Source organism: Myxocyprinus asiaticus, chromosome 35, assembly GCF_019703515.2.
Source record: "Myxocyprinus asiaticus isolate MX2 ecotype Aquarium Trade chromosome 35, UBuf_Myxa_2, whole genome shotgun sequence".
NCBI classification, from domain to species: Eukaryota; Metazoa; Chordata; class Actinopteri; order Cypriniformes; family Catostomidae; genus Myxocyprinus; species Myxocyprinus asiaticus.
The window spans coordinates 35,963,074-36,035,162 of NC_059378.1; the positions used below are offsets into that span (position 1 = coordinate 35,963,074).

The window sequence follows — 72,089 nt, forward strand, 5'->3', positions numbered from 1 at the left end:
GTTGTCACTGTACAATATGGTTCTATTCATTAACATTAGTAAATGCATTTCTCATCATCATGATGGTGCCGCGGATGGCTGCCTCGGTGTGGAGCTCCTCAGTTCTTTTGTTGTTTTTGTTTGTTTGTCCTGTGGTTAGTAATCTTTTTCCAGTCAGTTTTAACAGAGACGAACTGCTGAACATTCGACAGCACGTACCAGAAAATCTTTTCCCGGTTTTTGAATATTAAAACGTTTTGCTAGACACTTTAGTTGGAGGTGCAGCTCTGCTGTTCAAGAGACGCAGGCGAGGGAGACGAGCCGGTGCGCTGGTCAAACTCCGTCGGCACGGATTTCGAACAGCGCTGCTGAGTATTCACTTAGCGACTCTCCCCTCTCTTCCTAACAAAACAGACAAACTACATCTCCTCACACACACAAACAAGGACTTTTCAACCTCTGCTGCCTTGTGCTTCACAGAAACCTGGCTGAGTAAAGCCATTCCGGACAGCGCGTTACATCTCCCAGGCTTCCAGCTGTTCAGAGCGGATCGCATCACGGAGTTAACGGGGAAAACGACAGGCGGTGGAACATACTTTTATATCAATGAAAGTTGGTGTACAGATATAACAACGTTAAAGAGGATGTGCTGTCCTAATTTGGAAGCGCTCTTTATTAACTGTAAGCCTTTCTACTCGCCGCAGGAGTTTTCCTAGTTTATTCTGGTGAGTGTGTATATCGCACCAAACGCGTGTTTGAACACAGCGCTGCAACAGCTGGCTGATGAAATCACAGACATGGAACAACAATACCCGGACTCAGTTATTATTATTCTTGGGGATTTTAACAAAGCAAATCAGCAAAGCAAATACAAACAGCATATCACATGCCCCACCAGAGACAGGAACATACTGGATCATTGTTACACAACAATAAAGGATGCATATCGCTCTGTCCCTTGTGCAGCTTAGGGACTCTCTGATCACTGTCTGGTTCATCTTCTTCCAACCTACAGGCAGAAATTAAAATCAACCAAGCCAGTAGTAAGGACTGTAAAGAGATGGATCAATGAAGCAGAGCGGGAACTACAAGCCTGCTTCGATTGCACGGACTGGAGTGTTTTTGAGGCTGCAGCAACAGACCTGGACGAGCTCACAGATACTGTTACATCATATATCAGTTTCTGTGAGGATATGTGCATTCCTACTAGGACTTATTTAAAGTTCAACAATGACAAACCGTGGTTTACAGCAGAGCTGAGGCAGCTTCGTCAGGCCAAAGAGGATGCTTACAGGGGTGGGGATAAAGTCTTGTACAATCAGGCCAGAAACACACTGAACAGGGAAATCAGAGTGGCTAAAAGAAGATACTCAGAGAAGCTGAAAAACACGTTTATAGCTAACGACCCTGCATCAGTGTGGAGTGGCATGAAACAACTCACAAATTACAGGACTCCTACCCCCAACCCTGTAGGGAACCAACAACTGGCTGACGGCCTGAATGTGTTCTACTGCAGATTTGAAAGGCCCAATCTCACACCCCACACCCACTCTGACCTTCACTTCACACAAACACCAACACCTCCTGCAACCCCCCTCCTCCCCCCTCCTGCTACTCAACCTGCACTTAAGATCTGTGAAGATGATGTGAGCCGCGTCTTTCGGAAACAAAAGACGAGGAATGCTTCAGGACCAGATGGCGTCTCATCAGCGTGTCTTTGATCCTGTGCTAACCAGCTGGCCCCCATCTTCACACAGATCTTCAATAGATCAATGGAGCAGTGTGAAGTCCCATGCTGCTTCAAACACTCAATCATTATTCCTGTCCCAAAGAAACCAAAAAAAAAATCACAGGATTTAATGACTACAGACCTGTCGCCCCGACGTCTGTGGTCATGAAATCATTTGAGAGACTGGTGTTGGTCCACCTGAAGAACATCACTGGACCCTTTCTAGATCCCCTTCAATTTGCTTTTCGAGCAAACAGGTCTGTGGATGATGCAGTCAACATAGGATTGCATCATATCCTGCAACATCTGGACAGACCAGGGACATATGCAAGGATCCTTTTTGTGGACTTCAGTTCAGCTTTCAACACCATCATCCCAGCTATACTCCAGAATAAACTACACCAACTCTCTGTTCCCATGTCTATCTGTCAGTGGATTACCAGCTTTCTGACGGACAAGCAGCAGCTTGTGAGACAGGGGAAACTCACTTCTAGCACCTGTACAATCAGCACTGGTGCCCCCCAGGGATGTGTGCTCTCCCCACTACTCTTCTCCCTCTACGCCAATGACTGCATCGCCAAGGACCCCTCTGTCAAGCTCCTGAAGTTTGCAGATGACACCACTGTCATCTGCCTCATCCAAGATGATGATAAGTCTGCATACAGAAGGGACGTTGAACAGCTGGCTGTCTGGTGCAGTCAAAACAAACTTGAGCCAAACATGCTCAAAATGGTGGAGATCATTGTGGACTTTAGGAGAAACACCCCAACACTGACCCCCCCTCACCATTCTAAACAGCACTGTGGCAGCAGTGGAGTCATTCAGGTTCCTGGGCACTACCATCTCACAGGACCTGAAGTGGGAGACCCACATTGACTCCATTGTGAAATAGGGCCAGCAGAGGAAATTCAACCTGCCACAGGCGCTGCTGATAGAGTTTTACTCAGCAGTCATTGAGTCTGTCCTCTGCACTTCAATAACTGTCTGGTTTGGTTCAGCTACGAAATCAGACATCAGAAGATTACAAAGGACAGTTCGGACTGCTGAGAGGATTATTGGTTGCCCCCTGCCCCCCCTTCAAGAACTATACACATCCAGAATGAGGAAAAAGGCTGGAAAAATCACTCTGGACCCCACTCATCCAGCCCACTACCTTTTTGAACTGTTGCCTTCTGGCTGACGCTTCAGAGCTCTGAGCACCATAACCTTCAGGCACAGGAACAGTTTTTTCCCTCAGGCTATCCATCTCATGAACAGTTAAATTGCCCCATTGAGCAATAACTATGTGCAATACACAGTTTAGTCTTTCTTATATTTATCCAACACACCCAACCTCTTCTGCCCTTTCATTCCTCTGAAAAAACAAAAAAACAAAAAAAAAAACATTTGCACTGTACATAATGGATTTGTATTTGCACTGTACATAACAGATTGTATTAGATTTGCACTACACATATGTGTGTCTGTACGTATGTGTATAATTAGTTTTATTTTTTATTATTATCAATGTCTTGCTGCTGTTTTTGTATTGTTTTTGTATTGTTGTACACTGGAAGCTCCTGTCACCAGGACAAATTCCTTGTATGTGTAAGCATACTTGCCAATAAAACTGATTCTGATTACTATATTTACTATGCATCGTCACATTGTGAATCAATGGGTTCATCCAAAAGCTTTTTATGGAGATAGGATGAAAATAGGGTGCATTTCGTTCTGTTCTGAGACCAGTGCAGACAGACAGCACACAGGAGGTCAAGTCATTCACTAAATAGGGAGCATCCTATAGCTCTCTATGAAGCTCATTCTCTCCTAAAATATGACCAAAAGTTCAGTTTCAGGCTGCGGAAGACATGGTACAATGGTAATCAGTACATAGATTCAGAATTTATAATGCATAATTTTATTTTAACATGATTGGCAGTGATTGGATGATGCTGGCTATTACTTTGAATCCAAATTAATTATGCTAATTTCTGATGTAATGTCTGTAACATCTCAAAAACAATTTGTTTAAAAAAATCTGGATATCTATAGTTTGGTATTATTTAATTATTCACAACTTAGTCCTGCTGTCCACATATGTGGACATACATTTTTAGGAAAACTATTTGCTAAAAAAACATTTTGAATCTTGTTTATTAGGTGCTACTAGTTACAAATCGTAAAAGGGAAATGGAAAATGCACACGGCAGTCATGCTCGGGTCTAAGGAGGTTATAATGCCGCTTTTGGAGGAAGCTCACTAGGTTTTGGAACAGACCCATTTTTCCAAGAAAAGTTTGCATGATAGGACCTTAAAACTAAACAACCCATTGAACATTGTCAAATGCATAGCAAATATGACGTCTATCGTGACAATTTTCTCATTCACAGATCAAATTTAAATCCCAGACAGCATTTGTTCACAAATACTTTAACTATCAGATCAGACTGTTTTGCCTCTCACTTCCAGGAAAACAGGCCAATAGACCACAGCACCATAATACAACAGCACTAGCCTAAGTTTGCAGATAAACTATGTCGAAACACTGCAGTACTTTTAAACTGCATCTCTGTGGTGCGAGCGTGGCCGACAGGACCGTTAGTCACATTTCACCTCTGCAGAGGTGAGAGAAATCAATAGAGACAAATAAACCTCAGGCCAGGAGTCCACTCGGTTAGAACCTGTCCTCATTCGGTGTCAAGTGCTATCCCTGCAAGACTGGAGTAAGTGAGTCTACTATTTGACATTATTAAATAAAACCTTTTTATTTCAGGTCTACTCTCTTGATAAGAGTGACATGGTGCATTTAACACAAGGAAACAAAAAGATTAATGCAGGACAATTTGAGACAAATTTAATTTAATGGCAAAATGGAAAATCTTTTAATACAGTGCTTAATTTTATTGCTATGTGCTTCCCAAGACACATTACATCCTAGTGAATGAGCAATGAGAGCTTATGGCCAATAGAAACAAGTGAAACATTATTTAAATAGTCATAAAACTAACAAACAGTATTTAAACATAGAGTGTCAAAAAAGGAATTAGGACACTTAAACATATACAGTATATATTTCATTGCTTCAATCTTTCGTTAAAATAAACACCACATGGATTGATATTTTGTTATCTAATGAAGTGATACTCATACATTTTTAAATAAGGCGTAAGGGTCCAAATACTTTTTGGCGCCATATAATAATTAATGTTGGCCATTGCTATAGTAACTTCTCAAAAGTCTGTTTCAATTGTGACACTCAGTGCCTAAAAATACTGCATCTCGGAACCCTGACACAATCATAGCAGTCTAGCATTTAAGACAAAATACATAACACTCTTTATGTGCTACCATATATTGCAGAAGACCCTGTAAACATTTAGAAAAAGATTGCATGTGTGCTACAGCAGTGCCAAGTTATATATATGTATATATATATTCACCAAACAAAACAGACACTTAATGACCGAACTCTGTTCATGTATCACTCCTCCTTCATACAATAAACACAGATAGGGCTTCAATAACATCATGTGTGCACAAGGAATATTTTAAAGTTGTCACAGACTGATATATATATATATATATATATATATATATATATATATATCAGCCATGCTTATTAATTGGTCAATTTTTTCTGTGCCATTTGTTCTATACGCACCTGCTTATAACCATTCAGGAGTGCAAAAGATCTTTATCTGAGTAAACATTGTCTACAGTAAGTGTATATAAGTGTTAATTTAATTTCAGCAATCTTGTGTACTTCTCACTGGCTATGATTAGATTGTATTATATCTGCCATCAGTGACGATGCCCTCTGTTAATGGAAAACCCATACCGACCACTATTTCTAAGCTAAACTTCACTTTATTAGTAAGACTTCTGCTGTATTACTAAACAATAACACTAAAATTGCTGTAGATTCATAAGCATCCTTGTAAATACCCTAAACATATCTCAAGACACTGCTATAGAGAGATGACTGAATCTGTTTCTCTTTAAACAAAAATGTAATCTCATTTTGAAGTGTGTGTAGTTGTGTGTGTGCATTTGTTATTGGCTTAGATTGTTCAGTGGGTGTTTGCGTGTTTTCGGCTTAGGAGGCAGATTGTCTTAGGCTGTGCATCCTGTAAAAAATGGCATTAACAGCAAGCTTTGTGGAACAATACATCTGTGTTGTTCCCTACTGTGTGCTTTATTATCACTAGGATATAGTGTATTTTATTCATTTGAACAGTAAAGCATAAGAGAACCTTGATGCACAGAAAGTATGCTTGGAATATGCTCTACGCAAGTACGTTAACGCAAGTACGTAACTCGTTGTTGCGTTATGAAATGTGTGAGAACGGAATTAGTTTGTGTGCGTTGCATTCTCAGCATTACTGCATGGGGGCGCTATAGCATGCATTAGCATAAACTGCTATGGTCAATTTTCTCATTGAGATCAACTACTAAGGTGTCAAGCACACTTTCAAAGACTATCTTGATAAGCAAATTAGTTTAACTGTCAAAATTTGTATCGCTATCTACCTTAAAAAAAAATCCAGAGTTCTGCAAACTAGCCACAAATTTGCCACTCATTATTTTCACGTGCAAATGAGCCACAAATATTTGCCAGAAGTTTGCAGCTCTTCACCGGTAGTGGTGAACCTGCAGCAAACCTTAGGCAACAATGGACAATTTGCTGCAAGTTTGTGGCAAATTAAGGCAGCGTACACGGTGTGATTTACGGCTGTCGTGCGATCTCTCAACCGATTTCTTCCAGTTGGGAGAGATCGCGTGGAAATCGTTGGTGCTCGTGTGGTCACGACTCGCATCATGTGAGAGGAACTATGAGTGGAGCCGAGTGGCTTAAGAGCAGCTCACGACCTCTTGATAAGTTTTAAAACTGTCTAAAAAATGTGCCCACTGTCGCCTTGAATTCGTGAGGTGTCTGCGGTTGAACAAGCAGATTTGGCGATCTACCTGAAGTTGACCAATCAGTGGAAGGTGTTACAACTAACACAATCAATGAAAACTGAGTGTTCATGAAGCTTTTACACATTTGGAGAAAATGGTTGTGTTAAAACTGTGTTTTCCCATATTATTCATGACCACATCACTGAAGGATTCTACAGAAATGCTATGTTGTTTTCTGCTCTTCAAACAAATAATTTGAAATTCGGGTTGCTTTATCACTCTGATGGAAAAAGTTTTCTTCATACTTGCATTTGTTTCAGTTCTAGGGCGACATTTAGGGAGGTTTAGCATCTGTTATACACAATAGTGGATATGTGAAAGATATTTTTCAATCCCCTAAGTGCAAGTCTGGTGAAACCAAGGATGAAAGTTCTACCTGTCAATCAACCGCTGCGCTAAAACAAGATTTTTAAACTTTGCTACGTGTTTACATGGATGAGACTTCTTCAGCATGACAGTATGACACAGATGAGAAGGACGTAGCCTACATCTAAAGCTGAATAATACAGATAGCCTACTTCACTAAAATAACTCAGAATTCTGCACTAAACATCATGTTTGCGCTTAGATTATATCCAAGTATAACTGTGAGAAACGGTGCGTGAATTTTGCGCACTTTCTTTTTAATCTTGTTCATTTTGTGCACTTTATTATCATGCAGTACTGGCAGCAACGCACTGTTATTATGATTGATGTATGCAGTCATGAAATCACACAGCCTCCCTTCGAAATCTGAATTTGTCAAATGTTGGACAGCATTTGAATTAATTATCCATATATATAAACATAAATCAGCAGTTGAGTTTTCAGCTAATGCAGCCCCTGGCCATGCCAGTCTTCTTCATTTCTAAATCGCAAGCTACAAGGAATGAAAGCAATGTCCACCTCTGGCTTTATGTCTTATAATAATAAATAGTGCAGAAATTAATGCGATTGCTTCAGAATTCACCAGGTCATTAAGTCGTGTCGAATACCACTGCATCTGTACGATTATCAGATAAACTGACTCACAACGTGTGCTGGGGCTCACAACCTCTCGAGTGTCAGAACTCACACCGTGTACGCCCGAGCTTTAGCCACGAACTCTAGATTTTGTTTTCCTCCCATTTTTCCCCAATTTGGAATTCCCAATGCGCTCTAAGTCCTCATGGTGGCGTAGTGACTCGCCTCAATCCGGGTGGCGGAGGATGAATCTCAGTTGCCTCCGCGTCTGAGACCGTCAATCCGTGCATCTTATCACGTGGCTTGTTGAGCGTGTTACCGCGGAGACCTAGCGCGTGTGGAGGCTTCACGTTATTCTCCGCGGCATCCACGCACAACTCACCATGCGCCCCACATTATAGCGTGAACCACATTATAGAAACCACAAGGAGGTTAACCCAAACGTGACTCTACCCACCCTAGCAACCAGGCCAATTGGTTGCTTAGGAAGCCTGACTGGAACGAACTCTAGATTTTTGTAAGGGAGGGCTAGGGCTGAACGATTAATCGAAAAATGTTTTTATCGAAATCACGATATGACGTAGTGTGATTGATTATCTAACCACAAAGGCTACAACTTAATTAAATAAAAAAATAGTCTGCACGTGCTGCGCTTTCTGTATGTGCACAGCTCTGTTCTCTGTAGTGTTACACATACTAAAAGCACATGTGAGGCTAATGAGCTGAGTGATATTTACAGTGCTCTAGATTCACTAATTGCATATTTGTGTAATTCCAAATATGCTTAGCCACTATCCAATCTTAGTTACTATCCAAATCTAAAGTAACCTCATAATACCAGGTTTTTGTGGACAGAGTAGTGGATGAGAGCATTTCTCTGCATCAAAAGGCCATTGTCATCTCTACTACTTCCTCCAGTGTACCACCAAAATAAAGGCCAGCACAGCTATGCTGCATGCATGTTAAGAAAATATTACATAAATATGGTACTGTTTTATAATAATAACAGCTGTTATTGCTAATATTACACAAAAATATATTTCCATAGTAATAACTTAATAATAACTTATTATTGGGTTCCACAAAATAATGATGAAAAGTGTTTTTTTCTCTCTCTATGTTTCACTGTATTTTGTATTTATTTAGTCTGGTTCTTTCTAAGAGAACTCAAGTTTAAACACCCTTTCTTGAACAGTATTTCTATAGGCAGTAGAGCATATTTGGCCATGACTTAATTTTGGTCAAAAGGAAACACTTACAATTTTTTTTTTATGTTAATAATCATATCGCAGTTTAAATTGCAATCACAATATTTTTCAAATCAATCGCAATTAAACTGATGTCAATCAATTAAAGTTTTTTATATCAAATTAATGATATAACATGCCTATTAATTAATCAAATTAATCACAGTTAATCACATATATCAATATTTTCTGAGAAAGGCCCCCAAATAAAGATAATTTAACATAAATAATACATAATAATTCAAGTAATTATAAAATTAATTAGTATGTAATAAATATAATAATTCAGATATGCAGATTGAAATATATTGCATAATTTCGGCAGATGAGTAAAGCATTGATTAGTCAATACAAAAAGTGGCTTTAAACATCAATATATGGTTTGTTTTATTCCCTTACCATTAAACATAAGTCTACAGTCGACAGCAATCCTTTTTGCAATTAAGTTCGTCAAACTTTCGTGTTCTCACAGATGCATTCTTGCATTCAGTGTACGGTATTTTTAAAAATCGGTTTATGTACATATGCGTCAGATGGACGCTTTTGGTAGGCCAGTTCTATTTCAGAAATTTGGGATTCCATTTAGATTCCTGGGTTCGGAATAAATGGAATAGATTTCAAGAGTCGATTCCAGACATATTTTCTCAATTATTTTTTCATTCCGAAAAAACTGGAGGCAAAGTTAAATCTCATTTAGTGCAATATAAATCTTCCGTTACACCATCTATAATGGCATGAATGACAAGTTCTTGACATATACTATTAATAGGTCTGTTCTAAAGAAAGAAATATGGGTATACGCACATCCCAACATGCGACGCTTCAATACCATAGGATACATTTTAGGGAAGGTTATCTGAGCAGATGCGCCTGTATTCCAAAGAACTAACAAAAATAATGTTGAAAGCACCATTTTGCCTAAAGTTAAATTGCCTATTACCACTCATCAGCTGTTCTTGTTTGGAAAGGTTGTATATGGTGTCTACTACCTGTACACTGAATAAAAGGTTGAAACAATACATTTTAGTTTGATGATTTTAGATTTTAAAATGCAGGTTCTTGTAAAACTCTCGTTTATTTAATACAATTTAAAAATAAACATTATTCGTAACATGTATTTAAATGTAATTTTATTTAGTAGAATGATTTTTTATGTAAACTTTGTGTAAAATGTAATGTAAAAGTACTGTAAAAATGTAGAATGCTAGACTGAGTAGACTCTCCCTTTATGAGTGCAGTCCATTTATCAATTAAGCTTTTAAAGGAATACTCCGGATTCAGTACAAGTTAAGCTGAATCTACAGTATTTGTGGCATAATGTTGATTTCCACAAAATAATTTCGATTCGTCCCTCTCTTTCTTTAAAAAAAAGCAAAAATCAAGGTTACAGTGAGGCACTTACAATCGAAATGAATGGGGTATAAAGGCAGAAATCTGAAGCTTATAATATTATAAAATCAATTCTTCTGTTAAAACTTGTGTATGATTTGAACTGTAAAATTGTTTAAATCCGCAATTTTGGGGGGATTACAGGGTTTGTGGCTTTACATGGTAACTGTACTAAGAAAGGTTAGTATGCGATTTATCACACTAAAAGCATGTTAACTGTAACACATATTGTTTACGTCTTATGTCTATTCTTTTAAAACAGTGAATATTTTAACATTTACAAATGGCCCCATTCACTTCCATTTTAAGTGCCTCACTGTAACCCAGATAAGTCTAAATTAATTTTAGTGGTAGTTAACATTATGCCACAATTGTCAGTTGAGCTTAACTTGTATGGAACTGGAAATATACATTTAACCTATTAATAGATGGGTAAACTGGGTAGCTAACTCATTGATACTTGATACTCCTCTGTCATCTCTTGGTTGTGTCTTGTGAAGTGTTTTAACATATGGAAAGTTGTTATTATATGCCAATTTTCTGTCACAAATATTGCATTTTTCTTGATTACTCCTTTAATTCCAAAGTAAAAGACCAGCAGACTACAGAAAGCATCTGTCTGATGTGCTGAAGGGCTCGTGCGATTAATTCATAGATTAACTGATGAACAAACGGAGCGAGTTACTGATGGCTGTCGGAACATCTATGGTCCGAACATGTCACGGCCCTGAGCAGAGTCTATTCCCCAGGGCGGAGTCGACTCCAAGCTTTGGAGTCTCCTCGGAATTGAAGAATTGATTCTTTTTGGAATCAATTCCCAGCCATTGATCTTGGAGCATCTCACTTGTTTTCAGTGTCATAAATGCCACATTTTTAGGACGCTGTGTCAAGTTAAAAGTAGTGAAACTATGAAAATTATGTCTCAAGATCCCTGGATTCTGTTGTGCTTCTTCCAGCTGTCAAGAACTCGTCCTGTTTGACCGTCTCTCACTCTGTGGGTGTGCTGCTTGTGAAGTGTGTTGAAGCGCGCAGACTGACCCCTGCTGATGGGGCTTGTAAAACACAACATTACATGTACTTCAAGTCTGAATTGCTCAGATGGTAGGAAAATACGTACGTTTACTACAGAATTTATGTATGGGTCAATTGTGAACACACAGTTGTGTTCATTTTTTGACGCAGTGTTTTTTATTTATTTAATCACATTAAATAGACAGCACTAATAATAACGCATCTGCTTTACTGGCACAGATGTTTGAAGGTAAGTGTATTGCCCCCTTGAGTACTGAGATTTGTTACCGTATATGTTTTACACAAAGTTGTAGAGTCGATGATAGATCGAGTGCATGCTGTCATTTTAAGCAAAAAGGAGATATACAAAGTATATACTTTATCAAGTATATTGTTCTTACACTATTGTGTAATTTTCTTTTTCAATTCAGCTTTACACTTATATTGTTATGGTGATGATATAATTTGTAATGGAAAATTTTTGTATTAAATTTTAAAGTAGTGGTCTCAGACGTTTGGATCCCACAATACAATACGTACAACAGGACTGTGTACATGCAATACTTGCGTAGAGTATGTTTCTGGCCTTAGTGTAATAATTAGTGTTCTACTGATCATTGAAGGCAACTTTTTTCAACGTTTTTGTAAATCTTAACATTGGCAGTTAAAGAATCTCCTCCTCTTTTACATACAGAATCTCATGGGCGGAGCTTGGGACTTGATTGACACCTCCCACTACCAGTAGGCGGTCACGAATTACAATGCTGGAGGTGGAGCAACGGGGCGTGGCCATGGGTGACAGCCTCTCCCATTTCCTTTTTTCAGGGTGAAACGCTTCAACAGTGTCTAACACTGATGGTTGATGGCCTGTAAGGAGGGACCAGATGTTTGGTTGACTCCAACTGTGACAGCAACAGTATAGTTGATAAATATATGGTGATATATTGTTCATACCCAAACCCCCCGCCACGATCATCCTCCCTCGTACTAAGGCTGCGGCAAAGTCTGCTCGCTTAGTCTTCAAAGGTACCGTGTCCTCTGATTTCAACCATAATCCTATGGAATAAAACACACACAAACAAAGAACAAAAAAGAAACGCTAAATGTTAAAGCTGAAGTGTGTGATTTCTGTGCCATTGAATGGAATTGCAAAAATAAACATTGCTGATCAAACAAACAGTCCCACCCTCAACTCACGCCATTGGTTTAATCAATGTTGTTGTGTCGGGCTGGACGGGTCCCTCAAAACAAACAGAGGAATTTTAGAGCACCACAGAGACACAGTATTTAGAGTTTTTCAAGAAAAATAACCCACAAATGGCTTACTTATAGCTGTTTCTGCATATCATAAATTAGTGTTTTAACACTGAAAAAGTTACATACTTCAGCTTTAAAGGTGAAGTGTGTAATTTCTGTGGCACCAAACAGATTTGCCAGTATAACAATTTTCCGAAGAGTTTTCCCAAACACTATTATTACCCTGCTCCATATTCTTGTTAATTGGTTGAGCGAGAAATTGACATGTCGGATCCCTCAACCAAATAGGGCAATGTTTTGAAAGCGCCACATAGTGAAAGTGTTTACAGTTTTCAAAAAGTCAACATACTTATAGATGTCTCTGCATATTAAACGGGAATTGGAGAAAGTATTTTAACATCGAAAAATACTTCACCCGTAGCACTCTGTAATTGGACATATGACGCAATAAATCAGATTTATACAATGTGAGGGGAAATTAACAAGCTATTTACAATTTGAAACTCTTTGACAGCTTTTCTTAAGACGTGTTGAAAAAGATACAAATGGAGAACTTTCCTGCAGATAAAAGCCTGCGTACTTGTCGATTAAAGCTGACAGACTGTTTTCCATTTTCAGGATCTAATTTCTGTATAATAACTAAGCCAATAGCTTTCCGTAATAAATGTAAGGACCAATTATTCAAAAAATTACTGAGCTAGAACACTTTAATTGCTTTGAAAAAAGGCAGTAGGAGCTTCTCTGCTTTCTGTGTTTCACAGATGTAGAACATTAATTTGGCATATTATTTACACTTCTCAGTCAACCTAATCTGCCAAAAAGCACAATCACAGTCAAAGACGCACAAACAGCTGTAAAATAATGACAGTTGTTTGAGAAACGCTAACGCCTCAGCCATGCACATTCTAAGCGTACTGTTTAAAAACACTACATGTAATGAGTTTTTGACTGCTAAGACACATACACAGATGGTCAATGCGAAACCTTTTTCTAATGGAGAAGCAACACTGCCCAGCCATGCTATACTCCATCTAAAACAATTTTGGACAGCATTTTGTTAATTTTGTTGATGAAGTTTTATCACCTCATTAAACGAGAGACTACATTGAACAGTCATATTTAAAAAAAAAAATATTTATCACATCAGCATGATCACATGATTATTTAACATGTTGCTTCAGAAAGATCATGTACCCTGAAATTAATCCCATTCAGCTGAATTACGGATAGGCGCCATCCCCCATCAGACATTTCTGAATCAATTGAAATGTGTGTACATTTTCCTGTGGCACTACTGATAGCGAACTGTGCGAGCAACCTCTGACACACAGGTTCTGGTCCTGTGTGAACCAGGAAGAGATGACGTTCACGTATACGATGGTGAGTGTCATGGTGAGGTTGCATTTTGCTTTAAAATTCCTTTTTTACTCCAATGACGGTTAGGTTTAGGGTTAGGGTTTGGGCTAGGGGGTAGAGTGTATAAAATATGCATCCATGTCGACTGTATTATATCATTTATAGCTAAAAATACTACTTGCTTTTGGCACCACTCTGTGGACTCTGTAGTAACTGGAGCTCAGACGTGCCCTTATGTTCAGCAACACTTTCAGCTTCGGCCACTGGGGGCAGTGATTTAAACATTTCAGTTAGCACAGACCACTTTCAGCATCAAAACTTTCGACCAAGTCTGGTCACATGTAAAGGCAAAAAGGTGATTAAAAGAGGTAATAAAATGGTGATCAGTCACACCTAAACTACACACATCCCCTTCCCCTACATTCATTTAAATTTAAGGTAAAATCTTGTTGGAAAAAAATGTATGGACATATTTCATTTCAGATACCCCTAACTAAAAGTGTACTATTTTACCAATATTTGTGTGTGCTGTGTATTTTTATGCTGAACAGACTGGAATAGAATAGGGCACTTCACGTGAGAGTTTTTGCCTATGCGGAGCGTTTCAAATCAGTTACATATGAGGTTCCGTTTCGGTAAGGATGACTTGAATGAGCAATGAAGGGTCTTTCAACTTTGGACAGGATATTGATTTCAGCCCTTGGCGTACAATACTTGCTCTGTTGTTGGCCAAAAATCCAACCCTTTGTTTGACTCACTTTTGAAACAAAATGAATGCCATTTGTGATTAATTCAATTACAAACTAATAATCTCTTAAAACAGGTGGTGAGGGGCTTTACCAGTGGCATAGCATTAGAAAAACACACTGTTTGGGTCTAACATTGCTTTAGGGAGTAGTTCACCCAAAAATAAAAAAGTCTATCATTTACTAACCCTCATGTCATTCTGCCAAGCTCCAAGATGAACACAATAAAAGTAGTCCATACAACTTGTGCACTATATTCCAGGTCTTTTGAAATCATGTGATAGCTCTATGTGGCAAATTTCTACAATAAATCATTTCCATTGAACATTTATTGGATAATATATATATATTCACAGTATATATATATATATATATATATATATATATATTCACACATCAATCAGCCATAACATTAAAACCACCTGCCTAATATTGTGTAGGTCCCCCTCGTGCCGCAACCCACATCTCAGAATAGCATTCTGAGATTCTATTCTTCTCACCACAATTATACAGAGCAGTTATCTGAGTTACCGTAGACTTTGTCAGTTCAAACCAGTCTGGCCATTCTCTGTTGACCTCTCTCATCAACAAGACATTTCCGTCCAAAGAACTGCCATTCACTGGATGTTTTTTGTTTTTGGCACCATTCTGATTAAATTCTAGAGACTGTTGTGCGTGAAAACCCCAGGAGATCAGCAGTTACAGAAATCACTGAGATCACATTTTTCCCCCATTCTGATGGTTGATAACTGAAGCTCCTGACCTGTATCTGTGTGATTTTATGCACTGCTGCCACACGATTGGCTGATTAGATAATCGCATGGATGATTGTTGGTGCCAGACGGGCTGGTTTGAGTGTTTCTGTAACTGCTGATCTCCTGGGATTTTCACACACAACAGTCTCTAGAATTTACTCCGAATGGTGCCAAAAACAAAAAACATACAGTGAGCGGCAGTTCAGTGGAATAGCATCTCAGAATGTTATTTTGAATTCAGAATGTTAATGCTGTTTTGGCAGCACGAGGGGGACCTACACAATATTAAGCAGGTGGTATTAATGTTGTGGCTGATTGGTGTGTGTATATATATATATATATATATATATATATATATATATATATATATATATATATATATATATATATATATATATATATATACACACACTGAAAGAAAAAATAAATAAATATCATAGCATGATGATTGATGTGAAAAAAGGTTATTTTGTACTTCTAAAAAATGTTTGCACTTCTGTTTTTACCATTCAAAACAACAGAACTCACATTTTACATGTTTGTGCTGTATGCAATAGAACATCACAAATTTATATTATTCATATGTTGGGCAATTCCACAGAAATGTCAACCACGTCAAGGAAAAATAAAAAGTTTTAACCAAAGGAACAAAACGCCCTTTTAGTTCTATCCATCCAGACCGCTAGAAGGCACAGCTTGCTTACACAATGCTGACTGAAGTGCTGACTGAAGCGCTGATTGCAGTCTATTTTTAAATGCAGCCTTTCAAGATTTAGTAATCGCACAAGGCCATATTGCGATTTCAATCTTAATTCAATTAATCGTGCAACCTTAATGGACACCATACCAATGTCTCAGAAGTCAAAGTTTGCTGGTTTCAAAATGTTTTGGATGATTTTACCTCATCGTCTATAGGTAAGTGCCACTTTCACAACCATCACGTCTGTAACGATGGTTTATCCACATTATTGTGAGAACGAGAGTGATTTAAAAATTAAATATTACTTGTTCTTAGAAGTGCCAACCCTTCTACATTTTGTGGCTATCATTATTTCTGGATTGTGCATTTCAATTCAAAGAGTTTTTATAAAGGGTATTGATAATTAATTATAAATGAACCATTGTTTTTTCTTATCGGCATTTTCATGCCTAAAACTGGTTTTCCAACTGGTGCATCCCTAGCAAGAACCCATAATGTTTGATGTCACGGATGTCAAACCGATGTGACGTATCTAAAGGCACCATATTTCATAATCATATCATTATCGACTTAAATTTCAGTCTGTTCTTCACACAAAGCCATTGTATGTCTTCAGAAGATTTGGAATAAAGCCGACAAGTCATATGGACTACTTTTATGCTGCTTTTTCAATGTTTGTTTGTCTTTTTTGGAGCTTTACAGACATGGTCAATATGAACTGTTGTATGGAAAAGAGCAGTGCAAAGACTTGTCAAAAATTCTTCATTTGTGTTCCATGAAAAAAATAACAGCACACAGGTTTGGAACATCAGGAGGATGAGTAAATAATGACAGAAGTTTAATTTTTGGGTAAGGTTTTCAAAGTGAGTCCATAAGTAAAGAATACATCCATCTTGTGCTCAGACGGGGATTTTCCCGAGATCAAACCCTCTCTGTTGCAGTCTGCGTAAAGACCAAGAACAGATGGGCAAAGCTCTCTACCAGAATGAGCTTTGGATAAGATATGACAATATGTTCCTGAATAGCATCATTTAACGCCCCCCGAGATCTTATTGCCTAGTTATATTAGATTGGGAGACTTGTATGAGAAGGCTTTTATTGCCAGTGGCGCATTCGGGCAGAAGGAAATTAGATAGCCCGGTTTAATTCCCTGTGCCGCTCTCCTTATGCCAGCACATGCACCTGTTGGCTGACACATGCACTAGTAATAGAATAATTAAAAAAAAGAAATGATTCATACGGTACTGTGCAAAGTTCAGTCTTTTCAAGATGACCTCCTCTCTGCCCACTGACTATAGTAACTTTTTTATTGCCCTTGGGGCAAAAAAAAAAGTCTGTGCAATTTTCCCATCTGCTGAATTCGATTAGAAATGATCAAATTTGAGTGGAAATGATGGCGAGGAAGAGAAAGCGCGAGAACCGGGAGAGAAATCAATAACTCATTTCAGCGAGTCCTACATTTTGTCACACCTTGTATCTTTTCACACCTTTTTTTGAGTTAATCCAAAAAAAATAAAAAATAAAAATCAAATAAAAAGGGAAGAGTTACCTGTGATTACTCACATATTTGGGCATTGAAACATACTTTTTTGCAAAATATTGATTTATTAGCACAAACTATTTTTCTTGCCAATTTTACAGATAAAGGTAAAGATAAAGATTTAATAACTAAAGGGAGTTAGTCAGATCAGTGGCGCCCTGGCTTGAATCGGGCGGGAGAGGAGTGTGACGAAGAGGAAGATGTGGCCGGGCCATGATGGAGCACGGTCGGCGCTGAATCAGCTGATCAGCGGGACAGCAAGATAAGGGGCAGCCGGAGATGCCGGTTCGAGAGAGAGAGAGAGAGACGCACGCAGCCACGTTGCATTTGTGTCTGTGTTTATGTTTGTTTGTTAAGTTCATTTATATCATTAAAGTTTATGTTGACTGTTCAGCCGGTTACCGCATCCTCCTTGCCCATCCTTTATCTGTTACACCATTCCTTTAAAACTAAACCAGAAAATGTAAATTTAAAACGTCTAGCTAATCGTACCTTGGTTGGTGTCAAAGATGTTTACGTTCTTGGTAAACTTGGAACTTCGGTGTATTCCTCCTTGTCTGAGGCCTCCTAACCAACAGAGACGTCCTGCTCTGTCCCATAAGACCCCAGAATATGATCTCTTGCAAGGCAGACTGGGTAGAGACAACCAGGTGCGGCTTTCCATGTCAAAGACTTCAAAGGCCTTCACCAAACGCTTACACTGACGTCCACCTGTAATGAGAGATATTGAGTGAAATGTTCTGACAAGGACAAAGAGAGATCAACACAAACACACACACATGTTGGTGCAGCTATCCTTATGAGGGCTCTCCATAGACATAATGATTTTTATACTGTACGAACTATAGATTCTACCCCCTAACCCTACCCCTAAACTTAACCCTCACAAAAAACTTTCTGCATTTTTACATTTTCAAAAAATAACATCGTTTAGTATGTTTTTTAAAGTGATTTGAATTATGGGGACATCTCAATCATGTGCATATCAATCAGTGGGCAGGGCTTTACGTGAGACTGAGGGGATTGAATATACATTGACAGGGTTGTTCCGTCATTGAAAATTTCGGCAAATTCAATTAAGTTCATCTTGCGTTCGACACTTCAGAAGCACTAAATAAGCTTCTCATCTTCTAACGTGCATCTGTGTTTCATGTGATTGTGGCACATGCTATCTCTGGAGCATGCAACTGCATGCAAGTCCAGCAGATTTCTCAATATTTGTGCTCAAGAAACAGGAGAATGCAGAGATCACTCACACTACTTAATCCGGCTTCTCTCGATATTTTCATTGAAAATTATTTTACTAATGTATTATTCTCTTTGTTGCATTTCTCTAAGAAGATGAGTTTCTTGAGGAAAGTTCATAATAATAATATTAGTCAACAACATATCAGACTAAAATGTGGCATAATGTAAAATTCAGCATTTTGGTAAGGTTGATTTAATACCAAGTTGAGTTCTTGTTTGTTTGTTTTATAAGAGGATGTAGTTTTTAAAATAGGCATTTCAATATGGTTATTTAAAGGCTCTTTTTTATTTTATTATCTTCCCTGAGGTCCACTGATAATGTTAGTAACGTTTTTTGCACCAAAACATATTAAAACAAATATATTAGTAATATATGATAATTTTCCACCCTGTCTCTGGCCCTCTGTCTGAAATGCTCAGTTTTGGCCTAAGCGTCTTCTTTAACGTAAACGGCCATTGTTATGACTGGCTAGCATCGTGCAGCCCCTCAAATACAGCCATATTTTAAACTCAATCGGAAGAGAAAGAGCAAGCTCCACAACATTATAAAACTAAATTTCAGGGTTTACACATAACGCACATCCAACACATTGCATCCAAATATTTTAAACTGTTCACTTACTGTAAGCACAGCTTCGCCATTAGGTATCACAGTCATAACATATGAAATATTCATGAATTAAACTGTTTACTTAGTTTTGGGATCGGGTCCAATAGTGTTTTTAACTGCCCCATCCTTCAATATCAGTTCCTTTGCAAAGCTTGGCTCGTATTAAGACTGGTTCACAAGTAATTCACGCTGATATGAGCTGAAAACACGCATACATAGCCCAAAGCAGGAGAGCGCACACACATACTGTACAGTATCATCGTGCACTGAGGTGTACATCGCAGGAAACGCATCAGAACTCTCAAAGATGTCTGTCTAGTGCATGTTTACATATATCAACAATTAAAAATAGTGCAGATGGGCACAAGAACGTGTCCAGGATGCAGCAGCAGAATGAAACAAGGTCTCCTTTTCAGAGTTGTAACTTGACACCGCGTCTTTTAAAAGCAGCACGAGATACATGACAACAGTCAAAGACGTCTGTCTAGTGCATGTTTATATACAAAAGTAATTCAAAACAGTCCAGATGGGTCCCCTTGGACCACACCAGGCCTGGTACATATTTACATGCTCAGATGACTGTATATTGCTCCAAGTAATAACTTATCAAAACTTCTACCAACCCACACTTTTTACCCATCACTTCTGGATTTATTTCTCTGTTTCCTGGTTTTAAATGTTTAGACTATTTAGACTGTTAGCATTACTGTGCTAACTGTATAAGGGTGACTTTTGACCTGATTGCTGCATTAATGACTACAGTCCCTACTCATCGCGGCCGTCTCTCTGTTTCCGAACTCAGTCCCAGTGGGCGGGGCCAAGTGTGCGATGACGTTTCAGAAACTGTCAGTTTATATGATGTAGGCCTACATCATATGTTTAGTTAATTTCAACATTTAAATAAAGTTATCACATTTGAATATCTAACTCATTTGAAATTTTAAGTCACTTTAAGGCCCCCTTGGATTTTTTCTGAGGCCCCCTACTGGGCCCCAACCCTTTGGTTGAGAACTACTGTCTTACAGTAGAAGACAGCAAGACGATGCTGCCTAGCTTTTGGAACTTTTGATCTTTGTGTCAGGATTTTGCCTATGATGGCTTAAAATGTTGCCTATGTAAGCAGCTCACTAGGTTTGTGAACAGAATAACATGTTTATCTAGCTGTCCAAATGGGAACTTTCCATTTAAATCAATCAATCAATCAATCAATAAAACACCAATGGTTTACCACTGTGCTGTACAACCACTATGAAAGGACATCACAAAATACATCACAGATGTTTTAAAAACTATGCTGTACAATCGGAATGCAAGAAAAGAGGACATCACAAGCACATGCTTAAGCTTACACCACCCATGACAGACTCTAAGATTGATTATAAGCCTGATCGAAAAGGTAGGTTTTTAGCTTAGATTTAAATATCGCTTCTATCGAAACTGTTCTGAGGGACAGAGGTAAAATGTTCCACAGTTTTGGGCCTGCTATAGCAAAAGCACGTTTGCCCCTCGACTTCAGTCTAGACCTAGGAACCATCAATAGTCTCTGATCAAATGACCTTAGACATCTAACAGGTGTATTTATACACAGAAGGTCAGAAAGATAAGGAGGTGCTGGTCCATTTAAAGCCTTAAAAATAAAAATAAAAATTTTCAAATTAATTCTATAACAGGCTGGCAACCAATGCAAAGAGTGTAAGACAGGGGTAATGTGTTCATATTTACGAGTCTAGCAGCTGCATTTTGGACTCTTTGTAAACTATTAATGCAAGATTGGCTTATTCCTATATAAAGTGAATTGTAGTAGTCAAGTCAAGATGAAACAAAACCATGTATAACTCCCTCTAACTCTATAAATGATAGAAAAATGTTAACCTTAGCTAGAAGTCTTAATTGAAAAAAGCTGGATTTGACTACTGCATTTATCTGTTTATCAAATTTCAGTGCAGATCAAATCCGACACCTAGACTTTTCACAGAGGGTTTAACATAAGATGCCAAATCACAAAATTCAAGATTAATGCTGCCTGAGATGCCTGAAGGCCCAAATACAATAACCTCAGTTTTACTCTCATTTAGATTTAAAAAGTTTAAGGACATCCATGATTTAATATCCGACAGGCAAGCGGCTAAGGACTTTAAGCCATTATTGTCATTGTGCTTCAAGGGCAAATAAATTTGAGTGTCATCTGCATAACAATGAAACGACACTCCATGTTTGTTAAGGACTGATCCCAAAGGAAACATATATAATGAAAACAAAATTGGGGCAAGAATGGAGCCTTGAGGGACTCCACAGTTCAAAGTAGATTTAGACGATAAGAAACCATCAATATAAACTGAAAAAGTTCTATCATCCAAATTGGCCAATTGAGAACATGACCTTTGATACCCGCACATTGTTCAAGGCGAGAAATAAGGATACTGTGGTCTACAGTATCAAACGGAGCGCTTAGATCTAAAAGCAGAAGTATCACAGAATCCCCAGAATCAACAGATAACAGGATATCATATAAAACTTTTAATAGAGCAGACTTAATACTATGATGTTTCCTTAACCCAGACTGGAAAGTTTCAAAAGTACTTTGCAATTAAAAAATAACAACTTTCTCTAAAACTTCAGAAATAATTGGTAAATTGGAAATTGGTCTAAAATTAGATAAGACTGTTGAGTCAAGATTTGGCTTTTTAAGCAGGGGTGTAACAGTAGCATGTTTAAGGTATTCCAGGGCAATCCCTGTAAGGAGACCCTTATTTATTATTGCTAAGATACTTGGCCCAACGAGGTCAAATACCTGAATAAGAAAACGTGTGGGGATGATGTCATACGGAGATGTAGTAGGTTTTAACTGCTTAATTATTTCAAGTGAGTTAAAAGAAATTGACTCAAATTCATTAAAAATCAATGTACAAGATGGAGGATCAGACTGATCATAATTTGAGAGTATAATATGCTGTCTAATATCAACTACTTTATCTGTGAAAAACCAAAGAAAACTTTCAAATACTGTAGTTGATGCATCAAAGTGAACAATAACATGAGGATTAATAACAGAATGTATAGTGGCAAAAAGAGTCCTAGGTCTATAACGACTTTTTGCTATAATGTCCGAGAAATGTAAGCGCAGCGTAGTTCTAGCGGGAAGACTCGCAGCTGTACATCATCGCACCATTAGCAAGGTAACTCCTAGCCAATCATGCGTCAGCCATCACTTTATAAGTCTGCTTACAATCTATCACATTGCTGTTTCAGGGTGCCAATACAGCAACCTCCACCACCCCACCGCCACCAGTTGAGTCCCGTCCTGCACAGGGGTAGGCTCCTCGCCCCAGCCTCCTATCTCCAGAAGGATCTGACGGTTCCGAGTACAACTTCTTCAGACTGCCAGACGGGGCTTACACCAAAAATGAGAGACATTACATTCCTGGTTCATATTCATCAAATAAATATCATCTTAAACTTTAATTAAGTCTGTGAGTCTTCCTGATAGAAATACTTAGACTTAGCAGCTTTCACTGCTTTCTGATATCTGTTTAGTGAGTCACATAACATTTGAAAAGACACTTGTAACTTGTCTTTTTTCCACTTCCGTTCAGCTCTTCGACAAGCCCATCTTAGTGCCTGTGTGGTGTTATTTAATCAAGGCTCAGACTTGGGTTTTTGTTGTTTTGCTCTCAAAGGAGCTACATAGTCTAAGATGACAGTACAAATAGAGTTAAACATCGTAAGATGTTCTTCTGCATTTAAATTACTGGAAGGGCATTCAAGGGCATAAAGTTGACAAGCTTCTTTCAATAATAATACAGAAAACTCATCACTAGATGTAGAACTGAACATGCGAGTCCAGTATACCGGCCTATTGGTTTTTGAGATTTGATTTAAAATAGAACAGGTAAACATAACAGGCTTATGATCAGAAAAACTTAAATCACAGATTTCAAGATCACAAATAGAAAATCCATGCAACAGAATAAGGTCTAGTATATGACCCTGTTTATGAGTGATCCTTTCACCATTTGGACCAAATCAAAAGAATCAATAATACTAATAAACTCCTTTGCCAAGGAATTTGAGTCACAGCAAACATAAATAAGTCCCCAACGATCAAGAGTCTATCGTATTTAAGAACAATTTCTCCTAAAAAATTTGAAAACTAATTTATAAAATCTTTGTTAGACTTAGGCGAACGATACACCACTGTGATCATTAGTGCTTGATCCTTATCCAACTGAAACAATAGTACTTCAAAACTTGAAAACATCTCTGTTGTTAAAGTCCGACAACACAACGGATGCTAGCCCTCCACCTTGTGTTGTTCTAGGGCAGTTTAAAAATGTACAATTTGAGGGTGCAAGTTCAGAAAAGGGACTTATACCCCCGGCACTCAGCCAAGTCTCAGTCACAAATAAAAAATCCAATTCATTAGAGGTGAAGAAATCATGCAAAATAAACTTCTTGTTTACCAGCGATCTAGCGTTAACCAGAGCCATCCTGATTCACATTGAAACGCCAGCCGGCTGTGTTGCATGACATAGTGGGCGAAGATTACAATGATTTACTCCGCCTCGACGAAGACGTGGCGACTGATGCTGGGGAAAATTCGATTAAATGTCCGGAGTCACAGGCAAAACCCATTGACGTGCCAACTCTAGCGATCGCCACGAGATGAAGCGGCCACAGCCAAACTCACGCTCAAGGTAATCCAGGTGAGGGCGAGGCAAAGGTAGGCGTGCTAGGCAGGATTTTATTTTAACCGCTATGCCTCCCCGCTTTCCTCTTTTTCTGCGGCGTTTTCTCCCAGGAAAGGTCCATGGCAGTCAGCGTAGACATGTTGGGACAGATGCCAAGAAGGGAGGGGGAGGGAAATTGGAGTGTGGTCCTCTCAGATCTTTGTTTGATAATACCTCAACTGTGTTTTTTATGTTGAGTTGCATTTAACGTATACCAGCAAAGTAAAAAAAAATATAGATTAAAAAAGAAATATAAAACAAAAGAAACAAGCTGGATAGCAGACGGCCAGCCACACACACTGGCGCCATCTTGCCTCGATCCAGATCCACACATTTTTTTCTTATCATAAGCTAATTACACTAAGCACAGACTAACCCTAACCCCAAATGTAAAATTTAACTTTTTGCATTTGTAGAAGTGAATTAAGACATGATTTAAGACTCTTTATTAACCTATTTTAATTTAGATGACATCCCAAAAGGATTTTTTTTAAAGTCTATATTTTTAACAGTTTTGTCCCCAAAAGTATCGAAGGTCAGAAACATATGTTTTATGTTTGCGTATGTGTCAAGTACAAGGAGAGATTACAGATACATAAGGACACTCTAAGCAAACCTGCCACGTAGATTTTGGAGCCCATTAGGCAGACGCTGGTGTCATAGCGAGGGGTGGGCATGGGAGGGAGAAGCGCCCACACGTCCTTGCGAAGGTCGTACTGCTGGAGAACACTTTTAGGCAGGAGGTCTGCTCCCATTCCCCCAACAGAAAGAGCCCTGCCATCTGATCAGAGACAAAGAGACTGAGATGAAGGTCTTTATTCTGAACAAAGAACTCTTGAGCAAAGCATTCATTCACCTTACAATGTCAAATACTCAGTAAACAAAGCATAAATGTTATAATTTTCAAGTGCTGATAGGCTAAAACAAAACTGCCAGTTCCTAGTCTTATTGCGCTCATCAGTGCATGTTGTTAAAAAAAATTTAAATAAATGTTCAAGTCACATCAGAATGATCATATTTACGAAATGAGCGCATATGAACACCACCACAAAGTCAATATCACCATTGGGAAACTGACTTTCCAAGTTGCTGGCGTGTCAATGAATGACTCATGGTGAAAGCAAATCGGTATTGGTCGTAATCATAGGTGTCATTTATGAGTGGGATGGGTGGGACAAAACTACATTTCCCATCACTATATGTGGCCGCACGATAATGCAAAAATAGATAAAGCATATATTATCCACCTAATGCACAGCTTTGCTCTTCGTTTTGTTGCATTGGTGCTAAAAAAGCTTCCTGTCTTTGTCAGTAAGTGAAAAACAGAGTAAGAAATATGAAATTGCAAAACGGATCCATTCTTTGTGACTAAAATCACTTGAGCGCACATCACATCGTAATTACGACTTCTGACCTAGGAAGTACGAACATCCTAGGAGGAAAGGCAGCAAGAGACCACTTTTCACAATCCAGTAAAATCTAGATAGATAAATTAAGGGACGCTCTTGGATAGTCCCACCCTATATGTATATATATATATATATTTTTTTTTTTTTGAATATCCTGTTTCCCTTGGAAATATGGCAGATTATGGAAATAAACGGGTAGCAAACACCATTTTATGATTTTAAAGTTGAAGTGTATAATTTCAGTGCCTCGAGTGACACCAAATGGAATTGCAAAAATTATTATTTTCTATCAGGTTTCCCAAACACGCCCCCCACCCCACACACTTCACCTACAATTCTTCTGTTTTTGTACCTTTTACAGTTACAGAAAGCCCCATGGACGCCTCCCTCAACGAACATCTCTTTCGCCATTTGCCTTCCTCTGTGTTGTATACTTCCACTGCCTTTAAGGGGTGCTGATCCTTTCCCATCCCACCGACCACAAGGAGCTGCTTCCCTAAGACTGCCACTGCTGCCCCGGCTCTCGGCGTGGGTATCGGAGGAAGACTTACCCAGCGGTCCACCTCAGGGCAGTAGAGTTCAAGAGCGCTGGTTGGTCGACCCGATGCATCACAACCTCCTACCATATAGAGCTGCCCCCCGACATCAGCCAATGAGTGATACACACGGGCACTGGAGAGAGAAGCTAGGCTCTGCCAGTGAAACTCATGGGCCGAGGGCAGCGTCATCGCCCTGACCAACCAGCGAATGCAGTTTCTAGATGAGACCGCAGCCTTGATAAGACGACAAGACCAAATATGTCCACTTCGGGTTTTGGGGTCAGCACCTGTAAGACAGAGTTATTTGTTTACATGGTTATAGAGCACAACAGTTGAGCTTCAGAAGTACAAATCCCATACATTTTATCCATAGGCAAATTGATTTTCACCAATAACTTATAAACCTTTAAAGACAGATCTACCGTGAGGTCCGAGGTTGTTAATTGATGATATATGCTTCTGTTGGAGCAAATAATGGAGCATTACTTAAATTTCCAATTTTAAAGAAAATGTTTCACAGTGGAATTTCTGGTCAATAACTACACCAATCATGATCCAGCAGATCCAACAAAGTGTGCCAAACAAGCCCATCACCGAGCATCCGCTCCCATGACGCAGAGTGAATGACGCAATCGAGTTGGTCTTCCTACACTCTCAAACTACTCTGTATTTGTATATATCTGAATATTTTGCAACAAACTTAAAATGTATTGTTTCTATACTTATAATATGTTGTGTTCCGGTCATTTTGACCCGGACGACTTTTTCTTTCTTATGATTTTTTTTTTTTTTTTTGCTTAATCCAATTGGAATACAATTCCAAGACATTGTTCACAAATGGTATCTAAAAACAATTTTTTTTTTTTTACCATTTCCATAAAATTTTTTGGTTTTCACTTTGTTACACTAGTTGTGTTTCCGGTCAAAAATGACCAGCTATTGGAAATGAATGGATTAGACTACAAAATACAGAAATATTCTATATTATAATATAAAAGTTCAGGAGCATCCCAATCCTTTAGATGAGCATATATGTGGATGTGTGTTTGCACACATAAAATCATCAGACATGTGCACACACACAACACACACAGTTTTAATGATTATTAATATTAATAAATACTGTATAACTGTTTATTAATCATTGCTCCCTTTTATCATATTATTGTTGTGGTAATTTTATGTAAACAATAAGCCACTCAGCTTTGCGTTACAGTGACCACATTTAAGGGTTGTGCGTTTCTGCTTCATGTTGTGCCTATGAAGACTGCTTACCCATGGTAAAATCCTTGTAGTATCCCTCATTTAGCACTATACATTCTGATATAAAAAGCTTATATCTACACAATAATGTCTTTGGATCTAGAAAGAGAGGCTCACCTTTTTAAAAAGTATCCACGCCAACATACAGAAAGGCTCATTTTGTCTTATTTATGGCTGTAAAGTCTACTTAAGTTATGCAAACACTCATAAACCCTTTTTCCCCCATTCTATTTTCATCAAAGTGGAGGCAGAGATATGAGAGATGGCCCAGAATAGCATTATCACTTGATGCAATTGACGCAACCAATTTCACACAACTGTTCTGCTCTCTTCAGCTGTGTACACAATGAGTTTGAAGTGGGCTGTTGTACCAGAGCTTAGCATCCATCAGTAACCAAGCAACCATGATCTTCACCTCCCTCTATCTCCCTTAGTCCCTGTTCTTCTGGAGAACCAATTCCCCTGCTTCCCCTACAACAGGCCACCATCAATTATAGAATCTACAGAGGAATATACCACTTTCCCAGACTGGTGTCATAACCAGTGAACATAATCGTAACATTTGTGTTGCAGCTACATCACTCAAGTTAATACTATGTCAGCAAACAAAGGTGCAACACACTTTAAGGCTGAAACATATTTTACAAATTTGTAAACTAGGGCTGAAACGATTAACGACGTTATCGACAACGAGACTCAAATAGTCGTTTGATGTCATTTAATGTAACATAAGATCACATTCAACTAATGATGATGCGTGAGAGCAGTACTGCAGTTCACGCCTGACTGAGGAGAGGTAGAATTACACAGCTCACTACTCCAGATGTACTCTAAATTTTCCAAACAGCTTCAGGTGATGTAGATCGCAAAGTATGAGGGAATTATAATGCAAAAATACAAAATAAGTAAATACAGAAGCACTCTCATTGTGGAATAAGTGGAACTGGAGCTGCCGCTCCGCTGAAGCAAAACTTGCGTGTCTTGTGTCTTTAAAGGAAACACCTCGGCATTACATCTTTAATGCAGTTATATTTAATGCATTATGTAAGGAATAATTGATGACGGACCGTTGAATTGTTGAAAAATAATGCACACCAGGGTGGTAATGCGGTCACCACGCGGATCCATGGTAACTGTGGTATAAGTGTAAATTATTCTGCTTATACCATGGTTACCACACCTTAAGACATCGTTCAGGGTTTTATCTCAAGACATTTTCTGGTTTTCGTCCCTAAAATGCTCTTATGATAAGAACTACTTTCTTCTGCCACGGATTCAGCTTCTTGCTCTGATACAGCTAAAGCCTTCGTTGCTAATTCAAAAACGTAATTTTAGAACTAGCAATGAAGGATGCGCTGCTTTTCTGTGTGTGTGTGTGTGTGTGTGTGTGTGTGTGTGTGTGTGTGTGTGTGTGTGTGTGTGAGAGAAAGTGAAACGCGGTGCTTTCACTACAGCTATGTGAGGCCTACATTGAAACATTAAAAGTTATTTAGGATAATAGAAACTGTTGTACTGATCAAGTCGCGGGGGTGCGGCTCTATTTGTTGGTCGTGACTCGAGTCTCAATGTGTGTGCGTATATGTGTGTGTGTGTGAGGGTGTGTAAGTGCGGGAGAGATGAGGGAGAGCGAGGACTCTTTTTAACCGAAATTGAAATAAATGTAGTATATTTGACGTTCTTAACCGATTTACTTTAACCAATGTCTTTGTTTCAATTTGTAATTTTGTTGTGGTAGCCTGTAGGGCTCTTTGAAATAACTGAAATAATTTGGCAAAGTGATATGGAACCGTTATGCGGTCAAGACCTGGAACTACTTTATAGCCGTGCATTTAATTGAAAAATAATTGCACACCTTAGAACGTCCATGAACTAATCAGAATCAAGCATTCAACAGACCCGTGGTATAAAGCTTTATTAAAGTTCAAATAATAATGAAGCAGATCATGTAAATAACTACAAACTCCGAAACTGGCATTTCTCTGTGCGGTCAGCGCCTCTTCTATGAGTTGTGCGAATGTCCTGATCTAAGGGGGAGAGATTGAAACTGCACCCGGCTGATGCACACTCTGTCGCGGGGACGCTCGGCCCTTGAGCGCGCACGCTTAATGCAGCTAGATTATAACGTGATGGCTCGCGACTTATTGAATCTATAATATATGTGTCACTGTGCATTTCTTATCATGAAGAAAATTGGCAATTCGCAGCTTTATTAATAAGAGAGAGTTTGTTTTATTGTGAGTTAAAGATGGATTGAAGTGAACAGAAAGGTGAGAGAGGGTAGTCTTCACCCCATTATACACTGCAACAAAATACATTTTTGATTTGTTTTTGTTTTGGCTTGTTTTCCAATATAAATATCTAAATATCTGACATTTTCTTTAGCAGCTATACAGCAGAAGAAAAAATTGTTATCTGAGAATGTTTTAACAAAGATTTTAAAATATCTAAAAATCCTTTAAAAAAAAGATGCATTCTCCTGAGAAGCAGCATATAAGATATTTAGACTTGCTTTTAGAGAATATATCTTGAATATAAGTATATTTTGTCTTTACTGCACTCGCAGAAGTATAACCATGTGAAAAAATACACTTATATTTGTCTCTTAAAGCAAGTCTAAATATCTTATATGTTGCTTTTCAAGTAAATGTATCTTGCTTTAAGGATTTTTAGACAATTTTAAATAAAAAACAAGACAAAAACATTTGATAACAATAGGATTTTTGCAGTGAATTTCTTTGCTGAATTAAACTTAATAAAAAAGTATTTTTTTCACTTTAATTCAGTGAATGTCATTTAAAGGTATTTTTAAAAGATGATTTTGTACTCTTTATTGTTAGTATGCACATTTAATACAACCATTTAAGTCAAGGTACAAGCTGAATAGTCGGTTAAGAGCTAATGATTAATCGTTGCAATAATCGCCGAATAGTTGAATAATCGTTCTAATAATCGTTTGATTAATCGATTATCAAAAGAATCGTTAGTTGCAGCCCTATTGTAAACGCAGGTGCTTCGAGCTATGCAAGCTCAATTTTGTGCATGTTGCAGTCTCAACGTTGCCACAAGGGACGCTATAGCAGACATGAGTGTGATTTGTCCTCTTCTATGGTGAGTTTTCTCTTTCAAGTCAACTACTGTAATGGCAGACAACAGTTTGAAGACAGCATTGCTGAGCATGTAAGTTAAAGTCAATATATTTATTGCAACATACCTGAATAAAAACACATCCAATTTAATGGCACAGACTTTTGAAGGTAACTGTATCACCCCCTTGAGTACTGAGGTTTGTTACCACCACAGTAACTCAAGAATGCACGTAAAGCATGTTTAACGGACTGCCCATTGGCAATGCATTGGCCAAGTGCTCAGGTTTGTGTACGCATACTCATTTATTACAACAGTTTGTTTATCATTATTATAACAGAACATTTTCAATGTTTTAACATATTTTAATTTACATAAATGAATAACAACTAAGAGCTGTCTGCAACTGCTTGTGCATGTTGAGCGGAAGGAGAAATAGATCCAATCATATGCAACTACTTGTTTATATAGTTAATTTTTTATCAAACATATACTTATGAAACACACTTATAAAACATTAGTTTTCATGGTAAATAAGTAATGTGTATAAATAAAAAAACTAAAATCACTAGTTTATTAAAAACTTTTAGGAATGATAATCAGTAATTTAGCATCAAAATATTTTGCAATAAAAAATAAGACTTAAAATGCAGTGCAGGGTTCTTGAAACAGTAACTCGTTTTATTGAACATACATGAACTGGCTGAAAAGAAGCGATTCTCTTACATTTGAATGGGCATTCACACATTGATTAAATCGCTGGAAGTCATCAAGCATCTATGCTACGGCATTCATACTCAACTTCTGTATCCAACTATATCAGCTCTCATTGAAACTGTATTATTTCCAGTTGCTTTGTTGCTGCTAGTCGCTGTACATGTGAAAGAGAGGACAGTTAAGGAGAAAAAATTTGATTAAAGGCTGTGTGTGCAATACAATGTGTCTTTAAAAAACAGCAATGTAGCGGTTTGTCACGGCTACTTGTTGAAAAAAGCTGCTCATTACTGGGAAAGCTACACTGTTGTATACACTACTTATTATTTATGTTATTTTTTGGGTGAACTATCCCTTTAAGTTTAGTATTGCTACTTTTAGTTTTAGTTAATTACTCCCCATCATTGGCCATCACATAGTACTTAGATGCCTGCTTACGAAAAAGCTCCCAGGCATGCCTCAATTTATGAGACCCTCATTCATGAACGTTCCCTCTCAAAACCATTCCAACAGCATTTACGGCAGTTCAGGTGGAGGGCACATCCCTGATCACATTCGCTGGAAAGTTGATCACCGAATAGAGGGGTTTAGTTGCTCTGCACGCATTGTAAGCTATCAGACAATGCTGTTATAACAATTAAACTGGGTTATTACAGGTTGAGTGCTCTGGGCCTACAGTGATTGAGAAGAAGAGTGTGTTAACTTCACAGGGACTCCAGAGAGAGGTGAACACTTCATCATGTCCAATCATGGTGTAAATGAGCTGCTCTCTCTCGCTCTTTCGATTTTTCATACTCTCATTCAGGTTCTAGAAATCGCTATATCTTTTAGAAGATAGACAGGCTTAATCATTTTCTTTCAACCCCATATGGCAAAAAATATATTCTGCTCTGTATTTTACATTTATTGTGTGTGTATATATATATATATATATATATATATATATATATATATATATATATATATATATAAAATGCTAACATGGTTATATTCATATATACAGTATATTGTGTATATAGTATTTGTTTCACAGCATTTATTAATCATCATTAATTTACCAAAATACTGTTGTTCATTGTTTGTTACTGTTAGTTCATTAATGAATGTTAACATGTTACAACTTTATATGTAGAAATCAATATTAAGCAAGATTAAAGAGATAGTTAAAGTAGATAGTTTCTGTTAAAGCATAATTTTCTGTAAAGTTGGAGAAATCTCCACTTTCACATTCTTCTTCTTTAGTTTTGGTGATTCACATTCTTCATGCATATTGCCATTTACTGGGAAGGGAGGACAATTTATGATAACAAATTACTTAAATATTGATCTGTTTCTGACCCACACCTATCATATCTCTTCAGAAGACATGGATTTACTGGAGTCGTATGGATTACTTTTATGCTGCCTTTATGTGATTTTTGGAGCTTCAAAGTTCTGGACACCTTTCACTTGCATTGTATTGACCTACAGAGCTAAAATATTCTTCTAAAAATCTTTGTTTGTGTTCAGCAGAAGAAAGAAAGTCATACACATCTGGGATGGCACAAAAGTGAGTAAACTATCCCTTTAATAAATACTGTAAAAGTGTTATTCTTTGTTAGTTAACTATTGCTTTAACCAATGTTAACCAATACAATCTTATTGTAAAGGGTTACCATCAAAATATATTATAATATATATCCAAAATATATTTTAAAAATACACTTCATCAAGAATAGAAAAATGTTTTTACTGTTTGTTTTTTTTTTTTCGGTATATTGTTTGTTCCAAAATAAAGCTATTTAAATTTTTTAAACAAACATAAAAAATGTGGAAAGCTTAGCTGGTTCTAATTCACATACATTTACATGTGTATCTAAAATGGATTTTGAGAATGCAAATGTATTTTCTTAAAAAGCATCCAAAAAATACTTAATAATATAATAATATAATTTGAAGGTTCCAACAAAATAAATTTTGAATTTGGAAAATTTCTTTCTTTCAACCGTGCTATTTACAACTATTTCCATCTACTTCTATTGTTTGTTGAAGAAGTTCTTAAATAACGCTACAGTATCTCTGTCAGAAGATAAATAGACCTTCTCATTTTCTTTCAATGTACTGTCTTCTTAGTCCAAAGACTGATATGCTAATCTGCAATATAATCTCTCTTGAACCAGGAGAAATGGATCCATTTCCAATTAGACATTCTGACGCTGTCACCTGAAGAAAATACTGTACTTTGAAGACCGTTTGTTGTGTAGATTATCAGCTCAGATTTAAATAATATTTCACGTAACAATAGCAAAGAGCCAGGAAATTACCGCAAATTGGGGAGATATTCTCAAATGTAAATTGACTGTCAAAAGCGAGGAAAGATGAAAATACTTTTTCCTCTGAGTCCACGCCGTTTACTTTCTTTCTGCCTTTGTATTCCAATCACAGTCTTTCACCTGGAGTTTTTACTATCTTCAACATCATTTACAGGCCAAGCTGTTGTACGTTTCATCCGCGAGAAGACAGAAACTTAAAAGAAAGCTCAAGAAAAGACACATTCCTCAAGTCTTGTTTTTTTACACACTCAACTCAGTATGCAGAGGTTTGTTGCCATAGAAACAATGAGCTGATCTCAAGATGTGGAGACCTGGTTTTGTGCGGAAGACTTCTTTCGCTTTTAATGATGTATTAACAAACAAACAGAAATTGCAGCGTTCTTAGTCCTTTGACCCAAGCTGACTTTCCCTTGTTAACGAAGCAGGATTGCTCACTCTTGACATGCCTTGCAAATCGCATTAATTGCAATCTGTAACCATTTGCTCCACCACGTCTTCTTCTTTTGGTTAATTAACTGCTTGAACAGCTCGAGATCAACATTAGGCCTAAGAGCGCCAACTGAAGTCATTTACAATCAGCATGCATCCTTCTCAAACTTTTAATTAGTTAGTCTCCTTTCCCCTAATACATAACTTGGGCTTAACTGTGCATAATTTTATCCTAAACCTGAGCTATTAGCTATGAGTATGATCCAAAAGACTTTGCACAAATTATCCATTTAAGGTTCTGTTGTCATCGTCTTTTCTGGCAAGATCCATACGGCCCCAGCAGGTAAGCCTTTATCGACTTCTATGTAATTAGTCTCCCAGAATTCAAACAGCGCCAACTCTAAAGTCCACAAAAGTGCGGTTCTTAATCAGAACAAAATGATCCTGGGAGGGTTTATCTACAGAGCGTTGTTAAAGTTCTGCAGGGGATTCTCTACACTATTAAATGCCAATCTCCATTTAAATGTACATTTACTTTTGAGCCAGATCTCATTAAAAAAAGAGATACCTACTAAGTAGGGATGTACCAGGTTGGTCGACTAATCAAGTAGTCGTCCAACAACTGACCAGTTGATTAGTGGGGTCGACTCAAAACATAAATATTTTTAGTGGTAATGATTTTATTGGGAGAAGCATTTTTCAAATTAATTAAGTGCCGCAACTTCTTGGAGAAATTTTTTTGCATGATGATAACTTGCTGTGCTTAACAGTGAATAACACTCAGCAAGGTAAAACCCTCTGCAAGAAGTTTAGTCTCTTTAATGCATTAAGTTTAGTCCTTTTATGTGCTGCTTTTACAGCAATCAAAGAGCCAAATCAACAATAGATTTCAAGACGATCACTGTCAAACAATAAATCCTTTGCTGTTAGCAATTCTCCCGTATTTGTGAGGTGCTGTGGAGAGATTAAAGTCTTTTGCTGATGCTGTCTGACACTGCTTGAATAAATAGTTGCAGTAAAAAAGGTTTAAACTGCTTGATGTAATGAACTAGATATACAGTATACCCGCAATATTATCTTGCAGTTCTGTGCTTTTGAATGACGGCGAGGATCGCACATGAAGTGCGATATTCTGTGTTCAGGGTGCGCAAGTGGTTTCGCGCCCCTCTGTATCGGAGCCTTTCTTATTTCTTACTTTTTGTACTTTGATAGTTTTGTGCAATATGATGTTAGAATCATTTAGCCTATTTATTTGTTGAATATCCGTTTGTTACTATGTTGAATTGCTGTGCTAAGCGTCCATACCTCTTTAGTTTTTACTGTTGCAGATCAACGTTGCGAACAGTGTTGGGTACTGTAAGTTACTCAAAAAAGTAAATTACTTTTACAAATTACTAATTACTTCTCTGAAATTGTAATCAGATTACGGACTTTATTGATGACTTCATTGAAAAAGTAATTATATTATGAATTACTTTTAAGTTAATTTCTACTTTTGTTTTGCGCCCAACGAATTCAAAATGTCAATTTCCACTTTGTTCATTGTCACAAGTCATACACTCAGCACCTACTTAAAAGTAATTAACTTAATTGTAATATGTTACACTACTTTTTGTACAAGATGAAGTAGTTATATTACAGTAATTAATTACTTTGTAATTAGATTACACCCAACAAAATGTGCAGTCATAAGCATCCATGTATCAGATATTTTACAACAAATATGCTTTGAATGTGGCTCATCAGGATTTAGTCGGAACTATCCATTTTATAACACTGTTTGACCGTTTCAAGTCTTTTTCACTAAAGTATTACATAATGCGAAGCTGTTTTTGTACTGATGCCAGAGATTTCATTCATTTGTTATGAATAATCTTAGATAATCTTAGAATAATTCAGTACCTTGCATTTGTAATGTTTTTAATTCTCTGTATAATCCAAAAATAGCCATTTCCATATGGTTCTTAAATATATAAAACATTTAATTAAATTTCCAGCAAAAATAACCACATTATGGTATATACTGTTACCGTGATATAAAAATACTCATACTGTGATATATAACCTTGGTCATACCGCCCACCCCTAGTATCAAAGAATCATACAGTATAACAAAGCTAAATCAAAGAGTACTACACTTGACCACTTCTTACATCATTTTGTGCTTCTTTAATCCTTTGTGCTCACTGTGTGGTCAATGTCAACTGTAGCAGTGCAGATAATTTCCATAACAACCCTAAATTCAGCACAGAAGTGCATTATACTGAACATAATGCTATTCCACCATCACCATTCCCCGGAGGATTACATAAAAGGCGTTTGTCTTTTTGTGACTGTGTTATATTTGAAACTCCCAAAAAAATCTAACTTAGACAGGGTGTCTAAAACACAATGGAATCTAAGTCATCCAAGCTCAAAAGTAGCTTATCTATTGATTTAATAAATGAAACTACGACTCCTGTAAAAAACCTCTGATCACACCGAGTGGATCCGATTCAATGACAAAGGCCTTCAACGTGTCATTTAAATATAAATGCACTGGGATAATAATGTGCATGAGAATGGTCCGAATGAGGATTCGGTGTGGAAGATTACATTTGGAAGCTGGGGATGTATTTCTCAAAAGCAAGAGCCAAAAGGTCTCATAGCTAATTGCTATGGAAATACCTTCCTACAATATGAATGAGTCCAAGGCTGTGGATACTTAATCAGCAGACCGGCTATTCCCCCATGGTGCCTTAAAGACACCAGTGCAGGAGAATTCACTGAAGCTCGACTCTCAAAATCTGGCAGGCTGTCAGTGCTGAGGAGCAGACTGTTAATATTTGGAGCTGGTGGACATTATGCATTTGCAGTTTAAAAGAGACTGAAACACTCTTGAGAAATTGGGTTGTCTGCACCTTGGGTAAAAACGTGTAGAGCAAATGCCCTGAAAGATTGCTGCGAGTCAAAGTAGGATAACCTTTAATGCGCATTATCAATTGCATTAAAATGAGATGGTTGACTGAAGGCCTGAAAAGGCAGTGACCTTTCAGGTAGACAAACGCAATCCTTTCTCAAAGTCTTGTCATCAAGGATGAAGATGTGACATCTTTACCAAAGGGCAAGAGGTAGTACTGCCTAATTTCTTAAAAAAGCACTCAAAACATAACACATTTTTTCTAAGCGACCTACTTACACATGCTATCTAATTACAGTAGCTCACCTGACTTTCACAGGTGCACTGTAAAAAAATGTTTACCTTAAAGTCAACATAAAATCAAAATTGTCCCTATTTACTTACTTATATGTTCCTGGTCTTATTGTGCATGATTTATAAGGTTGTCCTTGTAATCATTTATCAAAATGTAATAACTTACGCCACCACTGAAACAACTTTCCTTTTCAGCTGACATCATAAATAACTCCTCCCCTCCAACCATCTGTCATATAGAAAAGAACCAATCAATTTGCTATGAATAAAACAACATGGACATACGGGAACTTAAAATGTTGCTCCTGAATGTTCCGGTACCCTGACATCAACCCCATTCTGCTGAGTTACTGACAAGCGGGATCTCCTATCAGACATATTTGCATCAATTCACTCAAAAAAATGGCTCTTTGGCTGAACATGATTCAATCGTGGACAGTGACTGAATGAACGAATGTTATATTTATATAGCGCTTTTCTGACACTACACTTAAAGCGCTTTACATACTGAACAGGGAACTCTCCTCATCCACCACCAGAGTGGTTCCATGTGTTTGAACCTAACAAAATTAGACGCATCAATGTAACTCAAATAAATCTTTTTTTATTGATGAGCACAAGGTGAGGTTGATGAGGTTGCATTTTCCTTCTAACACCCTGTCTACACCAGACGTGAGTGTCGCCCGTGTCTAAAGCCATAGAACTGTCTACACTGCGTCACGCCGACAGTAAACGGGTGTCCCGTTCCATATTGCGCCACACGCACTGGTGCTACTATTGCCAACAACACAAATAAACAGTTTAGAACGCTCGTGTCAATGCGTCCAGTGCTGACAGCCTCAAGCCGTCGTGACGCATCAACTAACGCGCCCGGTATAGACACTACATTACATTTTTAATCCACTGATAGTTAGGTTTAGGGTTGGGGTTTGGGTTAGGATGTATGGTTAGTACAATATGCATTTATTGACTTTATGACATAATTTACAACTAAAAACAACTAGCTTTTGGCATCACTCAGTGGACATTTCATCCGGAAACTGGAGCTCACACATCCTTTTACACTTCCAGTTTCTGTAAACAGTACAGATTCAGCTGGAGAACTTTCATCCTACTGTCGCCGAATTCACAGTCTGAATAAAATAAAGTCCAGTCCTATATTTTCTCTAATTGAATATCCTGTTTAACTTGGAAGTACATTTAGAATAAATACGTAAAATAGGTTGCAAATGGCGTTCCATGTGGACTCTTCTGAAATAAGTCTTAGAGTTGTTTAAAATAAACTAAGCAAAAACAAAATGTTGGTAATACTTTATTTTACAGTGTCTGTTTGAGCAGCCTGACTGGCTGCAACATAACAACACTGGCTCAACCAGTGGCATGAGATTGAGGCAGGATTATCTGTTTTTCCGACCAATGACAGATACAGTGAGTGTTTGGGAAACCTGTTAGAGTTTTTCCAATTGTTATTTTTTAAATTCTTTTTGATAATTGTAGTGATGCAGAAATGACATGAGTTTGGAATGGCATACTACTCTTTTACTACTTTGCTGTATAAAGATATGGCAGAAAAAGTACGAGTAGGATGGTAGCATGCCATTCTGAACTCAGCCATACTTCATCTTTTAGTAGTTGTCAGAAAGAAACTGCCACTCACAATTCAGAATGCAAATAAACTGAAGAAAGTATGAAAATGTTACATTAACGCCATTGGTGTAGTTAGATTCTGAACATTCAAACAATGTCAAAGTCAATGGGACACTTTCAAACTTGAATAGCTGGTTACATTTCTTAAAAAAGTACAACGTTTACAAAAACGAAAATATAACAAACCTATAACAGAAATTCCCTATCTGTCACTCATTCGACGTTGTGTCGATGTAGTGACACTAGGGGTTACTCTTGGGAGCCCGAGACACCTCTGGTCTTTGATAAAAGGCCAATGAAAATTGGCGAATGGTATTTGCATGCCACTACCCCGGACATACGGGTATAAAAGGAGCTGGAATGCAACCACTCATTCAGATTTTCTCTTCGGAGCCGAATGGTCATGCTCACTGAGCTGAATTACTACTGTTCATTCACCTCTGCTGGATCTGACGGCGCATTTCAGCGGCTTCTCCCTCCTCTGCACTGGTGCACTGCAGAGAACGCCCCTGGGCGCTTTGGCAGAAAAAAAAGAGAGTATATTTTCTGAAAGAGTTTATTTCTCTAAAAGAGTTATCTCTCAACTTCGGATGGTCATGATCGCTGTCTTTCATGTCTGGGCACGACCCACATGGAGGCAGCGTTCGTGGATGGTTCATGTTCTCACTGCGAGAACATGACCATGGCAACGTTGCGGTCGCGGCTTGCTTTCGTAAGTTTCCACCCCAGTGTCTCCCTGCCTCGGTCCTTCTACCTACGGGTATGAGGCCAGCGCGGCTAGCACTGGAGGCAATTTGGGGACCCCAATGGGATCGCCTCCGCCGGGTATCCCCCCGCAGACCTCCCATTCCCCAGCACGCTCGTCTGCCCCAGTCGGGCCTCCGGATGAGTCCGCCGGCTCGTCTCACGGCGAGTCTGGCCTCTTGTTCGGAGCCCGCGAATATGATGAGCTCTCGAGCGCAGCATCGGATGCAGAAGCCTCATCTGGGCTCCCCCTCTCGGGGACAATTGCCCAGTCACAGGCTGATGCAGAAATTATGGACATGCTTTCCCAGGCGGCCGCGAGCGTCGGGTTAGAGTGGAACCCTCTGCTCTCCCCTGACCTGGCAGCCCAGTCGGATAATCCCCCTTCTTTTTTAGGGAGTGGAAAAAAAGAAGGGGAAAAGAGGCCACGACTGGGTTAGCCTGTCTCTATCTTTTGGGTAGTCGACTTGTCCCCAAAGGGCCGTTCGACACTCATAACTATGTTGGGGGAGGTTACATGTCGACCTGGTGTGCTGGCTACGAGGCACACAGTGGTCTGCCCGTCACACACCGCCAGTTCACGTAACACAGTTCAGCCAGTTGTGGTGTTTCGTATAGGGACCCCTAGTGTCACTACATCGACACAACGTCGAGTGAGTGACAGACAGGGAATGTCATGGTTACTTGTGTAACCTCTGTTCCCTGATGGAGGGAACGAGACGTTGTGTCCTTCCTGCCACAAAGCTGAACTACCCGCTGAAATGGCCGGACCATGTCTCGGCTCCTCAGCATAAAACCTGAATGAGTGGTTGCATACCAGCTCCTTTTATACCCGTATGTCCGGGGGAGTGGCATGCAAATTTCATTGGCCTTTTATCAAAGACCAGAGGTGTCTCGGGCTCCTTAGAGTGACCCCTAGTGTCACTACATCGACACAACGTCTCGTTCCCCCCATCAGGGAACTGAGGTTACACAAGTAACCATGACGTTATCCACCAAACAAACTTTTGAGTCTGTGTATGTTCAGTGGGTTAAGCTGAATTAATTGCATAAAATTGCAGAGAAAAACAATACAAATGAATGTTTATGAAATATAAGTTATAATCAATAGGAATAATCAGTACTGTAAAAACTATATACAAACAGCTCCACAAAATAATAAGTACTTAGTATATATTAGTATCAGCGACTAAAAACTAAATGTTTTTCATTTCGGTTCGTTCTGAGCAGAAACTGTATTTTTTCATTCCGGTTCAGAAGTTCCGCAGCCTCCTTTCCAAAAGGTTACCGGTTAGAACAAAATAAAAGAACAAAATTTTTTTGGGGGGGGATTTTCTCCCCTTTTCTCCCCTATTTGGAATTCCCAATGCGCTCTAAGTCCTCGTGGTGGCGTAGTGACTCGACTCAATCCAGGTGGCGGAGGACGAATCTCAGTTGCCTCTGCATCTGAGACCGTCAATCCGTGCATCTTATCACATGGCTTGTGTGGAAGCCCACGCTATTCTCTGTGGCATCCACGCACAACTCACCACACGCCCCACCGAGAGCGAGAACCACACATTATAGCGACCACGAGAAGGTTACCCCATGTGACTCTACCCTCCCTAGCAACCAGGCCAATTTGGTTGCTTAGGAGACCTGGCTGGAGTCACTCAGCACACCCTGGATTCGAACTCGCGACTCCAGGGGTGGTAGTCAGCGTCAATACTCACTGAGCTACCTAGCCCCCCAATAACATTCATTTAAAATTACAGTACTCTACACTAAGGTGTGGGTGAAATACCTATTGCAGTGTTACCAGATCTCGCAAGAGAAACAAGCAACATGGTCTGGAAAACATGCCCAAAATAAGCCACTTGCCTCTTCAAAATAAGCGAAAATAAGCAATGAATTTTTTTCCTGTGTGGTGGATTAACTGGCATAGAAATCATAACAAGCAGTTAATTAATAGTTAAATATATTTTTATTTACAGATTTGCTTCTGAGTCAAATCTGTATTAATGCATCATATCTAACAATACTTAAGTGAAGACTTGGAAACAACTGAGAAAAACACTTTTTACTGTAAGGGCTGGGCGATAGAACGATGTAATCAGATAGCGACGATGTTTTACAAAGATCCCGATTGGGAACAGATGATGATCGACAATATCGGGAAATGGCAAAACCATGGATCTGGGAAGTTGCCAAATATATTAAACAGTGACCAAGGTGTGAAACTAGCACCCGCCACCCACAAAATGCAACGAGGCGAGTTCGCGAGCTCCTCGTCCAAATGTATTTCATGAGTGGGTAATTTTGCAACAGGCGGGTGACCTGTAAGACGTCTCGGAGTGACACATGACAAGAAATGCTGTTAGTCACAAAGACATGTGCTTGAAGAAACACACTTTATTATATTTTTAAGAACAGACGAAAGAAAAGCCGTCAATGCTTGTGTCTGATTCGCTGTTTGTTCAGAGGCGTGCAACACCAGCCTGTCATGTGAAGCAAGCGCATGTCAGCGTGCTCCACAAGCGCATGTAAAGAGTTTTCACTCTTTTTATCTGTTTCATTCATCTGAAAAATGTTTACAAGAATAATTTCGTCTATGAGAATGCTGCAAATTATCTCCGGGCATCTCGGGAGGTGCTGTGAGTTTAGTTCGCTGTATTTCCACACAGTTGGCATGCATTATGAACGGAACTGTGCAGGTTCAGTAATAAATATCTTTGTATTAAAGAAACAACGACGAAAGTGCTTAAATCATAAAATAATACAAGACACGTTCACCTTGAACCTAAAACTGAGTTCTATTTTCTTTTCTTTAGGCAGCATTAACTGTATTACCAAAATGCAATACAAACACAAATTCGATAAAAACACATTTTGCAGCATTATTTTGGGAACACAGGGGAATTTATTAGGCTTTATTATTATGATTATTACTATTATTATCTTTACATTTATGATTTTCTTTAGTTCTTAATCTGTAGGCTATTAGTAATTTTCCACCTGTTGTCGTTGACTGATACTTGCGTAATGGCAAATGGAGTGGTTGTAGATGGTAAATGTTTGGATTTGAGGAGGTGGTTAAATAAGATTTTTTGATCTCTTCGTTATTTTATTGCTTTTCCGTTTAGTTTAAAGTGAAACTTGAATGTAGAAATGTCTTTTGTTTATGTTTTTCGTGTTTCAATAAATGTATTCGATTTTTAAAGCAAAATCAATAAAGCTAAAAAAAAATCACCGACCCACGGCAGGGGGGTTGACGATGTAATCGGATATTGCGATATTTTAAGGCGATTATCAATCAAATAATTTGTACATATCGCCCAGCCCTATACTGTACCTCTAATAATGTTTTTCTTGTTTCGGGATTAGCCGTGCATGTATATGTAGTAACTATACATAGTTGTTAAAAAGGTCTTCATTCAGAAAATGTGACATCCACAATGGGGAATTAGGCAAAGAAATGTGTGATGCGACAGTTTCCTTCAGTATGCACGTTTAATTTTTTTTCAGGCAACATGAAGTGGTGTAGTTCCAAAAATGTACTGTGATAAACCCTTTGGCCTTTAGTTTCATGAAAAAAAATATTGAAACAAAATTAACCAGTTATAAACGGTTACCAGCATTTAAAAAGGACGTTTTCACTCCCATACAATTGAAAATCACTTTGTTCCGGTTTTCGGTTACGTTCTGCTAAAAATATTGTTCGTTTTCGGTTCTTGAACCGTTTTAGTCCCTGATTAGTACATTTGTAAATAAATAAACAGTAAAGCGAGCACTGATATCTAAACTGTGACCCAATGTTTCACAATGCTAGCTCTCATTTCACAACACTGAAGACAATACTCACCTCTCTATAGTTACATGCACTTACTGTACTCATAGCATCAAGGCAGAGAGGTTTGAAAACGAATCACTTACTTTTCGGCCGTGGCTTCGGTTTCTTCCGATTCTTCTCGGGCGCTTCGCTTTTGGATACAGAGCGATCGCAGAGCAATAATAATCCACGCATGGAACAGACACTCCCTCTGACATACTCCACGCAGCACCAGCAGCATCACAGCAACGGCGGTTCTCATTTTAGCATCTCTGTTTCTCCCTCCCTCTCTTTCACTTTCTCTCATATGGGTCATTATGAAAAATTAATCGCAACCCTTCATCATATTCTTCATTCTAACATTAATCTCACAAATGCTCAAGGGGGATCTTGTTAGTCAGTCCATCCCATTGGTGTAAGCAAATTAGAAATGTTCTCTGTAATGAAATGAAAAGTTGCAGGAGTCATTTCTCGTGGGGTTTTGTGTTGTATTAATTACCTTCTGTGGTTGGGCAAAATTTAGAATCTAGAATTGGCTCTTTTTCAATTCATGAGTTGAAATTTTAATCGAATAGGCCACGCCCCACAGGATGTTGAATTGGAATGACAGGAAGAGGATTTATTTATTTATTTATTTTCTAACCACAAATATAGATATGCTTATAATTTGTTATGGCTTATAATTGTGTTTTTTAAAAAACAAAATGCATAAAAATGCATGTGTGTACTGTATAATAATTTATACATCCTTAAAATATGTAATTAATATATATATATATATATATATATATATATATATATATATATATATATATATATATATATATATATATATAATTACATATTTTAAGGATTTACACTAACTCCAGAATAATATTTTGAAATACAGGTAATAATGGTTAGGAAGAAGAATGCATAGAATTTTCAAATATACTCAATAGTCACTGTGACTGTCGTGTATTTTTTATTGATTCATGTCTTTTATTTTGAAATGTTTAGTTCCTGTTTCCCTTGTCATGTGATTCCTGTTTTCCCTCCATGTTCATGCGTCATGTTTTCATTGGTTTATTGTTTAATTATCTTGTTATCAGTTCTGTCTGTTCATTGGTTGATGTTTCCCATGTCTAGCATTTAAGCCCTCATGTTTGCCATTGTCCATTGTCAAGTATTGAATGTATGTGTTTGGTAACTCGTACTCGTACTCGTTCTCGTTGTAGTGTCAGGGTTATTGGTTATCACTTTGTAAATAAACTGCACTTGGATTCTCTACACTACGTCTTCGTCAATGCCAGCAGCAACCAGCAACGTTACACACACAGAGGAACTTAATTAGTCCAAAACAATTTAGCAATAAATCAGAAATAATTACAAAAGGTAATTTTGACTTTTTGTTTCTTTATTTTTTGTCCAACTGATTAGACATTTTTCTAAATGTATAACGCATAATACTGTTTTTAATTTTGCCAAACAGCACAAAAAATGTCCACCACATTGTTTTCATTTTACTTCATTTTAAAATTATTATTGACATATACAGCAAATTAGAGCATTCTGGGTAATTAAGTGTTCTTCCACCACGGTGCATAATATATATATGAATACATATCATGAAAATATATAAAACATAAAAATAGATTAAATTAATTTTTTAATACAAGTAAATACAAGTGTTTATAGGTGACATTTCAAGCTTGCTTATTAATATCATCTATACATTAAAATGTATTATTAACAACTACACATACAGTGTGACGTGTTATGTAATTTTTGTGACACTCGCTCCACTGAGTGGAATTGCAAATATAAACTTTTTGTTTTCAAAACAGCTTTCTAAAAACACCCCCTGCCTATTGTTGGTCAAACATAGAGATAGTTCTGCCTCCAACTCACACCACTGGTTGAGGAATGTTGTTTTGGTGGGTAGGGATGCACCGATACCACTTTTTCTCTTCCGATTCAGATACCGGAAATCTCAGTATCGGCCGATGCCGATACCAGGGTTTTTTTTTTTTTTTTTTTTTTTTTTTTTTGCATAATCAGATTAGAATATGTTTACATTATTGTGTGGAACTAATTGGGAGTACACTTTAATATGTAAAGAAACACAAACCTCTAACTACACATTATTTCAATATAAATGTATAGCTTATTAAGAAACACTTTATTATTAACTAGTATACTGGATAATGTAGCAGCAAAATTAACAGTAATTCCAGTCTTCAAGTCTTCAGTAGAAAAGAAAAGTGTTTTATTTTTGTTTTGTTTTTTTTTTTGTCTTTTTTTGTTTTTTTTTCAAAATTGTTTCAACTTGCATCTGGGCTTTAAAGATTCGGATCTCTTTTTTTTGTGTGTTCAATTTAGTTGTAAAACATCAGTCCACTTTTCATTCACACAGTTATTTTTGGAACCCATTCAACTCAAATATTGTTATAAATTGTAAACAAATACTAATGATGACAATAATAATGATAATAATTTTAAATTGTTATTAATATTATTATTATTGACTTTTAATTTTAAATACAACAGTAATATATTTAAATCATGCACTTTTTAAACCCTCATGCTTTTATTTTGACATTCAACTCTCCAGGAAGTCCTGTATGTGTCTTTTTGTAGGCAAGTTTAATTCACTTCTTATTCAAATTCTGGTAAAATGCACCTCCGGTGCCGTACTAAATGCATATTATAAGTGAACCGAACTATTGAGCATCTACACCTGAGATGCTGTTCATGAGTAGCGCTCAAATATTGCGCACCGCGTGAAGGCTAAAAATAGCTGTGTGTGTGTGTAAACAGAGCAATAACATGCTGGCACTGCTCATACTATATATTTACTAATTAAACACAGGATTCTCAGAGCTATCGCATGTCTTCAAGTGGCTTTGAATAAAATGCACAAGACATGTGAACTGCTTTAATGGTGTTTTAATGGTTATTTTATGTCATTTTTGGAGCTTGACAGTAACACACAGTATCAGATTTGGATCGGGCTCGTCGCACCGATACCCGATCTGTCTAGAAGCTTCAGTATCGGAGCCGATACCGATCCAGGTATCGGATCGGTGCATCCCTAGTGGTGGGTCTAAACGGATCTCTCAAAACAAACAGAGAAATTTTCATAGTGCTCAGAGTCACAGTGTTTACAGTTCTCGAGAAAATTAACCTATGAATGGCTTACTTATATTTGTCTGCATATTAAGCTCGGATAGAAGTATTTCAACACAGACAAAGTTAAATACTTTAGCTTTAATTCTACTTCTTTCAATTCAAATTGTGAATCATGTTTACTATCTCAATTCAAATTCAAGAATTGAATTGGAATCTAAAAGGCATTCTCAATTTAGTCCTCCCTTCAGTCCCTCCCTTGTTTAGCCTTGTCTGTAAATATCTTATCTCAACACACCCCAGCAATGTCCTTTGTGCAACAATAATTAATTCATACATAGCTCTCCAAATGGCGATGCCAATCATAACATCAAGCTCAAACATGCCCTAGATTTCCACTGCCACTCGACCAGACTTGTGCAAGTCCTTTCCGTATCCCGCCAAGTCCACTGGAGACCTGACCCGCTTGTACTGATAACCCGATAGAAGTAATTACAGCAAGAAGTCAGACGTTAAGGGTGCCTTTGTGATAAAACATGAGAGACACGCACTCTTAAACACAATAAAAGACACATTTTGTGTTACACTCCACTAAGTACACTTAATAATGAATAATGTAGAGAAAATTCTTCTTTCATGTGGCACTGCATTGCTTTAGAAGATGCTACTTCCTAAGCATGCTGGGATAGAGGACAACACAACAGCAGGTGCCTCGGGCAGGGTTTGATGTTTCAAGGGTATCTTTTTAACATGCTCTAACTTTGATCACTGAAACGAACAAGGATGAATCAGAAGTCGTAGTCATGACTGATTCCATGTTGTTTTTGCAAGGATGCTTAGGATTCCAGAGTGGTTTTCATTTATACATAGTGTGACACTCATTTGTGAAGTAACTAGGATGTTAATAACTTTAAAAGAATCTTTGATCTTGGGATTTTTGTGGAAATTATACTGCTCGAGGTGATGGGGATCAAATTGGAGACCTTATTAAAATGCCCTGCATCTGTGGAACTGCTTCTGGCCCCAAACCACACACACACACAACTAGACACTGTGTAGGCTGAAGAACTTTGCTGATTTTCTTCCCACTGGAAAGAAAAATCACAAATGAGATCTCATTAGTATCTCAATTGTTTCTACTAGACAGCAATGAAATTAAGTGTCCTGTTAGAGTAAGTGTCCGGCTTCTTTCTTGCCACCTGAGAAAAAGACCCATGTGCCTCCTTTAGAGTGTCAGACATTATCAATATCTCTGTGGTCAGATTTTCCAGGATACCAAAGTCTGCAATCAAAAATCAGAGATTTAATAATGAACTCAAACATATCTCATCAAAATCTCCCAGGACCAAATTATCCAACCCAGCCTTATGACAAGTCGTAATAATATGCGTGAAATGGTAAAACAGTAAGAAGTCAAATTCGACTTTTGTCCCCATAGAGAAAAATAAACAAACCAACGAACAATGTTATAAAGATTTTTCCTAAGTTTAACCCCTAACCCAAACCTAAAACTAACCATAAAGTCTAACCCTTTACCCAACCCCTAAACCTAACCATGATTATAATAGGAAATTCACTTTTGTGTACCAGTAGTTAACTAAATGTAGCAACGCAAAATTTTTAAGTAACGTGAGAGAAGTTCAGCTATTTTCACAACAGTGTAGCTTTTCCAGTAATGAGCTACATTTTCCAATGAGTAGCGCTGTAGTGTCACAAAACGCTACATTTGTTACATTGTATTGCGAAGGCAGCAATGGAGCCAAAAGAGTCATCAAACACGCTCACCCAAACCATCTGTTACTCTCATATTATGCTAGGAAAACCAAATCATATAAGTGAATTGGATCTTTCGGACAGTTCATGCAAATTAATTCAAATCAAAACTAATTGCAAAATTAAATAAAACCATATGATTGTTATAAATAGCTTCAATGTAGTAAATTACTTTTTGTCAGTAGCTTGTAGTGTAGCTAAGTGCATTAAGTACAGGCATGAAACTCTGAATGGCGCAAGCTTATAGGTTCTTTGAACTTGTTATCTGTTAGCCAGCCAATTGGCTCACATGGTGTAAGCTGATAAGTCCATTGACATGTAATCGGGTAACCTATCAACTTGCATACTTTTTCTTTGCCTACCATTTAAGTTTGCTAAGTTAGCAAGAAAGCACTGTGGTGTGCTGCAAAAGTTACACTGACACTGAAAACCTGGGGCTTTTTCTTTTATCAGCTTGCATGGTAAGATCTTCTTTTGGCCATGACACATAAAAGTATTTTTATTAAGATAAGCCATAGCCAAATCAGGCACTGGCACACATCGTTATAACTTATGTCATTAGTTTAAATAAATCCACACATAGCTAAGCTAAGTCACTAGTTAAATAAGCTCTGGGCTTTCCAGGTCCAGATACACATTATGAGTCAGGTCACTAGCCGTTTAAGCCATTCGGCCAAGCAGGCCCAGACACACCTAGCTAGCATACACTTGGTGCACATGCTCATTGGAACAGCAGCAGTACACAAATCTTGGCAAAGCCAAGTAGCTTCCCAAACACTGTTGTGTACACATAGAGATTTACTTCAGTAATGTAATGCCATTCGGCCAAGCAGGCCAAGGCACACCTAGCTAGCATACACTTGGTACACATGCTCTTCGAAGCAGCAGCAGTACACAAATCTTGGCAAAGACAAGTAGCTTCCCAAACATTGTTGTGCACCACAGAAATAAAAAAACATCAGGGTTTGAAACAAGACCAAGGAAGCATATTACATGTTATTGACATACATTAGTCATTTATATTGCATAAATACATTTGGAATGAGTAACCAAACTGGTTCACTGACATTTCCTTTCTTAAAATAAAGTGCTGGTTGGAAGGTTAGGTAAAATGTGATGCCTGTATTGTATCGATTGAAAAAAATTATTTTTGTTGATTCATGGTCTCTATAGGAATAGAAGTCACCCCTTTTTTTCGTACAATAAGATGAACAATATCTTATGATTTTGCCATCTCATACAAATTATTACAAGTGGAGACTGTTGAATTATCTGACCTATACTATACATGTTAATTTTGTAGCTCTATACTCTTACTACATAGCAACAATGTTTAATTTGTCAGACTATCTTTTTATTTTTCCTAAAGAATTTAAGGACAAATCTATGATGCTGTAGATGGTTAAATAAGATAACTGTGATTTTCACTGTGATGCCTTCTGAGCTCTGAAAGAGCAACATCTGAGCAATATAATTCCCATAGGGTTAGGATGTTGTATGATGCTCCACAGGGCATCACAATAACTGTTAATGTTTCATTTTTTTTAGCTGCATGTTTTTCATTTAAAATTAGTATTAAAAACCAGTTTTCGCTATCAGAGTGTCAAACTAGATTATCTAACAGGCCACCAGGTTTAGCCTCTTTATGTTTTCAATTTCTATATTTAATGTTTTCGATTTCACTGATACTTGTTTTCATATATGTTGGCTTTGAAGCAGTATTCCTTGTTGTTTCCTGCAACAAAACACTGCTAAGCTATTCAGTTCTTTACCCCTGACAATAACACATAAAAGACTGCAAACTATGCAGACAGATCTGAATGTTCCATATATCTTCTGTCTGCTGATAAAGCAATTTGTTAGCTCATATTGTATATAAAACAAAAATATGTTTTAAACATAAGTATTAATGTGTTTTAAGAGATTATTACCAGGTCTACATAGAATTCTTACTTATTTTGGCTAATTTGATTTTCAATATAAAGTAATACTCACAGCTTTAACACATTTTACCATGTTTAAAGGAATATTCAGGGTTCAATACAAGTTAAGCTCAATCGACAGCATTTGTGGCATAATGTTGATTACCAGAAGTGCTAGAGTATCCAAAAACTGTACTCAAGTAAAAGTACAATTACTTTAAAAAAATAATTACTCAAGTAGAAGTAAAAGTGTTAACATAAATAATTACTTGAGTAAGAGTAAGAAAGTATCCAAATAAAAGAGTACTCAAGTAGTAACTCGTTACTTTCACAAATGACATAATGGACGTTAATGCCCTACATTCCATTACATAATACACATTTAATCTGTATTACAGAATTATTATTATTATTATTATTATTACTATTATTATTATTAATTTAAATTCTGTCATCATTCACCATCATGTTGTTCCAAACCCGTATGAATTTCTTTCTTCCATGCAACACAATAAGGAGATTTTAGACCAAATGTTAGCCTTGGTCACCATTTACTTTCAGTGAATGTTTATATATATATATATATATATATATATATATATATATATATTTTGAAAGTGAATGGTGACCGAGACTGTCAGTCCCTAACATTCTGTCTAACATCTTTTGTGTTCCACAGAATACAAAGTGTCACACAGGTTTGGAACAACATGAGGGTAGGGAAATGAGCTATCACTTTAAAGGGATAGTTCACCAAAAAATGAAAATTCTCTCATCATTTACTCACCCTCATGCCATCCCAGATGTGCATGATTTCCTTTCTCATGCAAAACACAAATTATGATTTTTAGAAGAATATTTCAACTCTGTAGGTCAGTACAATGCAAGTGAATGGGTGCCAAAATTTTTATGCTCCAAAAAGCACATAAAGGAATCATAAAAGTAATCCATACGACTCCAGTAGTTAAACCCATATCTTCAGAAGTGATATGATAGGTGTGGGTGAGAAACAGATCAATATTTAAGTCATTTTTTGCAAGAAGTTCTTCTCCCAGCCCAGCAGGGGGCATATTTACATTTATGCATTTGGCAGACACTTTTATCCAAAGTGACTTACAGTGTAATTATTACAGGGACAATACCCCTGGAACAACCTGGAGTTAAGTGCCTTGCTCAAGGACACAATGGTGGTGGCAATGGGGGTTGATTACCAGTTATGTGCTTTAGCCCACTATGCCACCACCACTCATGCATATGCATGAAGAATGTGAATCACCAAAAACAAAAGAAGAAGAATGTGAAAGTGATCTGTTTCTCATCCACACTAGGGGTGTAACAGTTCGAATTTCTCATGGTTTTAGGGTCATGATTTTGGTACAGTTCAGTATTTGCTTTGTTAAAAAAAAAAAATATTACTGCCAAATCCAAATAATAATCTATTTGGAAAACACGAACAGGTTTGCCCTTAAATACCAATAATTTTCTTACAACAGTAACCATAATTTAACCATGGCATTTGTAGTAAAATCATAGTTACCAAAAAAAAATCAACATGGTTACTGTCATGGTTACAATATATAGTAAAATCATGGTTACTATATAGAAACTACAGTATTACTGTTATAAAACCATGATTAATTGTATCAAAACCATGATTTCTGTTCAGAAAACCATGGTGACCGCAGTCATGGTTACTACAGTATTACTATAGTAAAACTATGTCCTTAAAAAAAAAAATTCTCTAATTACTGAATCAACATTTTAACTTAATACCTGCACTAACATAAAGAGCACTTCAAATTCATCTCAACATATATTAAATATTCGGAAGCTGTACATCACTATAAAAGGAAAAACCTTGCTATTAAAATGCATACAAGAAGGGATGTTGTGATAATGCTGCTTGAGTATTTTAATAATACATGGAAATCCCACATAAACACCCCAAGTGCTTTAGTTATTGTTTCATGTCTATCCAAATTAGCACTTAATGCCTGCTTAAAAATGGAAGGGAGTGTGTGCCGTTTCGGCTCAACTGTGGCTCAAGATTAATCATGTATCAATGTATTACTATAACGGCATCTTAATGCCATTAATCAAAGCGCATTACTGATGCTTGTGATAGATTACAGCCGTGCGAGGAAACAGGAAGAACTTGCGTGCGCATTTTAAATAAACCCTCATGCGCATTATTGACATATACTACCAGTATACGGCACTCGCGTTGAGCTGTGCCTGTCTGTTTGACGCTTTGTTTTCTTGACCAAAACTTGTGCTCCAGATGTGTCATTAAACTTGAGGTGAACCGACCGTGGTGCTAATGCTTCCCGAACCATGGGTGGTGAACCATACGGTTTGGTTTTTTTACTGAGAACTGTTACACTCCTAAATCACACCTATCACATAGCTTATGATTTAACCACTGGAGACGTATGATTACTTTTATGATGACTTATGTGATTTTGAGCTTTAAAACGTTGGCACCCATTCACTTGCATTATACGGACCAAAATATTCTTATAAAAATCTTAATTTGAGTTCAGCAGATGAAAGAAAGTCATACACATCTGGCATAAGGGTGAGTAAATGATGAGAGAATTTTCATTTTTGGGTGAAGTATCCATTTAAGGGCTCTTGTCAGATCTGGATGAATTTGTCAATAAGAAGAGAGGTTTGGAAACATTCCTAGTAATTATTACGGTGAAAACGTGAACGATATCCAACAGGGACATTATATATAATGCTGAAATATAAACCAAAGCAAGATCATGCTTTATTAAAGCCTACTTTCGCTATTTCATAGCTTTTAGTTCTTAGTTCATTGTAGTTACAGTTTTCAGTGTAGAAAGAATTTAGATCATTAGTTTTGTACAGCAGTACCACCGCTCACTAAATGCAGATTATGCAGCCTGCGTAGGGCACCAACCCCTGTCGCGGAACACTCTCCTCGCCATACGATCACCTCACGCCCGCACATCTCTCTCGCCTGCACCTCACTGTGCACGTGCAGAAATGCTGTCTGTTGTGCTTCAGTTGTCAATTACGCGAATGGCAGGGCAAAAGGCATTTACACTTAACTTGGATGTTTACATGGATTTATACAGTTAATCAGCCCAAAATAGCTGTGATAGTTGCGTGGGCTAAATGCGTAAATACTGCTCATGACATGCGGGATGTGGGACAAAGTGCACTGATATATTGCTGCAGATTTAAAAATGTAACTTAAAAATTGATGTCATAAGAGCCCAGTTACAGAATCTCCCTGAAAATGAACACATTACACAGAAAACCCTGCATTATCATTAGAGCCACAACTTACCTCAGAGTGCTGCCATAAGTTGGAGCTGCAATTTTAATCTTAAAATTTCCATTTGTCTTGGTTTTAAATGAAGGCACTGCATGACGAAACTTCTTTTTTCACTGTGCGGAACAAAGAAAGTGTTTCACTTTGAAGAGCATGATGCAGCAGCAGTGATGGACTCGTCTTAAGTGACAGTCTGTGACAGTGTGTGCAGCTGAACTTCCACTGTTGTAAAAGTCCCATTCAACAATCTCTCAATAAAATTAAACACAGTAATGTAATGACAGGAATACCGCCCATTGTAACAAAGTGAAAGTACATTTTTTTCATTAGAAATTTACTTGAGTGAGAGTAAAAAGTACCCACTTTTAAACCTACTCTAAAAGTAATTTTCTTTTCTCCAAAAAGTAAATGTAGCGTGTTACTACCCACCTCTATTGATTACCACAAAAATTAATATAGGTTTAAAGGCAGAATTGTGAAGCTTATAATGACCATACGTCCTCTTTTTCCCAGACATCAACTCTTTTTCGGACCTTAAAAAAGCGTCCGGCTGGGATTTCTAAATTTGCGGAAATGTCCGGGATTCAGCTTTAGTTGCATTATGATGTGCATCTGGTCTAGTACTTCATTGTGTGTGCGTGAATATTGCATTACTTTAACCCCTCTTTGTAAGTTCCGCCTTCTCGCACACCAATTGGTCGATTATAAGAGGCTTGCAGCAATGGTCATATTCCTGCCTGTCAATCTCTCCGCGAACGCGCAAAGCGTTGTTGTGTTTGGCATCAAACAGTTGCTTGACCGTAGCAGAAAATGACAGCTGAGTGGAAACAATGCCCAAATGAAAGTGCAAATTTACAGAAGATTTGCACAAAAAATTCCCATGCTTTCATCCAGGTCAAGATCCGTGGGAAGCAGAATGAATGACATGTAAAGCTGGCACTTATGTGTCAGTTGCTAATAAAGGTGCAAGTGATTTAGAAGCACATTAGCTCTGCAAAGCATAAAGGGTCAGCAAAAGGTGAAAGTTCATCAGGTAAATTAATGGACTACTATTTGCGACCAGGTAAAATTGTTATCACATTGCTTCATTTTCCCTGGCCATTCAAAATAACAGTAATAGTAAATGAAGGTACACTCATGGCATAAAATATTTTATTTTAGTACATGGACATTCAAAAGAATGTTGGACATTTTTATTTATTTATATATATTTATGTTCTGCTAAAAGAGTGTCTTTTTCACTGTATTAAAGTTTGCATTCATAGTAACGCTGTTTTGAACCCTATTATTCCACCCCACCCCAAACATTGTCATGGCAACGAAGTTGTAAAATTGGCTTTAACTTTACACAGAAAAGGTAAGCGATTTTATTAAACTTAAATCATGTTAACATACATATTGTTTATGTTTTGTGGCTATACTTTTGAAAAAGTTAGTATTTTAACGTTAAAAAATTAGCCCCATTCACTCCCATTGTAAGTGCCTTGTTGTAACCCAGATGTTTGCTTTTTTAATAGAAAAGGAGGGGCAAGTCAGAATAAATTTAGGTGGTAATCAATATTATGTCACAAATGCTGTCGATTGAGCATAACTTGTATTAAACCCGGAATATTCCTTTAAAGGTCAAGTGTGTAATTTTTGTGCCACTAACATCACCAAATATAATTGCAAAATAAATAAGTAAATAAATAAATAAATAAAATGGAGACAGGTTTCCTGAACACTTCCATCATCTTTCATTGGATCGACAAACAGATAGTCCTACACTAGACTCACACCATTGGCTGTGCCAATTTTGCTATGTCAGGCTGCTCAATCAAACAGAGGAATGTTTCATAGTACCACTCTAATTAGTCTCTGCACATTAAGCTGGGATAAGATAAAGTATGTTAACACAGAAAAAAAAATGGCATCACCTTTAAATCCATTCTGCAGATTTTACCCTAAAATCGCAGAAAATGTGGCAAATGTCTGTAGATTATTTATGGCCCTGCTTATCCCTAAATTAGTGCCCAAATCCAGTCTATACACTATACACATCAGAAGCCGTCCCAGATGTTTATATCCATTCATGAGTAAGATTTAACATTGAACTGAGGATGACAACTGAGTTAATTATAAAGATGGTACTTGGTACAGAGAAAAAACCCCACATTTTGTAAAACTTGATTGCCAATTAAAAAATCACTAAAAATTAACATACCACATAATTAGCATGCATGGGATGAAATGCAAATGAGAGGGCATGGAGTGAGGAATTTGTTGCATCCTGGTGATCATTTTCTGTCTGTCTCATCCGGAGCGTCTCGCCAATGCCTCCCTGCTAATTTACAGCTGATTTATGCACTCCTTGGGATGATGAAAGCGTTTGCAGAGATTCTGAGTGCATTATGAAGCCAAATAGCAGGACAGTAAAACAGAGATAATAGGAATGGAGACCATTCTAAACAAACGTGCCATTTTTTTAAAGGAATAGTTCACCCAAAATGTAAATATACCACCAAAACAGAATGCAAGAATAAACATTCATACAACTTTCTCGAAAACTTCCTCCATCTGCCATTGTTTGAACAAACAGATTGTCCCGCACAAAATTCTTGCCATTGGTTCAATCAGTGTTGCTCTGTCGCATGTTCATGAGTTCAAGAGAGAAGTAGCGATGCTCGATTCTTAAAGGAATCAGATCTTTTTAATTAATCAGTTGATTTAGTTCACAAAACCATTCTGAACACTTTGTTCATGAATCGAATTCATGAACGTGCCACGGTGAGCTAGGATGACAATGTAAATTTTGGTCTGATCTCACCCATTTTTTATTACTCATCTCTCAGCTATCATATGACTTCAGAAGACTTTGAGTATAGCACATGATTCATTTGGACCCATTTTATGATACTTTTATGATGCCTTTTTTTTAAGCTGAAAAGCACCGGTTCACATTCATTGTGACTGCATGGAAAAAAGAGACTCGTACATTCTTCAAAATTTCTCCATTTGTGTTCCTCAGAAAATAGAATGATATACAGGTTTGGAAGGACATTAAGGTGAGTAAATAATGTCAGAATTCTTCCTTTGGATGAACTATTCCTTTTACAGTTTGAAAACATTTCACGCTGGCATCAAATGCTGTGGATGTCCGGCTTTATCGAGCGATAGCAATGGCCTGCCGAGCACTCTTGCTGATACTTGGGATTTTCAAACTTTTATCAAAAAGTTGTGGATTGAGCTGCCTAAGGGCAGAGTGCAGCTCGAGTGTGAAAGTGAAAGATGAAGGACCATGACTTATCCTTCAAACTTCCTGGAAAATATTGCTTTGAGATAACCATGGATGGGCAATCCAGCCCCACATGTGCAGTAGCATGATGAGTTTGTTGAAATTTGAGAATAAACTAGGGTACTTATGAAATGCCTTAAACAGCACTTTAAAATGAAAATTTGGTCATCCTTTACTCACACTCATGTTGTTCCATACCCACATGACTTTCTTTCTTCTGTGGAACACAGAAAGGGGATGTTAGGCAGAATGTAAGTGTCATCATTCACTTTCATGCATAGCTGTTGAGGATTTTACATTTTTATTCACCTTAATTCACATTAGGAGCTGTTACTAAGCAGTTTTGCACAAGTATAAAGTGCACCAGATATGTGACCATTATAATGTTAAGAAACATGCAGTACATTTTGTAAATTAACCATTATATTATTATTAAAAAAAAATAAAAAAAATATTGAAAATACAAAAATGATGTGGAAATGTACTTCCAAATCAAAGTTCATAGGAAAAAGAGGCTGTTCAAATGTGCATGTGGTGAGTATTCAGTCACATTGAAAATGCTAACTGACCTGTTGTTGGTTTTACATTATTTAATGATCATGTGTTTTTTTATGGACAAAAATGGTTCGATTGTAAAATTTATTGATTTTATTACAATCAATGATGTATGTTTTGAGAAACCATTGTCACCTTTTCAATGTTAAAATTAGTTCTCGTATCCCAGCTTAATATGCAGATTTGTAGATTTATTTCACCTCAGATTAAAACACAGTGGTTCTGGGGCACTATCAAAACATTCCTCTGATTCTGGAGTGACTTGTCTAGCCCCACACAGCAAAATTAACTCAACCAATGGTGTGGATGTGTGGGTGGGACTGTCTGTTAGTACAACCAATAGAAGGCTGGGGGAGTTTTCTGGAATCTGTTTGAAAACTGATTTTTACAATTCCGTTTAGTGATGCTAGTGGTGCAGAAATGAGCATCAAGTTAGCATGTGAACTTTTAACTAGTGGAGGCAAGAAGTCGATAGAGTGGTTTAACTGGCTTTACTAATTGCTGAGCAAGGAAGTTAAAGGACAAAAATTAAAGAGTTTTAAAAGAGAAAGTTGTTGTTTAGCTTGATATGAAGAGCAATGCAATGTCTGTTATAATCATATCCTAGTGGTTAGCATGCATGCTATTACATACTGATTCATGATTCTCTTGTGGGCAACATACAGTAAGTTCAAATATAGTTTGTGACATTTCTAAATCTTGATCCACTGTCTGTCTGTCTGTCTGTCTGTCTGTCTGTCTGTCTCTCTCTCTCTCTCTCTCTCTCTCTCTCTCTCTCTCTATCTATCTATCTATCTATCTATCGAGTTGGGGTATTCGAGTTTGGACTCGGACTCAAGTCCTAGTCACAAGTCCAGTTTTAATTGACTTGGACATTGTGATGCAATGAAACAAAATAACTAAAAAACAAAACAGAAATTAATGAACATATCTCTGTCTGCATGCAGCTGTGTTAGCCCCTGAAGTCGTAGACTTAGCCAGAGTTGTTTCACTGTGTTTAAGCAAGCACAAGCACACACAAATATGCACGTGCACAGGCACACTCATCAGTCAACCAGTACGCTTGAATGTTACTACAGATACTATTGTATAACATCGACTACCGTGGTGGCTGGCACAACAAAAACAAAGATGGGTATGAATCATACAGTATGTAATACAAAGTAAACAAGGCAGTTTCACACGACATGTTACCTGACAACTGGTAAAATTGCATGTGGCATTTGTGCAGCCAAGACGGTGCTCGCATTGCAGTTTCATCGTGGTTAAAAACTTAAAATCTAGAACTCCATCGAGCCAAGTCACCCACATCATGTCTCTCACAGTTTACTAAAAACAGCATATCAAAATAAAAATAGTATTAATATTGGATATTAAGTCTTTTTAGGCATAATGTATCTACACATGTAGTCTTCTGTAGACTCTTGTGGTCCACGCAGTGTTGTTAGCTTGAACTGTTCCATAGTAGCTTGATGAATTAACTGTGTAACTAATTACTACTGTGTTGACTCATTTGTATGTACTGTATTTTCCCAAATCAGTCAGCAAATAGAGAAAAAAGATTCAGAAAGAAATCTCAGTATAGACTATTATTTCTTAGATAGGGATAATTTTAAATAAAATTAAATTGAATTGACAAATTGAAAATGAAGTAGAAATAAAAACTAAATTAAAATTTGAAAAAGAATAACTTTGGTTGTAATGACTAACGCAGCTTTCACTCTCTATGGTGTTTGTTTGAGTGGAGGGGAAAAAGCAACAAATAATTGAAATGTCAACAGAACGCAATAAGAATTGTGTTGATGGACAGTTTGGTCTTCATACACCTAAAGCATATGCTTTCATTCTGAAACCACTTTGAAGTTTGTTCAGCAGGATACTAATAATAAAATGTATATACGAAATGCAACAGAGGTGTTTTTGTTAAATTTATATTGTCAAACTGTTTTTCTTAGTTGTGAAGTTTAAGATAAGCTTAAAATATTGATGTTGAGTTTACGGTTACAATTTTAATTCAGATTCATGAAAGATTCATTCGGACTCAGCCTGTTATGGACTCAGTCTTGAGTCCGACACGGCCCCTTTTGGACTCGGACACAACTCAGACTCGATTGTTTAAAGAATCGGACTTGACTCTGACTTGACTAAGGCAGACTCGAACCAAACACTACTATCTATCTATCCATCCGTCCCTCCGTCTTTCTATCTATCTGTCTGTCTGTCTGTCTGTCTGTAACAAACATAATACAAATGGCAAAGTGGCCATAAAATATGCTGTGGTTAGCCACTTTACATGGCACAAATCACTACTTTGTGTGACCGTGGGAGATATTGACAATACATATTACACTTGTGGAGTAGTTAACTGTCATATCTATCCGTCTTGTAGCACCCTGGGGGCAACCCGCTCATGAGGCAAGAGTCTATTTTCAGCTCTCATTTCATCTTCCTCCTGCAGTAGTGCAGATTTGTACCAATTACGGTGATAAAGACAACGGCCTGCCATATTTCTCTCCACACCAAGGCTAGAAAATTGGGGCGGAAAGATTGGGCCAGCGAGAATCCTTGAGAGACCACTGTGATGAATAATCTTCTTCCTCCACAGGGCAGTGCTGGCTAGCAATATGGCACGCTGACCTTTCTTAAAAGATCATTTTGCTCACAAGATTCATTTACTAAAATCCCACTTTACACATTAATGTAGTGTGGGGGCACATTTTCACCTCTTATTGCCTGGACTCAGCTGGCAAGCTTTCCATCCACTCAGTTAGGGCTTAATTCGATGTGTTATCAGTGCTCCAATAACCAGTTTGTGGTCAGAGATATAAAGTGGACCCATGCGGTGATGGATGTGTTTTGGTGAATTTAAAGAGCTCACTGTGGCATGGGCATGCTGTCAGTGGTTTGAAATCGCTCTTTCACACTGACGTCCTTGACCTGGCTTATTTTCATTAGAAGCCTCTTGAGAAAAGTCTCTATAAACCAAATTAAACCTTAGCCACTGATCTGATACTGATGATGGGTGAATGAGTCATCGACAGACCAGGCCTCAGTAGAATGTCATACTAGAACTGAGTGTCACTATTGAGAAAACAGGGAAAATACTGAATGAGGTATCTTCCTACACAAAATATCAATAATTTTTTGATTGAATTATCCCCAGAAATACTTAAACACTTTTAATACTTAAATACAGTTGATGGAATACAAGTACTGCTGCAATACAAGTACTGTACTTTGTCTCAATTAAAACAGCAGTAAAAAAGAATACTATACAGTGGTAAGAAAAAGTATGTGAAACCCTAGCTGGTTTTCTGCATGAATTGGTCAAAAAAATATGATCTCATCTTCATTTAAGTTACAAGTATAGACAAACACAATGTGCTTAAGCTAACAACACATAAACAAATATAATCTTTCATGTCTTTATTAAACACATCCCATTAAACATTCACATTGCTGTGGAAAAATTAAGTGATCCCTTGGATTTAATAACTGGTCGATTCTCCTTTGGCAAAAATAACCTCAAACAAGTGTTTCCGGTAGCTGGAAGGAATTTTGGACCATTCTTCCATACAGAACTGTTTTAGCTCAGCCATATTCTTAGGATGTCTGGCGTGAATGGCTCTCTTGAGGTCATTCCACAGCATCTCTATTAGGTTAAGGTCTGGGCTCTGAGTGGGCCACTCCAAAAGGTGGATTTTCTTTTTTTTTTTTTTTTTAAGCCATTCTGTAGTGGATTTCTTCAGTGTTTAGGGTCATTGTCCTGCAGCATCACCCAACTCCTACTGAGCTTCAGCTGGCGCACAGCCATCTTGACATTATCCTGTAGGATATCTTGATAAACTTGGGAATACATTTTTCCTTTGATTATGACGAGCGGTCCAGGCTCCAAATCATGATGCTCCCTCCACCGTACTTCACCGTTGGGATGATTTTTTGATGTTGGTATGTGGTTCCCTTTTCATGCCGTATGTATTGCTGCATGTTCTTCCCAAACAATTCAACCTTAGTTTCATCAGTCCACAAAACATTTTCCCAGCAGCATTGTAAAATGTCATTGTAGTTTTTGGCAAACGTCCAGTGCGCAGCAATGATTTTTTTTGGAAAGCAGTGGCTTCCTTCTTGGTGTCCTGCCATGGACACTATGGCTGTTTAATGTTTTCAGTATATTAGATTCATGAACAGAGATGTTAACCAGTTCCAATGATTCCTTCAATCTTTAGCTGTCACTCTAGGGTTCTTTTTGACGTCATTGAGCATTCTGCGGTGTGCCCTTTGAGTCATCTTGGCTGGACGGCCACTTCTAGGGAGAGTAGCCACAGTACTAAATCGTCTCCATTTACAGACAGTTTGTCAAACTGTGGACTGATGAATATCTAAGCTCTTCGAGATAACTTTGTGACCCTTTCCAGCTTTATGCAAAGCAACAAATGGAGTTAATTAACAGAGGTTCGGGAGGAGCATGTTAATTTTAATCTGACAAATCACAGCCCACGGGCAGGAGTATATAAACTGCTGCTTACCTGCTTCCTGTGACAACTCTCCTGACATCCCACTTCCACCCCATCTCCACCTATTCTCTAGATTCATTATCTAAATAAGTAAAGTCCAGAGGGGTAATCAGGACTCGAGTCGAGTCTCGAGCTCCGAGCCCTCCAGTATACGGAAAGCAAGCCAAATACGTTTACTGCTTCAACAGAAGATTACATTAACATACGAACTACTGAATTCTTGATCATAGGTCTTCTGAAATCTCTTTTTTTGCGAGGCATGGTCCACGTCAGCAGATGCATCTTGTGAATAGCAAATTCAAAATGTTTGAGTGCTTTTCTTAAGTCAAAGTAGCTCTAACCCACACCTCCAATCTCATTTCATTAATTGGATGCCAGGTTTGCCAACTCCTGACTCTAATTTGCTTTTGTTGATGTCATTAGCCTAGGGTTTCACATATTTTTTCCAACCTACACTGTGAATGTTTGAATGATGTATTCAATATGTACAAGAACAATACATTCATTTGTGTGTCATAAGTTAAAACAGATTGTGTTTGTTCATTTTTATAACTTGGATGAAGATCAGGCCAGATTTTAAGTCAGATTTATACATACAGTAAATGCAGGTAATTCCAAAGGGTTCACATACTTTTTCTTGCCACTGTAAGTCTCGTCTATTAAGACAGTTTAGAAATGTTTTAAACATAACACACTGTAAAACTCACATTCCTGAATAGCTTTGAATGGAAACACTGAGTAATGCTGCATTCCATTCAACTCGGAAAGTTGGATTTTCCAACTTTCAGAGTTGGAAAAGTTCAGTGGAACGCTAGTCAGAAATCCAACTTGGAAACTCGTGCAGATATTTCTAACTCTGATTTAATTCCAAGATGCAGGTGTGTGATGTCACATAAACATGTTTGCACCCAGGGAGATACCTGTATACAAAGTAAGTGAACATTCACTTTTATTTTATAATATTAATGAGTCAAAGTTCCAACATTACATGATATTAAAGCTTATTTAACAAACACCTGCACAAACAGGTGTATAAAACATGGAATTATACTACTTTGATAATCGTACACCTGTAGCACAAATGCTAGCATTGCAACATTTTTATCATTTTGGTTGCTAGGAGACAGTGTTGTAGTCAAGTCACTAGATCCCGAGTTGAGTCCGAGTCCTCTCTACTCAAGTCATCACAATGTTGTATATAAGGCTATACAATAATCAAGGAAATAAAAAACAACATGTCAGAAAAATAACTTTCAACTGTAAAGAACAGTGCCTTCTTGCCATTTACTGTATTTGAAGTTTATTTATTTATTTTTTCTCAGGTGTTGTCCTCTAGTGTTATATTATCAAAATTCATAATAATTCAGACGTTGGAGCAATTCACATGATTTTTCATGGATGGATGGATGGATGGATGGATGGATGGATGGATGTTTGTCTTTTTAAAAATGGGATTACTTAAATGTTTTAGCCTACATTTGTGATAAACTCGCATCACATGAACTATTCTCCCTCTCTATGTAAAACTGCACCTGTCATAAACGCATAAACACACGTCAACATGATCTTATGTTTCCGTTATAATTATAACTCGTAATTATGATTTACGATTTTGTTCCACATATTTTCGCATTTTCTACGTATGTGCCACCACATAGATTCTGAAAAATCCAGTGAACGTCAGAATATCATTCTTACAGTATGACTTTAACCATGTATTATGCACTACCAACCAAATGGCGAGTTGATTCCTCAAACTACAGTATTCTCCCTCGCTATACCACGTCTACAGGGGCAAAATATTTCTATGAATAAACAGAGGCAGAGTTTTAATAGATTTGCGAGTACACATGACATGTTTTGAGTGGCACACGCACTCTCTGAACGAGAGCAGGGAGATTTGAGAGTGCGCGTCCAGTTTTGAGTAAAAGCAAAGGAAATCCGCGTACGAGTGCAGAGATTCACATTCGCGCAACCGTTGTATGGTTGTAACGAGTCCTCTCCTCCAAGTCAGAATGCACTCAATGCTGGAGTTCAAGTCCGAGACAAGTCACGAGTCATCAATATCGCAACTTGAGTCAGACTCCAGTCCGAGTCCTGGACTCAAGTACTGCAACACTGTTAGGAGACATCTCTGGTGATAGTCAAACCCGCTATGCTAACAGGAGCATTGCAGTTTTGTTTCCTTACACGTCATCTTCTGAGCATCAGGCAATTTAATGCTTTTATGGTCGTAGATCGAGAGATATCAAGTAGGAATATCCCATATCTGACTTCAATGGAACGCAGCATAATGACTCATCTTTTACTATCCTGATTTTTGTCAAATCAAGGCTCTCTAGAATGAGAATGTCCCTCCCACTAATACCACCTGCAGCCAACTTCCACAGAGCACCTCGTGCTTCATTGCTGTGACGTAACTAAAGCCTATTCATAGTTTTCAGTCATGTGACTGGCGTGGAGACCTGGAGGGCAAAACTTCATTCCAACATGGCAGCCAACACTGGACACTCCATAGAACTGCAGCACAGGCCTGTCAATTTTTCATTAGTTTCAAGCCACAAATATTGAGATCACCTCCCAAGAGAAGAAAAACAAACATATGTAAACAAACTGCAAGTTTTGGGCACTTGCGATCCATATACAGAACCCACCGCAGTATTTCAATCACTAAAACAGCAAAGTCCCTGCCAGAGCTCCACTTTGGCGATGTTTACATATATCTTGTGGAGAATCCCTTCCCTTACACTGCCACCAGGATGAAAGTGTACAAAAGTACAGACAGTTATATGTATTTTCAATCTGAATGAGTCAGTAATGCTGCTGTTTGAGACACGAAGGACAAGAAATTCTTCATTGTCAGAGCAAAGATGAGTGCTAATTAGTTAAAGTTTGCGATATCATTCCTGAAGACTGGTAAAAGCCTCTCTCCCTTCCAACAACTGCTGTTAACTCTTAAGACTGAAAATGAACCTTCCCCTTAACTAGATAACTTATTATTTAGCTAGCATTAGCTAACTTTTAATGTAACCATTTCCCAACTCAGGAAACAGTTCGGCAAGCTAGCATAAGTCGTCAAGGCCACTGAAGTTGGTTGCGTTGCTCCACGAAAATGAACCATGTCTGAACGATTAAAATACAACAATTAAACTGTGTTTACTCAAGCTTACCTTTGATGAAATGTTCGCTGCAAAGACGTGTGTACTTTGATGATTGCCATTCTTTTCCCTCTCCAAGGATGGAGGCACGTCTAATAGCACAAATCTACAATCTCCTCTCTGGGTTTTCTTTCTCAGACGAGATTCTGTAGAAGCACAACCCAGGCTTGTCTCCTCGTCGGTTAGTCCATCCGATTGAACAACAGCTATCTGGCATTTTGGCTAAACAAACCTGGTAAAAATAACTGGTGGGCAGTGGAAAGAAAGCCTTGTTTCGCCCTCCAGGTGGGCATTCATATAAGGATGTGATGTCACGTGAAAATTATGAATTGGCTTTTTAAAAAGAAGTTCTGCCCAATCGTCCTTTTTTTTTTTTTTTTTTTTTTTTTTTTAAAGGAAATAAATCAATACAGGAAAGAAACCTGCATTCATCAAGTGATTTCATGTGGTTTTTAACAGTAATAACCATGAAGCATCCTGATGTAACCTTTCCCATTTGATGGATATGATTAAAGAGTAGCAGTAATCCTGAGGCATGAAGGTATCTTGCTCAGACCATGTACAGTTTGTCACAACAATGATTAATTTGTCATTTAGCAGACACTTTTACAGTACACTTACTACAGTGACAGTCCCTCTGGATCAAGGTGTCTTGCTTAAAGGCACAGTAGAAGATTGCCTCTTTTGGGGTTTGAATATATAACATTTGAGTCACCAGCCCATATATTTAATCACTAGGCCACATTAGAACAAAGCCCAAACCGCAACACTGTGTCTACACTGGAAGCAACCGTTGTGCCACAACGGCTTGAGGCTGTCTACATTGAAAGTGTAGAAGCTGGATCAATCAGTGCTGAACTCGAGGCTAGACTTATGCTAAATAAAATTAAAATATAATCCATTGACAATATAAATCCTTCTGGGTTTAAAATGGTATAAAATTGACTTTGCATGGTTTGTTTTACAATAGCAAAATATTTTGAGACCCCTGTGTGACAGCTGTGTGCTTTTTCCATTCCCCTTTTTGATTTGTAACTAGTAGCCCCTAAGGAACATGCAAAAAATATGAAAAAAGACCAAATATTTTTTAGACCAAATAGTTTTCCTAAAAATGTATGTCCACAGATGTGGACAATGGTACTAAGATGTGACATTTTAAATAATATCAAGCTACAAAAAGTCAGATTTTTTTAAATCATATTGTTTATTATGTTTCCAGGAGTGTTGGTTATTTATGTTTTTGAGACGTTACAGACATTACATCAGAAATATGCATAAATAATTCTGATTTAAAGTATTGGCCAGCATCATCCAATTACTGCCAACCATGGTAAAATAAAATTACACATTATAAATTCTGAATCTGTATACTGATTGACATTGTCCCATGTCTGCCAAACATGTTAAGTGGTCCAAACATCATCTGCAGCCTGAAACTGCACTTTAAATCGTCATGGATACAGATAACCTCTGTTCCCTGATGGAGGGAACGAGATGTTCTGTCGATGTAGTGACACTAGGGGTCACTCTTGGGAGCCCGAGACACCTCTGGTCTTTGATAAAAGGCCAATGAAAATTGGCGAGTGGTATTTGCATGCCACTCCCCCGGACATACAGTTATAAAAGGAGCTGGTATGTAACCACTCATTCAGGTTTTATGCTGAGGAGCCGATAAAAGGTCCGGTCATTTCAGCGGGTAGTTCAGCATTGTGGCATGAGGGACACAACGTCTCGTTCCCTCCATCAGGGAACAGAGGTTACACAAATAACCATGACGTTCCCTATCTGTCACTCACTCGACATTGTGTCAATGTAGTGACACTAGGGGTCCCTATATGAAACGCCACAATTGGCTGAACTGTGTTACGTGAACTGGCGGTGTGTGGTGGGCAGACTACTGTGTGCCTCGTAGCCAGCACACCAGGTCGACACGTAACCTCCCCCAACATATTTATTAGTGTCGAACGGCCCTTTTTGGGGACAAGTCGACTACCCAAAAGATAGAGACAGGCTTAACCCAGTCGTGGCCTCTTTTCCCCTTCTTTTTTTCCACTCCCTAAAAAAGAAGGGGGATTATCCGTCTGGGCCGCCAGGTCTAGTCGGGGGTGTCCCTCCCAAGGGGAAGACACCGCGGAGACCACACCTCGCCCAAAGAGAGGGGGGGATATTTAAGTGGAAAAATACGTCACATGGTCTTTCCAACCATGTGGGGAGTCTTCAAGATAGATCCTGCCCAATGGGGAGGAGTTACAACAAACATGAAGACTGTGGCAGAGGGGGCTCTGCCCAAGGAAGACGCAGTTTGCCAACAGGGAAACAAATTAGTGGAAGATTATATAATCGCATGGGGTTAGCCTTACAGGGAACTGCCACATGTGGAGCACCTACCCCAGAACAGGGCTCTTAGTTAGCACGTGTACTGGGCCGGCAGCGAGTCTTTCCGAAAACTCAACTGCCACAGGTCTTGGAGGAAGTCAACCAGGGAACAAAGTTTGTGAACACTACTGGGAATTAATGGCACATGTCTTCAGCTCCAAGGGAGGTGGAAAGCGCTATGTGCAAGCGATACACCCGGCCAGCTATCCCGGGCTTATCCGCTTGTGTTGCGTGCCACTACCTGGGACGAAATCGGTTCCACCTGGAGGTTGTAGAACCTTGCACAGGTGTTGGGTGTTGCCCAAGGGGGTGTTGCCCCTCCTCCTGGGGCAGCGCTTGCAGGTTCACCACCTGGTCCCTAAAGGGGTGGTGGGAACCTTGGGCATATAGCCTGGTCAGGGTCTCAGGATCACGTGAGAGTAACCCGGACCGAACTCCAGCCACGTTTCACTGACAGAGAACGCTTGCAGGTCACCTACCCTCTTGATGGAAGTAAGCGCAGTCAGGAGGGCAGTCTTCAAGGAGAGTGCCTTAAGCTCGGCTGACTGCTCAAAGGGGGCTCTCTGTAGACCCTGAAGAACTACGGAGAGATCCCATGAGGGAACGAGGTGCGGTCTGGAGGGATTCAGCCTCCTAGCACCTCTTAGGAACCTGATGATCAGGTCGTGCTTCCCTAAGGACTTACCGTTGACTGCATCGTGGTGTGCTGCTATGGTGGCAACGTACACCTTCAAGGTGGAAGGGGACAGCCTCCCTTCCAGCCTCTCCTGCAGGAAGGAAAGCACTGATCCAACTGCGCATCTCTGGGGGTCTTCGCATCAGGAAGAACACCACTTAGTGAACAGATGCCACTTAAAGGCATACAGGCACCTCGTAGAGGGGACCCTAGCCTGAGTGATCGTGTCTACCACCGCGGGTGGTAGACCGCTTAGGTCTTCCGCATCCTGTCCAGGGGCCAGACATGGAGATTCCAGAGGTCTGGGCGCGGGTGCCAGATGGTGCCCCGTCCCTGAGAAAGAAGGTCCTCCTTCAGGGGAATTCGCCAGGGGGGAGCTGTCACGAGGAGCATGAGGTCCAAGCACCATGTCTGGGTGGACCAGTAGGGTGCTACCAGGACGACCTGCTCCTCGTCATCCCTGACCTTGCACAGGGTCTGTGCAAGCAGGCTCACTGGGGGAAATGCATATTTGCGCATGCCAGGGGGCCAGCTGTGTGCCAGTGCGTCTATGCCGCGGGGGGTCTTGGTCAGGGCGTACCAGAGCGGGCAGTGGGGAGGATTCTTGGGAGGCGAACAGGTGCATCTGTGCCTGTCGAAACGACTCCAAATCAGCTGGACCACCTGAAGGTGGAGTCTCCACTCTCCCCTGAGGGTAACCTGTCATGACAGCGTGTTTGCTGTAGTGTTGAGGTTGCCCGGGATGTGAGTGGCTTGCAGTGACTTGAAGTGCTGCTGACTCCAGAGGAGGAGACGGCGGGCGAGTTGTGACATACAACGAGAGCGCAGACCGCCTTGGCGGTTGACATATGCTACCGCTTGCCCTGGATCAACGGCCGAAACCTCCGCAGGGCGAGCAGAATTGCCAACAACTCGAGGCAGTTGATGTGCCAATGCAGTCGCGGACCCGTCCTGAGATAGTTGAGAATGCGAATGCCCACCTCCCTTAACGGGGCAAGGGCAGCCCCTGCAACCTTCGTAAAGATGCGAGGAGGACTTTGTACTGATACGCCTGACTCTCGGACACAAACCGCAGGAAGGGTCTGTGTCGAGGAAGGATCGAGACGTGGAAGTATGCATCCTTCAGGTCTACCGCCGCGAACCAATCTTGATGTCGGACGCTCGCCAGAATGCGTTTTCGCGTCAGCATCTTGAACGGGAGTCTGTGTAAAGCCTATTTCAAAACTCATAGGTCCAAGATTGGCCGCAACCCACCGCCTTTTTTCGGTACGATGAAGTAGGGGCTGAAAAACCCCTTCTTCATCTCGGCTGGAGGGACAGGTTCTATCGCGCCCTTCCGTAGGAGGGTAGCGATCTCCGCGCAAGGTAGCAGCGTTTTCGTCCTCCACCAAGGTGAAGTGGACACCGCTGAACCTGGGCGGACGCCCGGTGAAGTGAATCGTGCAGCCAAGCAGGACGGTCCGGACCAGCCCTCACGACGGATTGGAAAGCGTAAGCCATGCATCCAAGTTCCGCGCAAGGGGGACCAAAGGGACAATGTCATCAGACGTACCGGCAGGTGGGGCCTTGCAGCAGGGTGGAGCTCGAGGTGCCACACCACGTCGTGGCTGTGCTAAGGACATCAAAGCACTTACCTGGCTCCTTGTGACCACCCCCGGAACAGCCTGGGACGCGGAGGAAGAGGCCTGTCCTCATGACCCGTGGAGACTGTCACATCGGGGGCGGATTTGTGCCACAGCTAGGCGCTCAGGGGCTGGAGACCACCGCTGGAGCGCCAAACCTGCCAAATAGAGTGGTGGACGGTGATCTTGATGATGGCCGTGCACACCGGATACATGACCCAGGGAACAAGGAAACCGCTCTTGCTGAGCTCTTGAGTACTGCAGCCACTTGGTCATGCAGCGCAATTAAATGCAAAAGGTAACAAAAAGATGGAGAGATCTGCTTACCAGCTCCAGAGCAGTGGGTTTCGTTGTCCCTGGGTCGCCCGTCTCAAGGGCGCTTTGAAGCCTTTCACGGGTTCTGGGCGGCCGCGAGACGGGTGGCGTCTGTTTCCTGTGGTGGGCTCCACTCCGGGCCGAAGGGGCGGGCTGCGGCGGAGCTGGTGCAGTTACCGCAGGGGGACGCCCTTGGCGATGAGTAGATGGGGTGCGGGATCTTGAGCCGCGCCGGGGCAGGATATGCCAGCTAGCATCCATCTACTACTCCACCATAGAAAACTGCTGGGCAAAGTCCTCGACGGTGTCGCCGAATAGGCCCGCCTGGGAAATGGGGGCAGCAAGGAATCGTATCTTGTCGGCCTCGCCCATCTCGACCAGGTTGAGTGCTCCTGGACCACTGCATCGTGGTGACCAAAGCTCCTGGACCACTGGTGTGGCCATCATCCGCCCGAGAGACCGTGCCACGACCTCTGTTGCTCAGAGAGCAAGGTCGGTCACTGAGTGCAGTTCCTGCATCAATCCCGGGGCAGAACTACCCTCGTGCAGTTCCTTTAGTGCCTTGGCGGACTTGCAGGAGAGCCATGGCGTGCAGGGCGGAGGTGGCTTATCCAGCGGCACCGTAGGCCTTGGCCATCAGAGACGACGTAAACCTACAGGCCTCGGATGGGGGCTTTGGACACCCGTGCCAGGTGGCGGCGCTCTGCGGGCATAGGTGCACCGTGAGCACCTTTATCCACCAGGGGATTGCCGAATAGCCATTGGCCGCCCCACCATCGAGGGTAGTGAGGGCAGGGAAGCTGAAAAGATCGGGACAGGGCAGTAAAAAATGCCTCCCGTGACCTTGTCAGCTCTTCATGCACTTCCAGGAAGAAAGGAACGGGGGCGGGGTGTGGCTTTGAGCGGCGCCGCGAGCCCAGGAACCAATCATCGAGCCGCTAGGGTTCAGGGAAGAGCAGTGAGTTCCACTCTAGCCAACGCTCGTGGCTGCCTGGGAAAGCATGTCATCATCTCCGCGTCCGCGTCATGGCTCCAGACTCGACCGCAACGTTGCCATGGACATATTCTCGCAATGAGAACATGACCATCCACGAACGTTGTCTCCACGTAAGCAGTGCCCAGACACGAAAGACAGTGATCGTGACCGTCAGAAGGCGAGAGATAACGAGTGCAACCAGGAATAACACACAATCGGAAAAGCATCTTTAGAAAGACGTGTCTTTAAAAAGACGTACCGTGTGTGCCGCTCTTTTAGAGAGATATACTCTTTTAGAGAAATATACTCTTTTATTTCTGCTGAAGCGCCCAGGGGCATTCTCTGCAGTGCACCAGTGCAGAGGGGGGAGAAGCCGCTGAAATGCACCGTCAGATCCAGCAGAGGTGAATGAACAGTAGTATTCAGCTCAGTGAGCATGACCGTTCGGCTCCGAAGAGAAAATCTGAATAAGTGGTTGCATACCAGCTCCTTTTATACCCGTATGTCCAGGGGAGTGGCATGCAAATACCACTCGCCAATTTTCATTGGCCTTTTATCAAAGACCAGAGGTGTCTTGGGCTCCCAAGAGTGACCCCTAGTGTCACTACATCGACACAACGTTGAGTGAGTGACAGATAGGGAAAGGAAGTTTGGATTGAATGCACTTAGCTCCATAGAGAGCTATATAATGCTCACTTGTTTCCTATTTAGTGAATGACTTAACCTCCAGCAACCCAATCTCATGAAAAGTCGTACATAATTATGAGTTGGCTATTTCATATGGTCTCGCATGATGTTGTTTGCATAAACTTGTACGACTTCATCACGTGCAAATTCCCGGATGTCTAATTCGGAAGTAAGCATAAGTTCCGTGCACGAGGCATTAAGGACATACTTATTAATATTATGCCCTAACATCTTATCGAAACTTAACCAATCAGTAGATTGTGCAAACATGATAGGAAGCTGTTGTGTGTGACAGAAGCAAGTAATTGTCGCGTATTAGATGGAAACGATGTCCAGCGACGTCATTGGATCTAGTGGAATTCAAACGAGTGCAGTTGCACAACATGATACGAATTAGCCAAATTTAGAAAAGTCATACGAATCCTGATGATTTTGCTGTAAGAGTGTGTTGAAAGCCTCTGAATGCAACATTTCCAGTTTTTGGATACATCCATTGATTCTCACTGTGAG

The 72,089-nt window shown here is 39.0% G+C and overlaps 1 protein-coding gene and 1 long non-coding RNA gene across 3 annotated transcripts; one reads left to right on the forward strand and one right to left on the reverse strand.

The window, feature by feature from the left end:
* Positions 1 to 4,391: 4,391 nt before the first annotated feature.
* On the forward strand, positions 4,392 to 22,883 carry LOC127426114 (uncharacterized). Of its 2 annotated transcripts, XR_007894739.1 has the most exons (4): positions 4,392 to 4,413; positions 11,184 to 11,328; positions 11,933 to 12,033; positions 22,700 to 22,883. It is a non-coding gene; the product is annotated as an uncharacterized LOC127426114 (long non-coding RNA). The 2 variants fall into 2 exon arrangements; XR_007894740.1 differs by lacking the exon at positions 22,700 to 22,883 and having other exon boundaries at positions 11,933 to 12,061.
* Positions 11,903 to 26,347, reverse strand: LOC127426098 (kelch domain-containing protein 8A-like). The gene is made up of 5 exons (XM_051672621.1): positions 25,939 to 26,347; positions 24,794 to 24,958; positions 18,085 to 18,303; positions 12,193 to 12,294; positions 11,903 to 12,105 (listed from the first exon to the last, which is right to left on the reverse strand). The coding sequence occupies exons 1-5, from the start codon at positions 26,312 to 26,314 to the stop codon at positions 11,903 to 11,905; spliced, it is 1,065 nt and encodes a 354-aa protein (XP_051528581.1). The 5' UTR covers positions 26,315 to 26,347.
* Between the last annotated feature and the right edge of the window lie 45,742 nt (positions 26,348 to 72,089).

Bases quoted from the DNA above. Each gene is read 5' to 3' on its own strand.
- LOC127426098 (XM_051672621.1), bottom strand. From the start codon at position 26,314: ATGACGCTGCCCTCGGCCCATGAGTTTCACTGGCAGAGCCTAGCTTCT. The intron at 18,304-24,793 runs GTTTGCTTAGAG...CTCTCATTACAG, and splicing joins CTCCAAAATCTACGTGGCAG to GTGGACGTCAGTGTAAGCGT. The intron at 12,106-12,192 runs GTATGAACAATA...CCCTCCTTACAG, and splicing joins GATCGTGGCGGGGGGTTTGG to GCCATCAACCATCAGTGTTA.